Genomic DNA, 72,089 nt, shown 5'->3' with positions numbered 1-72,089 from the left:
GATCCCAATTTTTGACAAGGCTCACAAGCCTTGCAAAAATTATAAGCATCTTTAAACATAGAAGGCCAGTAAAACCGCTTTGCAAAATTTTTGAAACTGTTTTCTTTGTTGAAAAATGACACTACATGCACCCATATGACAAAATCTCAAAACAGAAGAAAACTAATCATCAGGAATGCATCTTCGAATCAATTGGTCCGAACAATATTTAAAAAGATATGGATCATCAAAATAAAAGTGTCGTACCTTAGAGAAAAACCGACGCTTATCTTGGGTGGACCATTCAGAAGGCATTATCTCAATCATCAGGTAATTGACTATGTCAGCATACCATGGAGCTCTATCAACCACAAACAGCTGCTCATCCGGGAAACTATCATCAAGAGGAAGGCTGACATTTGAAGAAGGAGATGATGACAATCTAGAGAGATGGTTAGCTACCACGTTTTCAACTCATTTCTTGTCCTTAATGTTGATGTTGAACTCTTGAAGTAATAGAATCCAGCGAATCAAGCGTGGCTTTGCATATTTCTTAGCCAACAAATACTTAAGAGCAGAGTGGTCAGTGAAAATAGTAACAGGAGAACCAAGAATATAAGTCCGAAATTTATCAAGTGCAAAAACCACTGCAAGCAATTCTTTTTCAGTAGTGGTATAATTTTTCTGGGCATCATTCAAGGTCCTACTAGCATAATAAATCACAAATGACCTATTATCCACCCGCTGCCCCAAAACAACTCATAAGGCATAGTCACTAGCATCTGTCATAATCTCAAAGGGAATATCCCATTGCGGAGGTTGCACAATAGGTGCAGTGGTAAGCGATTTCTTAAGGGTATCAAAAGATTTTTGGCACTCATCAGTCCAAATAAATTCAATATCATTTTGTAAAAGAGTGCACAAAGATTTTGCAATAGAACTAAACCATTGAATAAACCGCCTATAAAAGCCAGCATGACCAAGAAAAGAACGAATATCCCTAACTGTCCTAGGAATAGGAAGTTTAGATATTAATTCAATCTTTGCCTTGTCAACCTTTATACCCTCAGAAGAAATAATATGCCCCAATACAATGCCCTGAGTGACCATAAATTGGTATTTCTCCCAATTAAGTAAAAGATTTTTTTCCTCACATCTCTGGAGAATACGTGCCAAATTATGCAAACAACTCTCAAAAGATTTTCTAAAAACAGAGAAATCATCCATGAATATTTCACAAATGTCATCAATCATATCAGAAAAAATACTCATCATGCATCTCTGAAAAGTAGCTGGTGCATTACACAAACCAAAAGACATTCTAGTAAAAGCAAAAGTGCCAAAAGGACAGGTGAAAGTGGTTTTCTCTTGATCCTCAGGTGCTACAGCAATTTGATAATAACCAGAATAGCCATCCAAGAAACAATAATATGCATTACCAGCTACTTTTTCTAAAATTTGATCTAAGAATGGTAAAGGAAAATGATCATTCCTACTGGCTGAGTTAAGTTTTCTATAGTCAATGCATATTCTTTAGCCAGTAACCATTCTAGTTGGAATCAACTCATTTTTATCATTTTTTATGAGAGTCAAACCAGATTTCTTTGGTACCACTTGAGTTGGACTTACCCACTTACTGTCTGAAATAGGATAAATGATACCCACTGCGAGTAGCTTAAGCACCTCCTCTTTCACAACTTCCTTCATGGTAGGATTGAGCCTACGTTGAGCATCACGAACTGGTCTAGCATCGTCTTCAAGATGGATTCTGTGGGTACATACAACGGCATCAATGCCTTTGATGTCAGCTATTGTCCAACCAATTGCACTTCGATGCTTCCTTAATACTTCAATCAACTGTGCTTCATCCTTCTGATTTAGCTTTGAGGAAATCACCACCGGAAAAGTGCCTTCTTCAGGACCAAGGAACACATACTTTAAATCTTGAGGAAGTGGTTTCAGTTCTAACTGGGGAACTTCTTCCTCTGAAGATTTAAGCATGTCTGGTGGTGGTAGAGCTTCAAACTGGGGTTTCCATCTTGCTCCCACAAATTGTACTTCAAGTGGTAAAGATGAATCTGCAAAACAATCAAAAAAATTAAAGTCATCTTCATTGATATGATCAATTTTCTCATCAAGTAAAAATTCAGGTGTCTGAAAAATATAATCATCATCAGAAAATGGAGAAGTTGAGTAAATAAAATCTGTTAGTGTCAAACTCTCCACAGCATTCAAATCGCTTGTGTCATCAAAATGCGCTGGCATCTTGCAAGCATTGAAAACGTTCAACTCAAGTGCCATGTTGCCAAATGTAAGCTTCAAAACTCCACTTCTGCAATTGATCAATGCATTTGATGTAGCTAGAAATGGTCTTCCTAGGATGACATGAGCTTGATAAATACTAGAGACCGGCTGCTGCATGTCAAGAACCACAAAATCCACTGGGTAGTAGAATTTGTCCACCTGAACCAACACATCCTCTACAATTCCCCTCGGTACCTTAACTGATCTGTCAGCCAACTGTAGCATGATGGAGGTCTTTTTCAGCTCACCCAATCTCAACTGCTCATATATTGAGAACGGTAGCAAGTTCACACTACTCCCCAAATCAAGTAAAGCTCTCCCAATGCGTGATTCACCAATCATAATGGAAATGTTGGGAGAGCCAGGATCTCCAAACTTCTGAGGAGTCTCGCTCAATATCAATGCACTAACTTACTCTGTTAGGAAAGCTTTCTTCTTCACATTCAGCTTCCTCTTCACTGTGCACAAGTCCTTCAAAAATTTTGGGCACTTGTTGTATGGCATCCAAGAGTGGAATATTGATCTTCACTTGCTTGAAAATCTCTTGAATCTCCGTGTGATACTTGTTCTTTTGGCCAGCTGCCAATCTCTGAGGATAGGGAACCACAGGTTGGTATCCCTTACTAGTCTCAACATCTGCACTCATAGGCTTCTTCAGCTCTAGTCTCACTATCTCTGGTTCTTTCTCAACTTCATCAGTCTCTGTTACTTCTTCAGGTGTAGGGCCAACTACCTGTGTGTCTATAGGCATCTCTAGTTGGGGAACTTCCTTCCCACTTCTCAAAGTAAGAACTGCCTTCGCTGTTTCAATAACATCCCCTAAGACATTATGCACTTGCTGTTGTTGCTGCCTGTACACTTGAGGATTAGGCTGAGGCTGTGTTGGAAATTTCCCTTTTTCTAGGGTGCTCAAGGTTGTGCTCATTTTATTAATAGTGCCTCGCAACTCATTTATGGCCTGAGTGTTCTGATTATTTGTGGTGGCTTGAATCTGCATGAATTGCTTAAGTGTATTAGCCATCTGAGCCATACTGTCATCTAGAGTCTTCTTTGCAGATGATGAAGGCTGAGAACTCTGTGCAGCTACATGAGGCTGAAATCCAGGAGGAGCTACATAAGGATAGCTTTGAGGATTCTGATATGGTGGATACTGGTGTTGAGGAGCACCCTGATTAAATGGCTATTGCTGAGGTGGTGGAGACCGACCAGGTTGATCATTTCTCCATGAGAAATTTGGGTTATTCCTCCACCCCGGATTATATGTGTTGGAGAAAGGCTGATTCTGTGCTCTATTAACCCAATTAGCTGATTGCATCTGCTCAGACCCACCTTCTTGAAATACTGGCATAATCGGGCAGTCTTGGGTCTTATGGTTTGAATCAGCACATATAGAACATGCCTCTATTACTTTCACAGCCTTCACTTTTTCCATTTTCATTACCTCTAGTCTTCTAGTCAATGCAGCTATTCGGGCTTGAACATCAGTATCTTCCTTAAGCTCGTATCTACCCCCTCCAGAAATAGCCTCAGTGGCTGTGCTGCTAATGGAACTCGATCAGTACAAGTGTTCCACTGTTGTGCGCTCTCAGCAAGGTAGTCAAAAAATGATAGAGCTTTGTCAGGTTCCTTACTGAAGAACTCCCCATTGCACATTGTCTGAACAAACTGCTTGCATTCTAGAGTGAGACCAGTGTAAAAGTAGCTCACCAACCTCCAAGATTCAAAACCATGATGTGGACAGATGTTCATCAAATCCTTAAATTTTTCCCAACTGGCCTGAAAGGTCTCATCAGGTCTCTGATTGAACTGACTAATTTGCTCTTGCAAAAACTGAGTTCTCTGGAAAGGAAAAATTTTTTGTAAGAATTCTCGTTGCATATCAGACCAACTAGAAATAGAATTAGGGCTCAAAGAATTAAACCAAATCTTCGCTTTATCCTTTAAAGAGAAAGGAAACAAACGAAGTCTAATGAATTCATCAGTAACAACCCTAGTGATAAAAGTAGTGCAAGCCAACTCAAAATCTGTCAAGTGCTAGTAAGGACTCTCAGAATCCATCCCATGAAACTGAGGTATCACTGACATCATGCCATGCTTAATAGAGAAATTAGATGCATTTTCAGGTAAAACAATGCACGAAGGTGTAGTGGTGCGAGTTGGTTGCAAATAATCCTTAGAGTGCGTGGTGCAGGTGCAGCCATGTTTTCTGGTTCAATTTCAATTTTCTCACTTGACTCACTAATAGAAAAGACAGAAGAGTTATCTATCTCCAAACTGTGTATACTACTTTCAACACTCGATGTGACTCTATGCAACCTATTTGAACTGTCCCTCACCCATGACATGAAACATTAGTTTAAAGAGCATAATAAAAATAACGAGTTTAAATTTAAGTTAAAATACTTTCCCCGACAACGGCGCCAAAAACTTGACTCACTAAAAAATGAGTAGCACTAAAGCTATCCCAAGTGCAGGAGGATGTCGTGTAATAATTAGGAATCAATTCCTAAATCGTCTCCTCAGGGAAAGTTACTTAGAAATCAAACTCGTTGAAAAAGGTGAAAAACTTCACAAAGAGAAAATAAAATGATGGTATGTGCAATGGATGAGAGAGGACACTAGTCTTGAACTAGATTCATATTTTTGGATTTTGATTGTCGGATCAGAATGTAAAGGACTAATAGATTAAATTCAGAAATTGATAAAACTAAATTAAGAATTAAACTAAATTAGGAAGTAATTGACAAAACATGCACTGAAATTGAAAAGCCCCAAAATCAATGTTCTAGGGTTCATTATATTCAAATCACAAATTCTCAAATTAAACTACCGTAATTGTAATCACTACTAAAATGAAGGTTTAACGAAACGATAAAAATAAATAACATGAATTGAATGAATAACAAATAAATTTCTCAAACGTCTAAATCAAAATTCTCTAAAATAATTCAGAAACTCAAAATTGAAATGAAATAGCAAATAGGGAATTGAAAAGATCAAACCAGTTGAATGGAGATGAAGATTCGAAACGGTGGAGGAGGCTGAGCTGCAGTGGCAATTGGACCCCTCAAGGAGTTCTTCAATCTGCTGCAGTGTGAGTGAATGATCCAGTGGATATTGTGTAGCTGCGTGAATGATCGATTGAATGAATCCTCCTCTTCGAATCTGAACGAAAATTAAAGGAAAAATGAATTCTAAGTGTTTCTCTACTCAAAAACCGAGTTTTCCAGCCCAAGAGTCGTTCTAAGATGTTAAAAAAACATATATATACTCTGACGGCGGAATGAACCCTGATCTGTAAAAATGCGATATTCGCTCGAGCGGAGTGTCAAGCGAACATCGAGCGTTCAACTCTGCCTGAATTCGCTCGAGCGGCCAAATGCCTCCTCTCGAGCGATCTCTTTTCCCGCATCTCGCTCGAGCCCACTGTCGAGCGGAAGTCGAGCATTTGAATCTGCCTGACTTCGCTATAGAGCGGCCGGAAGCCGCCGCTCGAGCGAAATGTACCATAATCCATATTAATTGGCAGTTGATAAAATTAGAGCAGAAATTCATGCTTTTAATCAATTAAAATCACAACTTTGATTTATTCATTTTTCTATATAAAATCAATGATAAAGTAATGAAAAAATTAATATATATTGGTTCCAAAAGTATTAAAAATGCAATAATTCAACTCAATCAGTATGAACATTGGCTTTACACAATGTTAGATTTTGAAAATATTTTTTATCCTTAAGAATTGTGTGAGTTGTAGTACTGTCAGCCAGACATACATCTCTATTATTCATCTCAGAAATAGAAAGTTCATCAATAAGACTCATGATTCTACAAAATATATAAAACTTTCATTACTACAAAACATTGCAGAATAAAAATATTTTACAATAATATAAAGGAAATATATTAATTAAAAAGGAACACTTCCATGATCAACTCTGCCACTAGAATCTTCAAAGAAATCAAAAACATCAAGGCTTGTAATATCTTCTCCATCTATAGAATTTAAAGCATATGATGGTTCAACAAAATTTGTTTCAATTTTTTTTGTTTTTTCTTTTATAGAAGATTGGTATAAGTCAACCAAGTGCTTAGCTGTATGACAGGTACGAGACCAATGTCCAGTCATACCACATCTATGGCATCCATCTTCATCTTTTTTTAAAAATTTGTTTTGAGGACCTTTGCCCTTCTCTGAGTTGAACCACTTCTGGTGGTACGGTGTATATCTATTATTATCCCTTTTAGTGTGGTCACTTGTAAGACCTCCACTTATATAGTTTTTCTTACCACGTCCACACCCTGTTTTTCTTTAAAAAGATGCACCATTCGCTTCTGGAAATGATGTAAATCTAGTACCATTCACTTCAGGGAATGATATAGAACCAGTACGACGTGACTGGTGATTTCTTAATAAAAACTCATTATTTTGCTCAGCTAATAGAAGACAAGATATAAGTTCAGAATATTTCTTGAATTTTCGCTCTCGATACTGCTGCTGCAGGAGCACATTCGAGACATGAAAAGTAGTATATGTCTTTTCTAACAAGTCATCATCAGTGACTTTTTCACCACATAATTTCAATAGCGAGCTAATTTTAAAGAGTGCAGAGTTATACTCACTAACACTCTTGAAGTCTTGCAATCTCAGGTGCATCCAATCATGACGAGCTTTTGGGAGGATTACAATTTTCTGGTGTTCATATCTCTCCCTTAAATCATTCCACAAAATAAGTGGATCTTTCACCGTTAGATACTCAATTTTTAATTCTTCATGAAAACGGTGCCGAAGGAAAATCATTGCCTTAGCACGGTCCTGCAGGGACCCTTGATTTCCTTCTTTAATTGTATCTCCCAGGTTCATTGCATCCAGATGGATCTCAGCATCAAGGATCCAAGATAAATAATTTTTTCCAGAAATGTCAAGAGCAACGAATTCCAATTTTGTAAGATTTGACATTTTCTACATATATAAATCAGAAACATAAGTATGTTTAACATTTCATATTTATTTTGAAAACTACAAAAATATATTGAAAAACTTACTTGAAGTAGAGGACTATTAGCTTCAAGATCGTCAGAACTTTCGTGCTGATAACGTGTTATAAAACTATCGAAAGGAAAGAGAGAGATAGAGCTCAGAGAAGTTATGAAATTTATGAATTTCTTAAAGAATTCAACGATATATATAGGCGTACAAATGAGACTATGCTTGCTCACTATGCTAGCACTATGCACTATGCACATGTCGGCCAACTCACTATGCTTGTACTATGCTAGCACAATGCACTATGCATATGTTGGCCAACTCACTATGCTAATACTATGCACTATGCATATATCGGCCAACTCACTATGCTAGTACTATGCTAGCACTATGCACTATGCATATGTCGGCCAACTCACTATGCTAGTACTATGCACTATATATTTGACGGCTAGCTCAAGGTAGTCATATAATTTATTTTACAACAATGTTATTTTACAACACCTTTATTTTTTTATAATTTTTGGCAATTAATATCAGTTTCTGTTTGTGAGGATCGTTGCTCCTGCCCAAGACTGGTCTCTTCACTCATCCAAGTTTTCCTTATGGAAATATTTTTCTAAATTCAGGAAAATACAGATCCACATGTGAATTCTACTGACCCAATATTTAATACAGTAATATGTTTACATTATTGTGCTTTTCTTTTTTCATATTGTAAATGTGTACGAGGGAGAAAATGATAGAAAATCCTGATTTCAAGAAAAAGACTGGGCTGAGGTTGCATTTATTGTTAATTAAAAGAATAATTAAGAGTATGAAAAATTAATTACAGCCATTTAATTGAGAAATTCTTTGCGTCTTTTTTCGTAAACTTCTAAAGTACGAGTACTGGACTCAATAAAGTTTAGTCAAAATTTAATTAAAAATTTACCTTTATAAATTTAATTAGTCACCTTTCAACAATATCAAATAATATTAAACTCAATCTCCAAATCTATTATTATTAAATTAAAATATTTATTTTGAAATTTTCATTTATTTTAATTTTAATTTATTTTGATATTTAAAAAAATTAAATTATTTAATATTTTGTTTAGAAATTTGAGAAAGTTATAACAATTAGATAATGATTAGATGGAAAGATGAAAATTTTAAATTAAAAAATATTTTTATTTGTAGTGTTTAGATATTGACATAAGATGATATATGATAAGATGTAATGAGATTGAAGTATCTCTTTATCCATGAGATTGGAGTATCTCTTTATCCAAACTAGGCCTCATGAGATCGTGTGGCCGAAATAATTATTTGATACTATTTTTCAATTAAGTTTTTATTTTTTGCTTATTATGAAAAAATATATTAAGGTGTTTGTTGGGGTTCCCTGCCCCTTCTTATATATTTATTTATTTTAAGAATGGAATTATCTACATCATAAAAATACATTTAACAAGCAACAAATTCAACTAGTATCTATATAAAATTGATTATTTTAACACCCGAGTTTCAAACTTAATATTGATGGTTTTTACTGTAATCTCAGTTGTATGATAAGTTTTTGACACATGAAATATTATATAAAACATGCATTCTTTTGTACAATAACTTGAATATTCAATCAAATGCCTTCTTTTAAACATATTAATATTTTTAAAAAAGTAAAAAAAATGTTAATACTCTAATAGTTACTTCCTTAATTATTAAAAAAATAAAAATAAAATAAAATACATAACCGATCAAATTGAGGGAATAAACTGAGGCAGCATAGTATTATTTTTTAAATATAAAATGCTTTTTCTTTTTCAAAACAAAAATTAAAAAGATAGTTTTTTAAAAAGATAAACATTTAAAAACAAAAACAATCACAACAATGAAAAATGAAATAAATTTGAGAAAAAAACTTTAAATGAGAAAAAGAAAACCTTAATAAACTAATATGAAAAACCTAATAAACAAAAATAAAAATCCTTATAAAAAATTAAGAAAAAATAAAAATAAAACAGCCAACACGGTGTACCAAAACGAGAGTGTTTGAAAAATAAAGAAGTACGTACAAAAGTTAAAAATTCAATAGCTTTTCATAAATGTATAAAGTCAGGCATAATTTTCTAATAGAAAAATCTAGTTACAAGTATAATTGTATATTAATATGTACACTAATCTAATATAATTAGTCAAAAAGTAAATTTTATTAGAAATTGTACTAATTTAAAATTTAAATATTAAGGAATCAGTATTGGTACGTAAATTAGTACGTGACTTTGTTTGTATGTAGCAAAACTCTTTCTAAATTGGCCCAGCTTTTTTTAGGGATAATGGAAGATACAATTCTCTAGACCCTGTGATGCAAGAATGTGATTTTATTAAATTCAAGTTTTTATGAATAATATATTATTTATGTTAACTTCTAAAAATAACGCAACAATCTGGAAGAGGAGAGAGATTCATTTTTAGCCCTATTGAAATTGTTCTGAGCCTAAATCGGTGTTGTATGGAGCTCTCAACAATGGTCCGATGCGACTATATGGTATCTGTGCATACATTCATGATAGTGAACAATAAATAAATATAAAAAAATAAATAGAGGGGAGACACATACATAGTTCAATATTAGGCCTATGTCGACCAGAGTTCAGGGAGGGGGAGATCTATTATAACAAGCTTGTTTTATAATCTCTCATGAAGTCATAATCTCTTATCCTCACTATATAATAGATCTCAAAAATCCGTCTTATGTCACATCATCACTTTTCCTCCCGATACCATGCACTCTCTCAGCCTTGATCAATTCTCTCTCTTTTCTCATCCTCCCCTAACATTGGGCTGGGCTTAGGAAATTCCATCAGCATGTTTTATTTTATCTCTTGCAATTCACATTTAGGACCGTAAATAAATAATACTACCGGACAAGTCACTTAAGATTGGATAGGTCAAACTCAAATTTGACTCTATCTATTTATTAAAAAAACTATTTGTGAACATAAAATTATTATCGTTATTAAGCGATACAATTTGTATAAAGTTTGGTTAGGCTTTTATAAGCTTATATAAACTCAAATAACTTTATAATTATTATTTTTAAAATATTATCTCTATATTTATAATAAAAATCTTTTAAATATTTGAAAGATGGAAGGAAAGGGTTCTATGCTATCCCATCCCCTTTCGTGGGGTTCTCAGCTCACAAATCAGCCACTGCCCTTAGATGGCTTTCCACGTCAATAAGTTCAGACTTCAAATTTTGACTTAAAAGATGATCTAGCTAGTCGTTTTCCTTTTGAACGTGAAGGGACATTGGACAGGATGTGGTGGGATCCTATACACACCGATAACACCCATTCATAGCTATACTATACTCGATGACAGCTCTATACCCAAAATCCTTTAGAATCACTATGCGAGAGACTCCATGAAAATCAATGTGTTCTTATATAGGTTTTCATTTGTTTTGACTTTGGATTTGGGCCTCATGGTTTAGATATAGGAGAGAGCTTCCCTTACTCCGTTCATACCTAAATACTTAAATACCGTGCATTCAAATTATGTTGTCGCGCGCACATCCCTTAAACATGTTTATCCTCTTTTACTTCGCTCGTCCCCTCCTCCAAGGAAAAGTTGGTTTCTCACTCTGAAGGAGTTGTATATGAGTTATGAGTTATGGCTCCTCCTCTACTTTCAAAGGCGACCAAGGAGCCTACTACATAATTCTAGAGATGTGAGGCTAGCTTGATCATTTGTGTATATCCCGATCACTTTGCTCCAATTAGGGATACTCACTCATTGAAAGAGAGGAAGTAACTATTTCATAATTTATAGACAAAGTTATAAAAATAATACAAACTTTTTTATTTATTTACGGGAAATAACTTATGAACAAATACAAGCCCACTTTAATATTAAATAAGCTGTTCATAAACTTTTAATGTCTTGATTAAAATTTGAAGTGAACTAATATTTACATAAAAATAGGAGAAATATTTTAGTCATAAAATAAAATAAATTATATAAAAATAAATATATAAAATGACATATTTTGACATAAATATTAAATTATAGAATTATTTTTATTATAAAATAGATTTAATAAATCATTTAAAATTACGCATTTATATAATTTTTTTTCTTGAACACGATTCTCTCACTTGCATAGATTTGCATAAACTCACTCAAGTTGACTCCTTCGTTCGGATATGTTTGATTATACAATTTAAATGAGATGAGATAATATGTAATATTTTGAATAAAAATAAATAAAATATTATTATAATATAATTTTTTAATATTAATTTTATATTCAAATTTAAAAAAATTATTATTTATTATATTTTATATAAAATTTTAAAAAATTTGTAATGATTAAATAGAATAAGACGAGATTATTTAATTTTGATTAATAAATCCGGCCATCTTAACCTAGATGCTCGTCATATTCGATGTTCCAAAGTTAGCTCGATCACGAAAGCCTGATCTTCACTGCGCACCCCGACCACGGCGACGCCGGCTGTAGTGCTCGTACGGCCGATCAGTTTCCTTCTCTCCTCGTAAAAGATGGACATCTTTTACCGGAGCTCGGAAGATTTCCTGTCAGGCCGGCACGACACCTGTATGCCTCAGATCTGGACCGCACACCCCCCAACCCGCGATCGATAATTAGCATAGCCGTCGGATACCTTCTGCCTCTTTCATCTTTCTCAATAATCCAGTTGACACGGGAGACACAGTGGACCAACGATTAAAGACAACGCCCCCAGCGCACGTTAGCATCACCCCCTTCCCCTCCCGAATCCGAATCGCATCGTCGCCACGTCGGTCTCGCTTTACCCCCAAATTTTAGCCAATAAAATGACGCCGCGTCACACTCTCCAATTAGCTAAATTATCATTACTATTACTATTTTGGATAAATTTAATTGAAAGCACTTGCATCTCCGTAAATACCCCTCGAGAACTCTTTATTTTCCCATTCTGTCCTCGCTTCTGCACCTTCAAATCTGTCTTTCCCCCTCCTCACCCCACCACCACCCCTACGGAAGCTAGCTCTGGAACTGTACGGACATGGACGGAGGAGGACAGTACAACCCTCGTACAGTGGAGGAGGTTTTTAGGGACTTCAAGGGACGTAGAGCCGGCATGATCAAAGCCCTCACCACTGGTCCCCTACTTTCCCTTTCCATTTTATTCCTTCTTTTCTTTTTTTATTTCCTTTCCTATTTATCCTTCGATTCTCGTTTAGGGTGTTTATACGAATTTCCTCGTTTTTCACGTTCCAATTTGTAATGGCTCTGATTTTGGTTTTTTTCATGTGATTTTGTAGATGTTGAAGAATTTTATCAGCAGTGCGATCCTGGTTAGGGTTTTTACTTTCGCTCTTATTTGCACGTCTCTGAGTGTGTGTGTGTATGGGGGGGAGGGGGGCGTGGGTTTGACATTACAATGTGTTTAAGCTCGTCCGATGTTGCTCAATTGTTTGCCTGTAGCAAATTATTTTTGTAATGAATATAATTTTTCTGCTTGAGACTTATATATGATACTTTTGTTGTAGCACTTACATGTATAAATTGTTGCGGTAATTTTCTAGTGCGTGATAACAAAAAAGAAAGGCATTTGCTTTTTCATTGGTGAAAAATAGAAGGTTTCGGTGAGTGTTTCGTGTATGAATGGAATTTTTGTCCTCTTTAATCATAATGTTGAACTGGGTTGAATTTCTGGTCTTTTAGTCCCTTCATTACTGTTTCCTCTGCTTAATTTGGAAAATTAGCAACATTTCAGATACCTGTGGATGTAACGTTTTGATTCTTGTTTGTTTCCTTGCTGCTTGGAACTTCGGTTTTTGGTGATGGTTTTTTTTTTTTTAACCAAATTGTGTGCTTTTCCTCTACAGTCTTGGTGAGTCTGCAATTTAGTGTCTTGTAAAAAACAATCATTATATTGAATTACTTTCCGGAATGTGTTGTGTGAAATAATTTATTTAAAGATGCAATCTTTTGTTGAATTATATAGCCAGTCCTAGAGTTACTTGATGTGTTGCACAAAAATTCTTTATTTTCTGAAAGTTACGTAAGATGCATTTTCTTGTCATTTGCAATTCATCACATCATCAACGCTTTCTCACTTTCTCAGAACATTTCATTGTTTTTATGCTCTTTTGTTTCATTATTTACTTATTTTGTTTTTCACAACCATTTTGGAGGATACTTATAGATGAAGTGTTTCTTTTGGCTAAGAAATTGAACAATCCTGAATTGAGTTCTGGGACCAGAAGTCGTTATTGAACTTTAAATATGCCGGATGATTTTTCCTTTCAGTTAAGAATAATTATACGGTATTTATTACGTTAAACCTAGTCCTTATGCTCTGGACCAACCTGAGTCAATAATTAATTATTTACCTACTACGGTACCATAGTGAATATGATTTCCTATTTATTGGTTCTCTGGGTGATTGTGTTTTCCAATTCTGGTCATGGATCATCATGTAAGAATTCTCACACTTAACATTTCTTATAGCAGCCCAATGTTTTGCAAACAGATTTCCCCTGGTGCGTAATAATATGATTTCCTTGTCGGTTATATTGTAAATGATATGTCCAAATATACTAAATAAAAATAATATTTTCTTATGCGTGCTGTATCTGACAGTTACTGATGCCTCTTTTATTTGACTAACTGGTGTACCTGTCAGAGAAGGAGAATCTTTGCCTTTATGGATTTCCTAATGAACAGTGGGAAGTTAACTTACCTGCTGAAGAAGTGCCTCCAGAGCTCCCAGAACCTGCATTGGGGATCAACTTTGCCAGAGATGGAATGCAAGAAAAGGATTGGCTGTCTCTAGTTGCTGTTCACAGTGACGCGTGGTTACTTGCAGTGGCATTCTATTTTGGTGCCAGATTCGGATTTGATAAAACTGACCGGTATATTGTCACTTCCCTACTATCCTTCCAAAAATAGTGGAGAATTTATATGATGTGCCTATGTATACAAATTGTGAGGAGTACATGAACTGATTAATTTTTTTTGGTAATTAACATGAACTGATTAATGCTGTATTATTTATTCAATACAATTGTTTAGAGAAAACCCAGAAACTGGATGTGCTGCAAAAAGGGGTGATTTACACCACCCATTGGGAAGGCTGGCATGTCAGCCTCCCATTGCTCCAGAAAAAAAATTTGACCACACTGGATTTCTCCCCAAGATATAAATACAACATCATTGGCCATCCTTCCCAAGCTCCCGCTCTCTTTCCTATAGACGAAATTATTATATATCGCCCTTGCTGTCACCCGCCACTGGAAGATGAGAATATTTGAACATAGTTTCAAACTCAAACTCAGCAATCAAGATCTATTTCACAATCAGCAGGTTCTGAATCTATTAGGCAAATTCAACTATCAAAATCCTATTCAATTTCAATTCCTCTTTATCCAAAACTTGAAATCAACCCTTCATAAAAGATATCAAACATGTGTTTGATAAGAACCACAAGCAACAATAGAAAAATGGACCCCCAGTCTTTACCATAATTTCAACATCCAAAACCATTCAAAATCTCCCTTTAAAATTCAGCAGAAATTAGACAATAAAAGAAAGGAAAACCTTTGGCCATATACATTCAAACTCAACATCAAAAAGATATCAAACAATCAGATTTCACCAATCAATAACATAAAACTACAAGGTAAAAAGGCAACCATTTTTATATTAATGACCAAAATGCTGATCCAAATACAGATTCTCAATCAAGTGGTCCCCCTTCCAACCCGCATGCCCCAAATTACCATCTCCTTTCAGGCCTCGAGCTTAACCTTGATCTGAAGGGAATAAAGAGGATGATGGCGCAGCGAATGGAGGTGCGTGGTGGTGGTGCAGCCAAGTAAGTCGAGAGGCAAAGGAATCGAGGCGGTGGTGAAGAGAGAGGGAGGGAAGGAGGGAGGGAACAGAGTTCTTTGCTTCATGTTCTCTTTCACCTCTAAATTTGTAATAACCCATTAATGGTAAAGAGAAGAGACAACTTTTTTTATTTTTTATAAGTAAGAGAAAAATATTATTAATCAGAAAATAGGCAAAGCCCGTGTATACAGGAAGTATACATAAGACACCTAGGAACGTTCTATGCGCAATGAATTAAAGACAGGAAATCATGAACATTGTCCCCGTTTAGTACAATAGCGGAAAACCAAAGCAATAAAGTGTGGACGAAAAAGTTCTTCAACTCTGCCACAGAGCGTTCCTTGTCTTCAAAGTAGCGCGCATTTCTTTCCAACCAAATACACCACATAATACACAGCGGGATCATCTTCCACACTGCTGCCACTTGATGACGTCCTTGCATCTTCCTCCAACAACCCAACAAATCTTCCACCCTCGAGGGCATAACCCACACAACATCAACCCTTTGAAAAATCTCATCCCACATAGTGATGGATTGGTGTTATTTGTGTAAGAAGAGGCAACTTTCAGACCAAACCAGAACCAAACTCTGAACCGTGAACCCCATTGCATGCAAATCAGTGGTCAAACTGGGCCAATGCGGTCTTAGGGAGTCCAAGCTTTGCCTGAGAAGGCTGTCCATGGCAGAGATGCGCTGCTTTACTTTTTTCAGAGATGGAAGAGAGGAAGTGTGAGATTGAGAGAGAGAAGGCAACTGGAGTTTCGGCTTGTCAACGGTGGGCGATGGCGCACGATGGACATGAGACAATGAAAGAATCTTGGGGAGAGCAGAGCTTTTTTTTTTTTTTTTGTCTATGGAAACGTGAATGGTGATGAATTCCCATTTATATTCTGGATTGGAATCCAGTGTGGCCAAATTCACGTCAGCCTCCCATTGGGTGGTGTAAAGATCATCTCAATTAGTTATTGAGTTTGTCTCCATTTGCTGTACCTTTATAAAAAATCAGATGATAATTTTTAATATGGTAGCCTTTATCAAATTGGTGGTCTCCATTTCTGTTTCTAGTCCATGTATGTATGCATATTTTTTGGATTTTTCATTCCTTACACCTTTATTTAGAACACAGATCTTGTGGTGCTGAATAACAATGGGGAGCGAGAGGATTGTAATTTGTTACTGATAAAAAAAAAAAGTGGTTAGTGAGATGATTGTTATTTTTCACATCGCCTATTGGTGTCAAAGTTGTGGCAGAGAGCAAATTGATATGAACTATTTTGGTGATGTTTGACGGGATCTCTGAGGAGTAATTAAAAAAATTTCCATTTACCTGTAAATGCCATTTCTGACACAGGAAACGTCTCTTTACTATGATAAATGATCTGCCAACAATATTTGAGGTTGTGACTGGAACGACAAAGAAACAGACGAAGGAGAAGTCTTCAGTTTCAAACCATAGCAGCAACAAATCCAAGTCAGGCTCAAAGGGGGTAAAATAAAATATACTTGCTTCTCAGTTTTGTATTTCTGGCATGAGATTTGTCTTTTTCTGTGTTTGACAAAGAAGTTTGTTATATGCATTGAGGCTAATCTTAGCTCACACATCCTTTGTCTCGTATTCAGGTTTGCCGGGCATGTCTATAATTCTAGCTGACTTTTATCATGTTTTTTTGTGTCATTTAAGATGAACATTTCAGACATCTTATGCTAATGGTTATTTTGCTGTAATAGATACGTTGGGAATTTGAAGGTGTTACTCATAGGGGTATAAATGAGTTGAGTTCAAGTCAGTAGTGGGCGGTCAAGCTTTGTGCATTTTATTTTTATTCAAACACAAGTTGAGCTCAAGCTTATTATGAAGTAATATTTTATATCACAAATAACTCGTATTTTTATAATGATGAAATTGTTAACAAGCTGTTTACTTTTGAAAAAATAGATTATTTATTTCATCTCTTATAACTTCATCTACAAATTTTGACAAAGAAACTTTGGATTTTTGTAAATATCTTTCTAAATACTCAAGACATTTTCATTGTAAAATTGAAAATAATACCATAAAAAATGAAGACAAATTCATTTGAATTTAGATGTACTTATGCGAGTCGAACTGAGATTCATACAAATTGTACCATTATTTTGTACTCAAGAATGTCTCATTTAGTAAACAAACTGAGCCAAAGTCGAGTTTAGTAAAAGAAATTGAAAAATTTAGTGAACCAGTCAGAGATTGTAAGGAAAATGTTCGTTTTGGTCTTGGTGGTATGCTCTATCCAAGGTCCGAGGTTTGAATCCCATTGGGTGTAAACAATCTCTAGGGGCCATCAAACTGTGCGATTTTCCTCTTGAATTATCCGAGGTAAACTTGTGTGAAACCTCATTGCCGAGGGCCTGTGCACCCTTGGGATTAGTCGTGATGCTGTTTCCAGACACTTGGTGCCGATAGAGCCTTGACACTTATCCTGATATCTGTTTGTACATGTATAGTTACTTACAATGCATAAACCTGGGTCTGTTGTGTTTGTTATTTTTTAATTGAGGGACGAGATGAGGCAAAGTGAATATTTGACTCCTGGATAAATTTCAGACTAGTAATATGGCTACTTACCCTTGGAATTTTTCAGTGTTTCTTTGTGTAAATAATGAACAAATTCACGGATGAAATGAGAAGTCTACTATTTAATTCGATGAGTTAGCATGATATATGCAGAACTGTTTGATTCGTTATATTTCTGGTCTGTAACGTGTTTCTTTCTCATTGTTCTAATATATGCTCTAAGTAATCAATTTTTTTTTGTTTGTTTGTGTGTTTTGAGTTTAATTTCAATATCCTGTATTGACCAATATTGAATAGGCTGTATCTGTGTCCAAATGTATTGACCACTTGAATATTTCAGTAAGTTTTATTATGTGCCTTGTCATAAAAAATAAAGGTTGGTGTTACTTCAAATATGTTCTCTCATGTTGTTGCTGCTGGACGGTGATGTCTGTTTGCATTGAATACTTTCTATTCTGGATTAAGTTTCTTGTTTAGTTCGTAATCCATGGCTTAGTTGTTACTTCATCAGGCTTTCTTGATATGTTCTTTTCTTTAATGCCTGCATGTTTATTGACGTTCTGCTTCATGTATCTGTTGCTCTACTATTTCTTTAATTGGAAAACCAAAACAGCGAGGATCCGAACTAGTCAAGTATTCAAAGGGAATGCAGGAAAAGGATGAGGATGAGGTAGTGGATGAGGAAGATGAAGAAGAGCATGGGGAGACCTTGTGTGGGGCATGTGGGGAGAACTATGCTGCAGATGAGTTCTGGATATGCTGTGACATATGTGAGAAGTGGTTCCATGGAAAGTGCGTGAAGATCACCCCTGCGAGGGCTGAGCACATCAAGCAGTACAAGTGCCCCTCGTGCAGCAACAAGAGAGCGCGTCCTTGAGATCACAGGGAGGTGGATCAATTCTCATCCCTTGTAATTCTCATATGTTGACTTAGCTAACTATTTAGTTAGTCAGGTTTTTCTATGTTCAGTTCCATTTTAGCACAGCATATGTATTCAGTACCTTGGTCTTGGATCTTGTTATTTGGACATATGAAAATGTTTGTTAGTTTGCAGGTTCTGAACGTGTCTTCCTTTCACCGTGTAAGAAATCGTTTTCCCTGTTAAAGTGCAGAAGACTCTGATTTATGACTCATCTGATTTCATTCAAATTTTAAGACTTTTGCTAGGCTTGTATCTTTTTTGTCGGACTAGATAGACTCCATGCGAGACGGCATCAAAATGTGCCTCGCAGCTTTCGGCCACGAGGGAACAGAAGTGCTATGCTTTGCTTTTGTGACTTGAAAACAGTTCCACATATAATTCTACCATAAGCTGGTGGTGGGGATGTTCTGTGGTCTTTATAAGCCTACTTGCTACTCAAACCTATGTTGGTAGAAGCGGAATTTTCTTTGCAAGCTTAGCAATAATTTCTTTCTTTCTGTTCTCTCTCTAATTGCGTTACCTAGATGCGTGACATATGAGGGCTGCTGGAAAAGCTGGCTGGCATGTCTATTGTCTATTTGACATGACTCCTGGTCAATCTAAGAACATTTTCTTTGGATGCTTGGGAGTAAATTTTCTGCGAATCGGATGAGATTGACCTTAGAAAGAAGCAATTTTCGTGTGCATGCCCGACATACTTCACCAGGCAAATGGGCTTGCTGCTTCTGCAGATTTTCTTGACATAATCGTTGGCTCGAGGAAACTTGTCTTTTTCTGAAGCCTCGGAATTAAGATACACTTATTTTTCGACAATCGGTTCCCTGCAGATTCTATTAATGCCAATAAGCTACGATTTGTTTGTGATGATGTTTCAGTTGTTAGGTATATAAAATGATTTACGAAGTGGATCTAAGTTTTACATAACGCATATTGTGCTGAGAAGTAAACTTTCACACGGATGAAAAGTATTGATTTTCAAATATAGCAAGTATCTTCTACCCATAAGTGAATCTGAAACTGTGACTGAAAACCTCGAATCTTGTTTGGTAGGGAGGAAAATTCCGATGCATTTTCCTAGTCTCTTCTTTTATCAAATTCATAAATATGTATATGCCATGTGAGGCAAAACATGATTCACAAAGTCACCTTGACTAAGCTAATCGACATCAAAAAGTTGGTAGATGCTTTAACACAAATTGAAGATAAGATTGCCAAGGGTATTAAGGTCATTTGAGTGGCATCTCATCCTGGTCAATGGTCTTTGTATGACTACTAGGAAAGAAGTATCATATTGAAAAGAGTCGAAAACCCACCAACCATCCAAAAGAAAAGCAGCCAAACCGGAACGTACACTTCCCATCATCCTTCCATGCAACTTCTCACCCCACCAACCAACTTTTCATTTTTTTTTGAACGAAGACTTGATTTGACACTTGCCGCCGGCCTTTAGCACTTAATCAGTACAACCTCTATAAATAGATAACGGATACTAATTCCCTCCCAAACTCAAACACAACTCGCACTGCATATAGCTTACCATTCCCAGTTCTCTCCTTCACCCTCTGAAAATATTTGCTCAATTCTGGCAATGGCAACCAATGGATTTGGCCGCCCCAACAAGAATTTCCGTCCTTCAGCTCTCCCTCTCCTAAAAGACAACACAAACCTCATTTGTCTATCAGAAAATTCTAATGTCTCAACCCCATTGCACTGGAAGAAAGCTGCGGAGACCATGCAATGCACCCACTTTGATGAAGTCTGCAGCATGGTGTCCCAGTTTGCACAAGTGCAAACCGTTGACATACAGGGTACGACCCTCACTGTCGGTCAAGTCACCGCCACTGCACGTCGTGGTGAAGTAAAGGTCAATCTCAATGAAGCTGTGGCGCGTGAACGTGTAGCCAAAAGCGCAAACTGGGTTGCAGAGCATATTTCCCGTGGAACAGACACATACGGTGTTACCACCGGATTTGGAGCCACATCACATCGGCGCACCAACAAAACCTCTGACCTTCAGACAGAGCTTATTCGGTTCCTTAATGCTGGGGTGATTGGGAAAGAGAACCTTCCATCTAGCTACTCAAAAGCAGCTATGCTGGTTCGTACAAACACACTCATGCAAGGCTTTTCTGGTATTCGATGGGAGGTACTTGAAGCCATGGCCAAGCTTATGAACAAAAATTTGATCCCTAAACTGCCTCTAAGAGGGACTATTACTGCTTCAGGGGATCTTGTACCGTTATCTTATATAGCTGGATTACTAACTGGCCGGCATAATTCCAAAGTGCTCACCTCTGAAGATGAAGAGATCACTGCCATGGAAGCCCTGACAAGAGCTGGGATTTCTGCTCCTTTCGAGCTTCAAGCAAAGGAAGGTTTAGCTCTTGTAAATGGGACAGCTGTGGGCTCGGCTGTGGCGGCAACAGTTTGTTTTGATGCCAACATTTTGGCTCTGCTTTCAGAAGTTCTCTCTGCTTTGTTTTGTGAAGTCATGCTAGGCAAGCCTGAGTTCACAGACCCATTAACACATGAACTCAAGCACCACCCTGGCCAGATTGAATCAGCAGCTATCATGGAGTTCCTTTTAGATGAAAGTGACTACATGAAAGAAGCAAAGCTTCGTCATGAAAAAGATCCCCTTACAAAGCCAAAACAAGACAGGTATGCGCTCAGAACCTCTCCCCAATGGCTTGGGCCCCAAATCGAAGTTATTCGCATGGCAACGCATTCAATCGAAAGGGAAATCAATTCTGTGAATGATAACCCGTTGATCGATGTTGCTCGAGATATGGCTGTCCATGGAGGGAATTTCCAGGGAACACCTATTGGTGTCTCCATGGACAATCTTCGAATTGCCGTTGCAGCTATTGGGAAGCTCATGTTTGCTCAATTCTCTGAACTTGTATGTGACTACTACAACAATGGCTTGCCTTCCAATTTGAGTGGGGGGCCTAATCCAAGTTTGGATTATGGCTTCAAAGGCGCAGAGATAGCCATGGCTGCATATTGCTCTGAGCTTCAATACTTGGCAAACCCTGTTACAACGCATGTACAGAGCGCAGAACAACACAATCAAGATGTGAATTCTCTCGGGTTGATTTCAGCCAGAAAAAGTGCCGAAGCCATTGAGATCCTAAAGCTGATGTCTTCCACTTACATGGTGGCACTCTGCCAGGCAATTGATCTAAGACATTTGGAGGAAAACATGAGGGAAGTTGTGAAACGTGTTCTTCTCCAAGTTGTCAGGAAAACCCTGTACACAGCTGAAGATGGATCACTCCTAGAATCCCGTTTCTGCGAGAAAGAACTCTTGCAGGTCATTGAGCACCAGCCAATTTTCTCTTATATTGATGACCCCACAAATCCATCTTATGCTCTCCTGCCTAAACTTCGAGAAGTACTTGTAGAAAGAGCTCTGAAAGATCCTAAACCAGAAAATGGAGATGACAAGGGCTACTCAATATTCAAACGCATACCAGTATTCCTAGATGAACTGAAAGCAAGGCTTGGGGAAGACGTAGCAAAAGCTCGTGATAGATTCCAGAATGGAGATTTTCCAATAGCCAACAGAATCAAGAAATGTAGAACTTATCCTATATATCGGTTTGTGAGGGTTGAAGTGGGGACTGAGCTGCTTAGCGGGGCAAAGAAGGTGAGTCCAGGTGAAGATATTGAGAAAGTTTATGAGGCCATGAATGAAGGGAAAGTGGGAGATGTAGTTATGAAGTGCTTGACAAACTGGAAAGGATCTGCAGGTCCTTTTACGCCAAGGCCGATCACGGTGACTTCTCCAATGCATTGCAATCCTGAGTATTGGGGTTGGTTTGAAAATGTAAGATCTCCTACTGTCACAAAAGGTGGAGCCTTTTGATGTTTCTTATCTAAGTAATTTTTTTCCGTTTCTAAATAAGATTTGTATGTGGAAACATCTATTTTTAGTTTCAAAATGTTTTTTTAGTCTTCATTTTTTCAAAGATTTATGAGGGTGAAATCTCTCTCTCTCTCTCTCTCTCTCTCTCTCTCTCTCTCTCTCTCTCTGTGATCTGATCTAGACTGTACATGGAATAAAAAAAAAGGATAATGGATCCAATAAATTAGTTCAATAGTTTCTCCATGTTTCTTGTTTGAGTTACGGGAGAAAATCATTGAAAACTTGAGTATGCAGCTATATTGGAGCGAAGATTGAGTTTGATAAAGCTTGAAAAATGGGAGGAAAGCTTGGTTTACCTAAGGTGATCTCGAATGACTTAGAAGGAGGCAGCTCTGGTCTTCTTTTTCTAATTTTCAAACTAAGCAACAACCTTGCATTGCTATCGAGTTTTGTTTCAGTTAGAAATGAATTCATCAAATTTTATTTATCAAGCAGGGAATGTGGATATAAATTACATGGATTCTAAATACACATGGTTTATCAATAAAAAAGGAGAGATTGGATATGGCTCTTACAAACTTTAAATAGACTTCTAATTTTTCTGAAAGCAGACTTTTAAAGGAGACAATTTTGAAACCCAAAATTCGAATTAGCAAAAGGAAAGATCTGAGAATTTTGAAGCCATCATACTATGATAAATTTTCTTTGAAGTCTACTTGGAATTTAATTATGGAACCATATTTTGCCTCCAAAAATTTCGGTTTTGGGATTGAAGCTTCATCAAAAGAGAAATGCTATAGAAAAAATAGATTATACAAAAGTAAATCCATAAAATGATGTGACTTGATGTGGTATGTTAGATTTTAAAGTTACTTTTATTTTAAAGTAAATTTAATGGATCACATAAAACCACATTAATTTATAGATTTACTTTTATTTAATTTTTTTGTATATGTAATACTTCTCTTATCAAAATGCAATACCAGTTGATGATGCAGTACAAAGGTATGGGATTCCCATAGTCTCCAAATGTGTTTGCTGTTATAATTTACAAAAGATAGAAACTGTTAACCCTTTGTTTGAAAATGGGAGTTTAGCTATTGCAGTTTGGGAATATTTTGCACTTCTTTTTTGCTACTCCTTTCTATTAAGCTCTCCATAGAGGAGTCATGTATTACAATGGTGGGAGCTCTTTAGAAGGAAAAATCAAGTTAGTATGTTCTTGCAGCTTTTGCAGATTTTAGCAATAGATTGTAGTTTTAATATTTTGTATGAGCCTTGTATATAAATTGCTGCGCATGAAAGTTGCAAATACCATTAAACTAAAATATTAATATAATTTGAGATTCTTCACTTATAATCCCCTCAACCCTCGTCCTCCTCGACCTCTTCCTCTTCATCATTTTCCCCTTTCTTCTTCCTCTTTATCATTTTCCCCTTCTTCTTTCTCTTCCTCTTTATTCTCTATTTGATTTTGTCTTAAAGCCTGCATATGAATTCAAACGAGAGTTCAAAAATTTTAAAATAAGGTTGATTTATATCAACTAAACATATATGGGGTGCTCACCTGTGCATGCAATATTGTGGCGTTTATATAACCACTGTTAATTTATATGATGTGTCGGCAACATATTTGCAACATCATTTATTGTAACGTTGCTATTTTATGCAATGAGATGACAATGAATGAGTGGCGACGTTTAGATAAATGCCATTAATTTAGAGAATGTTATAGCATTTCAAAAAATGCCGCTAACTTGTATAAAAACGCTGTGAACTAGATTTTCAAGTCTCGGTACGGGTAAATAGCGACCACCCACTACCGGTGAACGATTAGGTGGGCAAATAAACACCTCTAATGAAGTAGCGACCTTTTTTTTGGATAGGTGCTAGCGCTTATCGAACACCGACAACACTTGATTTTTTGTAGTAATTATATATATAACATTACTCTTATTTTAATAGATAGTGTGAATAATAAATATAACATTTTTGTGACATGTTTAGTACTTGATTGGAACAAAATTTACTACGTTAGGCATTGGAGAAACTGTCACGAGAAGTTTTAATAACATTGCAAATGTTTTGAGAATCTTCAATGACATTGTACAAAATATATTTAAACCATAAATATTAGAACATATATTTCATATTAGGTCGGAATAACGTGCAAAGCACGTTTATCTAATTGGGTGAGATAAGATTTTTAATAAAAAAATATATAATATTTTACAAAAAAGTTTAATTATTGCATAATTTAATGCAAAAAAAAAAAAGAGTAAATTTTAAGAAATATCTTTAGATAATAATAAGTTAGTAAAGTATAATATCTTTCAATATGTATATTCTGACCATATGTCATAATGGCTAATCTATGCTTGTAGTTAAATTATATTTTAGTTTAAAATCAAATATACAACATTATATATATACATGTAGGTAATACATACGTTCGGATTATTTTTTTTTCCTCTTGTCTTCTTTCTTTGGTCTATTTGTTTGTTTTTTTTTTTTACAAATATATATATATATATATAGAAAAATAAAAATATCAGCTAGCACATTTTGATCATACGATCTTTGTGTTTATAAATTAATTCCTATGCTTTGCATGCATGTCTTTTAATTAGCAATTAATACTTGTGGTGTTAGAAAATCAAGGGGCAAAAACGTAAAAGTAAAAGTAGAATTTTTTATTAGTTTAAAAGTAAAAGCAACTCAGAGGCAAAAACGTAACAATACAACAAAAACAAGAAAATTACTATTTATTACTGTTCATATGGTATTATTATAATAGAATAGATATATATATATATTTATATATGCTTAATCAATTAATCATAACATCAAACTTATCAGAAAAGATCTACGTAAAAATATACTACTATTCAACAACCCATTTCATAATCCATCAATATGCATGATAGTTTTATTTCATAAAAAGTTATTTGGTTTTTTAATTGAATTTTGATTTTTTTATTTAGTTAAAATTTCAAATTTTACTGTACATTTTAACATACACTAAATTATAAAAAGTTGTAGAAAATATTGTGTATGCATTATTAATTTTCTTTTTCCTTTCAGGTTGAATGCATTGAGTATGATTTAACCATTGTCGTACAATAAAACAAATGGAAATGATATTTACAGTATTGAATTGTGTAAAATTTACACATTTTTTTAAATATTTAGAACTCACATACAAAAATATTATTGTAAAAGAAATAATCAGGTTTTGAGAAATATTTTTAAAAGTTAAAAAAAATGATAGGAATTTTGATTCTCAACCTACCTATTTCTGTACTTTTTTTTTGTGGGAAGTTTAATATTGGGAATTGGAAGTGGTGGGGGAAAAAGAATGAGTAATGCAATCAAACTACCAAATTTCAAAGCAATGAGGTCGGATGGAATCAGTGTCGCTTAGACCCCTACCTAATTACTACGAGATATTTCTCATCTCTACATTTTGGGATACTGTTTAATTAATCTCAAGCTCAAAAACATTAAAAATAATTATAATAATTATTTAACTAAGATTAAACACAAAAAAAAAAAAAAAAAAGAATTCTATGCATTAGAAGATCAAGGAGCAAACATGTAAAAGTAAAAACAGAATTTTTTATTAGTTTAAAAGTAAAAGCATTCGGGGGTAAAAATGTAATTACATAATAAAAATAAGAAAAATATTATTTATTATTGTTTATGTAGGATAGACATTTATTATAATACTAGGTGGGAGTAATGTGTAAAGTACGTTTGTCTAATTTTATGAAATGATTATTTGTAAAAAATAATATATATTTTATAAAAATTATTGATGTCACTTAATAATTTAAGGCATATTAGAGAAAATAAAAAAATTAGTTCAAAATATCATATAATCCAATACATGTTTATAACATCTATAATTTTAGTAAAGATGTATACGAAAAATTTAATAAAAGTCTAACATAAATGGTAGTTCAAAATATGTGTCGTTTGATGTTTGTATTATTATTCATCAATTTATGTCATCCTGTAGACGATCAATAGAGACAACATTGAAATTCTTATTTTGCTGTTGGTTGAGTCGATCAAGGACAATATAAAGTTAAAACATAATCTTTTTATAAAATTTGTGGTATAATATTTTCTATATATAGCATATATATAAATCCTAAAATATATTTTGAAATTGTTGGCCGAATTTACTCTTTCTTGATTAGCTCAAGGATCACGGTCTTTGTTACGTACCCATCATAGCAAGCCTACGTGTGGAATATGACTTAGCGGAAGTTATGTCCTACTACTATGGGAAAAGAAAAAACACTTTGATTAAACACACTTGTATTATATATTATATGAGATTTTTAAATTTAAAATATTCAATAATCTGAGTTAATGAAACGTATAATACACGTATATTATACTTAGGGATTTACGTCTTATGCACCTAATATACGTGTATATGTTAAGGAAAATGAGAAAAATATAATAACTAATCTTTAATTACTTATTATTATATAAACTATTAAGTATTATTATTATTGTGATTAATAAATCATATAACAACATTGAATGCTATCTCTCTTAATATTTATGTCTTCATTTTATATGTCAAACCGTTAAAACAAACGGCGTTAACTTTAACGGAAAAATAAGAAAAACCGTTAAAACAAGATTTTTCATTTCATACATACTTTTTATATATAGAAGAAATAGATTTTAAAAAACTTATAAGATGAGGAATCAGGATAGTCTTTGTTTACACGTCATACTTTCAAAATTTTAGAAAATATTATTTTATATTATATCACCTTATATCACGTGTCTCTCCCCATTTATTATATTCTGAAGCATTGAATATACTCTTATGCGATATCGACGGACTAGAGGGAAGAATATGCGTATTTAATACAAAACAGGCTTTTTATTTTTTATTTTATTTTATTTTTAAGTTGGTTGGAAGGCCTTAGTTTTTGGAGCAAATTATAAAATAAAATGTTAGGACTTCATGGGTTTTTGTTTTACATAAGAACTTATAATAAATTTATATGTACTTTGTTCAATTGTTAAAAAAAAAAGAGGCCTTTGCATTTTGGTGCCTTAAGTAAACGCAGAGGGCTGGTTTGAGTGATGAAGTATTTATTATTATTTTTTATCTATTTTTTATTCTTTTGTACTACTATTTAAACATTTTTCAATATTTTTTCATAATGCTACTTTTTAATCTCTCAAATCTCCATACATCACATATTTTTTGAATTTATTTTTCGTAAATTAATTGAATTCTTCTATTTATTATTTATATATTAAATATTTGGTAAAAGAAAAAATAATAAAAATAAAAAAAGTGTAGCTTTTAGAATATGCTTGCTTCTCAGTTTTGTATTATATTTGTAACACTTCTTCTATGTAAGACATCCACTCAATGAGTAGGCTTAACACGTGAAATATTTAATCACATGGGAGTAGAGTGCTATTATCAAGATTTAAACTCAAGATCTCTACTCTAATATCATGTGACATCTCTACTTATCACAAAAGTTTAAGTAAATAAAAAAAATGTAAATTTAATTATTTGTATTATATTCTTAATAGTTTCATTGTGTCATTTAAGATGAACATTTCAGACTTCTTATGGAGTAGTGGGTGAGCAAACTTTGTGCATTTTGTTTTTATTCAAACACGAGTTGAGCTCATGAAGTAACAACTCTTTTATTTTTTATAACGAGTTTGGAATTGTTGAGTAAAGGAAATTGACAAATTTAGGAAAGGGGGTCAGATCAGAATGTAAGGAAAAATTATTCAGATTAATTATAGGATAGAAAAGACTAATAATATGGCTGCATTCCCTTGGAATCTTGCATGGTGATTCTTTGTGCAAATAATGAACAAATTCACGCATGAAAGTGACAATTAGTCTACATGTGATTCGATGAATTAGTATGATAGACTTAGAACTGTGTGATTCGCAATATTTCTCATTCTTCTAATATATGCTTTAAGCAATCGCTTTAACATGTCAATTTCGTGTGCATGCCTGACATACTTCACCAGGCTAATGGGCATGCTGCTTATTCTGCAGATTTTCTTAACTCACTTGTACGTTTGAGAATAAGATAAAATGAAAATTTTATAAAAAATATAGTAAAATAGTTCGTAACTAGTAATAAGATAGTTTAAGTTAAATATTGATTAGATTTTAAAAAATGAAAGAGAAAAAGTTAAATAAATAATAATATAAAATTAAAATATTGTTATAATATAATTTTTTAATTTTATTTTTGTTTTAAAATTTAAAAAAGTTGAATTATTTTTTATTTTTTATTTGAAAGTTTGAAAAAATTGTAATAATTAATCTGAAAGTATTTGTATCCGAATAATATTAATTTGAGAAGAAAATGTGATGAAATAAAATGACACCAAAAGCTTTTCCAAATATCCACTTAGCTACGAATTATTTGTGATGATGTTGAATTTGTTAGGTATAAGAGTATAAAGCTTATCTTGTTGGAAAGGAAGCTTTCACACGGATGAAACGTGCCGATTTTCAAATACAATTGGTGAATCTGAAACTGTGACTGAAAACCTCGAATCTTGTTTGGTAAGGAGGGAAATTCATAAACATGTATATATAGTATAGAGAAATGATTTGTACAGTCGGCAAATACAATCGGCGTGCAGTCACTTTGAAAAAAATAAATTAATATGAAACCTATATAAAAAAAAAATTATTTTTATAACTTTTTTTTATTCATTATGTATAATCATGAAAAAAAAATATTTTTATAATTTTTTTTTATTTATTCCGTATAACCGACTACATGTCGACTACATTTACCGATTGCGTCTAGCAAAGCCGGTAGTATATAGGCATTGGTAGTATATAGGCATGTGCAATGTGAGGCAAAACATGATTCACAAAGTCAACAAAAGTTAGCTAAACGACATCAAAAGGTTGGTTGATGCTTCAACACAAATTGAAGGTAAGATTGCCAAGGGTATCAAGGTAATCTGAGTGGCATCTCTTCCTGGTCAATGGCCTTTTTATGACTGCTTGGAGTGCAGTATCGTATTGAAAACCCACCAACCATCCCAAAGAAAAGCAGTCAAACGTACACTTCCCCAGCCTTCCATGCAACTTCTCACTCCACCAACCAACTCTTCATTTTTTTTCATCAAACGAAGACTTGATTTTGTGCCGCCGGCCTTTGGCACTTACCAATACAACCTTTCACTACTATAAATAGATAACAGATACTAATTACCTCCCAAGCTCAATCACAACCCAGACTGCATATATCTTACCACAACCAGTTCTCTCCTTCACCCGCGGAAAATATTTGCTCAATTCTGGCAATGGCAACGAATGGATTTGGCCGCCCCAACAAGCATTTCCGTCCTCCAGCTCTCCCTCTCCCAAAAGACAACACAAACCTCATTTGTCTATCAGAAAATTCTCATGTCTCAACCCCATTGCACTGGAAGAAAGCTGCGGAGGCCATGCAATGCACCCATTTTGATGAAGTCTGCAGCATGGTGTCGCAGTTTGCACAAGTGCAAACCGTTGACATACAGGGTACGACCCTCACTGTCGGTCAAGTCACTGCCATTGCACGTCGTGGTGAAGTAAAGGTTAATCTCAATGAAGCTGTGGCGTGTGAACGTGTAGCCAAAAGCGCCAACTGGGTTGCGGAGCATATTTCCCGTGGAACAGACACATACGGCGTCACCACCGGATTTGGAGCCACATCACATCGGCGCACCAACAAAACCTCGGACCTCCAGACAGAGCTTATTCGGTTCCTTAATGCTGGAGTGATTGGGAAAGAGAACCTTCCATCTAGCTACTCAAAAGCAGCTATGCTGGTTCGTACAAACACACTCATGCAAGGCTTTTCTGGTATTCGATGGGAGGTACTTGAAGCCATGGCCAAGCTTATGAACAAAAATTTGATCCCTAAATTGCCTCTAAGAGGGACTATTACTGCTTCAGGGGATCTTGTACCGCTATCTTATATAGCTGGATTACTAACTGGCCGGCATAATTCCAAAGTCCTCACCTCTGAAGGTGAAGAGATCACTGCCATGGAAGCTCTGACAAGAGCTGGGATTTCGGCTCCTTTCGAGCTTCAAGCAAAGGAAGGTTTAGCTCTTGTAAATGGGACAGCCGTGGGCTCGGCTGTGGCGGCAACAGTTTGTTTTGATGCCAACATTTTGGCTCTGCTTTCAGAAGTTCTCTCTGCTTTGTTTTGTGAAGTCATGCTAGGCAAGCCTGAGTTCACAGACCCATTAACACATGAGCTCAAGCACCACCCTGGCCAGATTGAATCGGCAGCTATCATGGAGTTCCTTTTGGATGAAAGTGACTACATGAAAGAAGCAAAGCTTCGTCATGAAAAAGATCCCCTTACAAAGCCAAAACAAGACAGGTATGCACTCAGAACCTCTCCCCAGTGGCTTGGGCCCCAAATCGAAGTTATTCGCATGGCAACGCATTCAATCGAAAGGGAAATCAATTCTGTGAATGATAACCCGTTGATCGATGTTGCTCGAGATATGGCTGTCCATGGAGGGAATTTCCAGGGGACACCTATTGGTGTCTCCATGGACAATCTTCGAATTGCCGTTGCAGCTATTGGGAAGCTCATGTTTGCTCAATTCTCTGAACTTGTATGTGACTACTACAACAATGGCTTGCCTTCCAATTTGAGTGGGGGGCCTAATCCAAGCTTGGATTATGGCTTCAAAGGCGCAGAGATAGCCATGGCTGCATATTGCTCTGAGCTTCAATACTTGGCAAACCCTGTCACAACACATGTACAGAGCGCAGAACAACACAATCAAGATGTGAATTCTCTCGGGTTGATTTCAGCCAGAAAAAGTGCCGAAGCCATTGAGATCCTAAAGCTGATGTCTTCCACTTACTTGGTGGCACTCTGCCAGGCAATTGATCTGAGACATTTGGAGGAAAACATGAGGGAAGTTGTGAAACATGTTCTTCTCCAAGTTGTCCGGAAAACCCTTTACACAACTGAAGATGGATCACTCCTAGAATCCCGTTTTTGCGAGAAAGAACTCTTGCAGGTCATTGAGCACCTGCCAGTTTTCTCTTATATCGATGACCCGACAAATCCATCTTATGCTCTCCTGCCTAAACTTCGAGAAGTGCTTGTAGAAAGAGCTCTGAAGGATCCTAAACCAGAAAATGGAGATGACTCCGGCTACTCAATATTCAAACGCATACCAGTATTCCTGGATGAGCTGAAGGTAAGGCTTGGGGAAGAGGTAGCAAAAGCTCGTGATAGATTCGAGAATGGAGATTTTCCAATAGCCAACAGAATCAAGAAATGTAGAACATATCCTATATATCGGTTTGTGAGGAGTGAAGTGGGGACTGAGCTTCTTAGCGGGGCAAAGAAGGTGAGTCCAGGTGAGGATATTGAGAAGGTTTATGAGGCCATGAATGAAGGGAAAGTGGGAGATGTAGTTATGAAGTGCTTGACAAACTGGAAAGGATCTGCAGGTCCTTTTACGCCAAGGCCGATCACGGTGACTTCTCCTATGCATTGCAATCCTGAGTATTGGGGTTGGTTTGAAAATGTAAGGTCTCCTACTATCACAAAAGGTGGATCCTTTTGATGTTTTTTGTCTATGTAATTTTTTTTTTTTTTTTTTCCGTTTCTATATAAGTTTTGTAAGTGGAAACATGTTTTTCCGACTCAAAATGTTTTTTCGTCTTCATTTTTGCAAAGATTTATGAGGTTGGAATGTCTCTCTCTCTCCTTGATTTGATCTGGACTATACATGGAATGAAAAAAAGGGATACTGGATCCAATATATTAGTTCAATAATTTTGCTCCATATTTCTTGTTTAAGTTACGAGTGAGGATGGTTGAAAAAATGAGGTTGTAGCTATATTTGAGCGATGGTTGAGTTTGATAAAGCTTGAAAAATATGAAGAAAGCTTGGTTTACCTAAGGTGATCTCGAATGACTTAGAAGGAGGCAAGATTTCTTCTTCTTCTTCTTCTTATATCGTTGGGGACTGGTCGGAGACAGAGATGAAACTAAATGAAAGGAGAGACAAAATTTAACGTGGTTCGACAATTGCCTACGTCCACAGCTGCTGTGATTTCACTACGAAATGATTTTTACAACAAATTCTCTCTCTCTGTAAACTCTCTCTTCTCACCCACTTGCATTCACTCTTCTTTCTTCCGCACACACCCTTCTCTTCACTATATGTTCTGCACAATTAAGCTCTCCTATTTATAGGAGAGCAATCCGTAGTTGGTGCGGAAGTGGGTTGATTAAACTAGAGGATCAAATTGGGTGGGTGACTTTCGGTGCATTAGATATATGTAGTGCACAACCCACTAGGCCACTATGTGCACAACCCACTAGGCCACTAGTGATTGTCTCCAATCATAACAATCTCCCACTTGGAGACAAATGAGTCTACATATCTTCATAGCAACCATCACAGCAACTTCAAGTCATGCCTTTAAGTACGGAGGCCAACTGAAGCTACACACAGCTTCAGTTTGTCAGCAGTAACTCCTTTTGTGAGCATGTCTGCTGGGTTCTCTGCTCCTCGAATCTTCTCAAGTATCAGTTGTCCACTATCGAGAAGAGATCGGATAAAATGGTATCGCAACTGTATGTGTTTCGTTCTGGAATGAAAGGCTGGATTCTTTGCAAGAAAAATAGCACTCTGACTGTCACTGTGCAGAATACCTTTTTCATTCTTCTTTCCCAATTCTTCCAAGAATGACTGCAACCAAACCATTTCCTTCCCTGCTTCAGTTATAGCAACGTATTCCGCTTCTGTAGTTGAGAGAGCAACAATCTTCTGTAACTTAGAAGCCCATGATACAGCTGTACCACCCAGCGTATACACAAATCCAGTAGTACTTTTCCTGCTGTCAACGTCACCTGCTAAATCAGCATCTACATATCCTTGTAGTTTTAAACCTGCTTTCGTAAAGCATAGTGACGTATTTGAAGAGCCTTGCAGATATCTCAAAATCCACTTGACTGCTTCCCAATGCTGCTTTCCTGGATTACTCATGTACCTGCTCACAGCTCCCACTGCTTGTGCAATATCTGGCCTTGTACAGACCATGGCGTACATAAGACTACCAATAGCAGATGCATAGGGTATTCTGTTCATGCATTCTTGCTCTTCCTCCGTCTTTGGCGACTGATCCTTAGTTAGTCGAAAGTAACTAGCTAAGGGTGTGCTCACTGGTTTTGCTTTGTCCATGTTAAACCTTCTGAGCACCTTCCTCACATACTCCTCCTGCGAGAGCTTAAGAGAATTATTAGTCCTGTCTCTAATAATTCTCATACCAAGGATTTGTTTTGCAGCACCCAAATCCTTCATCTCAAACTGCTTTGACAACTGCTTCTTCAGTTTATTGATCTCCTCGATGCTTGATCCTGCAACAAGCATATCATCCACATACAACAGTAGGATAATATAAGAGTCGTCAAAATTCTTCATATAGCAACAATGGTCAGCCTGTAGTCTTGTAAATCCATTACTGCACATGAAGTTGTCAAACTTTCGGTACCATTGTCGCGGAGCTTGTTTTAGGCCATACAAGCTCTTCTTCAGTTTGCAAACTAGATTCTCTTTTCCCTTCACTGAGAATCCTTGTGGCTGGTGCATATAGATGTCTTCCTCCAAATCACCATGAAGGAATGCAGTCTTCACATCTAACTGCTCAAGATGTAGATTCTCTGCAGCCACAATTGCCAACACTAGCCTGATCGTGGTCAACTTTACAACTGGGGAGAAAATATCTGTATAGTCGACACCTTCCTTTTGTTGAAACCCCTTCACGACCATTCTGGCTTTGTAGCGCTTGCTACCATTATGCTCTTCCTTAATTCTGTACACCCATTTATTGTGTAAAGCCTTCTTGCCTTTTGGAAGCTTAGTTAGCTCCCATGTCTGATTTGACATCAGTGACTTCATCTCATCTTGCATGGCTTTCTCCCACTTGATCGAATCTTCAATTCGTAGAGCTTCATCATAACTTTCCGGTTCACCACTATCTGTTAGCAAGATGTAGTATAGAGATGGTGAGAATCGCTGTGGTGACCTGATTGTCCTTGAAGATCTTCGAGTAGCAGTGAGTGGTGTACGTTGTTCGATTTGTGGATCATCATTCTCTTGATCCTCGTTCTGATCAGTGTTGACTCGAGTAATATCAAAGTCAACAACCTCAGGTTTCTTTGGCTGCTCCTCAGGTTCAGCTTGTGACCTAGCTTTGTACAGAATCTGCTCATTGAAAATCACATTTCTACTTCTGATGATTTTGCGATTTTTATCATCCCAAAATCGATAGCCAAATTCTTCATCACCATAACCGATGAAAAAACATTTTCTGGATTTGGCTTCTAACTTGTTACGATCAGTAGAATCTATGTGAACATATGATACACAGCCAAAAACTTTCAAATGGGAAAGATTTACCTTCTTTCCGCTCCAGACTTCCTCTGGTAGATCGAACTTTAAGGGAACTGAAGGTCCCCTATTAATCAAATAGGCTGCAGTGTTAATTGCATCAGCCCAAAAACATTCAGGCAATCCTGAATTCAGCCTCATGCTTCTGGCACGTTCGTTGAGAGTTCTGTTCATGCGTTCAGCTACGCCATTCTGTTGCGGTGTCCCGGGAATAGTCTTCTGAAATCTAATCCCATTTGCAGCATAGAATTCTTTGAACCCTCCGTCGATGTACTCTCCTCCATTGTCTGATCTCAGACATTTTAACTTCAAGTCTGTTTCATTTTCAATCATGGCTTTCCACTTCTTGAAAGTATCAAATGTGTCAGATTTATTTTTCAAAAAATAAACCCATACTTTCTTGCTTGAGTCATCAATAAATGAAACATAGTACCGCGATCCTCCAAGAGAAGCGACTGGGGATGGCCCCCACAAATCTGTGTGCACCAACTCCAACTTTGTATATTTTGGAGTTCTACCATTTTTCAGGAAACTAACTTTTTTCTGTTTCCCAAAAATGCAACCTTCACACATGTCGAAATCAGTTGATTCCAACTTTGGTAACTTCCCCTTGGATAATAGTACTTTCATTCCTTTCTCACTCATATGACCAAGCCTTTGATGCCATAGGTTGGTATTTGCATCAGCAATTGCAATAGTATCTCTAATACTTGAAGTCATGTATAGAGTACCTGTTTTTGTGCCTCGAGCTACTACCATAGCTCCTCTTGTTATCTTCCACGTGCCACCGGTAAATAGTACCGAATGCCCATCAGCATCAAGTTGTCCTACAGAAATCAGGTTCCTCCTAAGCTTAGGAACATGTCGCACCTTCTGTAGCAACCATGCACTTCCATTGGGCAGATTGATTGGTACATCTCTCATGCCTTCGATTTCCAACGCTTCGCCATCTGCTAAGTACACCTTCCCGAAATCACCAGTGACATAATTCTGCATGATTTCTGGGTGTGCTGTAGTGTGGAACGAGGCTCCTGAATCTAACACCCAAGATTCAATTTGGTTGTCGACTGAAAGGAGTAAGGCATCTCGGAGCTCTTCTGTTGTGGCATTAACAGAGTCATGCTCATTCTTCTTCTTTGCTTCCTTGCAATTATTTCTGAAATGGCCAATCTTGCCACAATTCCAGCACTGTACTTGTTTTCCGGATCTGGATTTACTTCTGCCTCTTCGGGATTTTGACCTGCCCCGATTTAAACTTCTACTAGCTCCTCTACCTCTCGTCTCGAGGTTTAAGGCAGAACTGGAAGTTGATGCTTCTCCTGTGTCTCTTCTGCGAACTTCCTCGCTAAGAATATGGTCCCGGATTTTTTGATACTTCATCTTTGTTTTGCCATAAGAATTGCTAACAGCTGTTCTCATGGCCTCCCAGCTTTTTGGCAATTGAGCTAGAGCAATCAGTGCACGTACTTCATCATCAAATTCAATCCCCACTGAAGCTAATTGATTGATGATGGTGTTGAACTCATTCAGATGCTAAATAACTGGAGTTCCTTTTGCCATTCTTAAGTAGAATAGCTTGTACATCAAATGCACTTTGTTATTGGCTGATGGCTGCTCGTACATGTCTGATAGAGCTTTCATCAAATCTGCCGTGGTCTTTTCCTTTCCCACATTATGTGCAACTGATCTTGACAGTGTTAGTCGAATGACTCCCAACACTTGTCTATCAAGGAGACTGCAATCTTCATTGCTCATGTCATCTGGCTTTCTTCCTAGGAGTGGAAGATGTAGTTTCTTCCCATAGAGATAATCCTCTATCTGCATTCTCCAGTAGCCATAGTCTGTACCGTCAAATTTCTCGATACCAGCACCTTTAACTTCTTCTCCAGCCATAACTTTACAAATGAGTTTAAATTTGAATAAACAAAGATCACCGTTGCGTCCGAAACACTCGAATTAGTTGAAAACGAGTCCGGAATCGTCAAAATTGGATCAAAATTGAGTTTAAATAGGCCAAAACAGTTTTGGCCAACCAGAGTGCGACAAGTGGCAGTCAAAACGGCTCGGCTCCAGTCAAACGGCTCGGCTCCAGTCAACGGCTCGGCTCCAGTCAAACGGCTCGGCTCGGCTTGGCTCGGCTCAGCCTTGGGTGCGCGTGGGGACACGTGAGTTGCAGTATATGCACGCGCCAATCTTCTCGGGGCGCGTGTGGGCTCCTCCGACCTCCGTTTCCGATTCCGTTTGCGGCAACAGATTCGTCTTGATGCAAGGAACACCCTGGAGTTGTCAAAAATTGATTTTGAGCAACTTGAATTTTTACCGTAGAAATGAATAGTACCTCACTAAGTAAGTTCCCAGGAAAGATTGGAGGGTCACAATGGACACACTTAAAATTTCCAATCTCCTAGACAGAACCTCCTTAGACTGTACGTATCCACACTACCACACCAAAACTCCACCCCACAAAAAGAACCTAGTGGCTCTGATACCAGTTGTTGGGGACTGGTCGGAGACAGAGATGAAACTAAATGAAAGGAGAGACAAAATTTAACGTGGTTCGGCAATTGCCTACGTCCACAGCTGCTGTGATTTCACTACGAAATGATTTTTACAACAAATTCTCTCTCTCTGTAAACTCTCTCTTCTCACCCACTTGCATTCACTCTTCTTTCTTCCGCACACACCCTTCTCTTCACTATATGTTCTGCACAATTAAGCTCTCCTATTTATAGGAGAGCAATCCGTAGTTGGTGCGGAAGTGGGTTGATTAAACTAGAGGATCAAATTGGGTGGGTGACTTTCGGTGCATTAGATATATGTAGTGCACAACCCACTAGGCCACTATGTGCACAACCCACTAGGCCACTAGTGATTGTCTCCAATCATAACATATATATATATATATATATATATATTTTGAAATCACAATAGTTTCTGCTATTGATCAGCCGCTTAAATGTTCTTTAGTTTGGCAGGGTCAGAAATTTTGGTTTCCATGGTTTGTGCAAAGTGTTGCAAGATTTTAAGGAGGCAGCTCTGGTCTTCTTTTTCTAATTTTCAAACTAAGCAACAACCTTGAAGTTCTATCGGTGATTTTAATACTTTTGTTTCAGTTAGAAATGAATTCATTAATTTTATTTATCTAGTAGAGATGGTGGATATAAATTACATGGATTCTAAATACACATGGATTAGCTAAAAAGAATGAAGAAGAATATAGGAGAGATTGGATAGGACTCTTATTGATGCAATTTGTTTATAATAACAAAAGTGGGCCTTCCTCTTTTAAATTTCAAAAGATATGGATTTCTCATCCAAAATTCATGGAATGTGTGAGTCAATCTTGGAATGAAAGTTGTGCACTAACAGGGCTGAAGAGACGCCTTTAAAATCAAGATAATAAAGAATGCACTGAAATCTTGGAGTTTCCCAATAGGGGCTGGGGATGCCAAAAACAATATCACAACTTGCTACTTCAACAGGAAATTGTGAATCCATAGTTATATGGCTTATAGAATGTGATAGAAATTTAAAGTTTTTCCATCAAATGCTAGCCTATAGAAGAAGTAAAAGTTGCATTTCTAGTCTCGTATTCCTAGATGGAAAAGAATCTCGAAATAAAGAAGAAACTCTTTTGGAAGTTGTAAACTATTTTCGGCATATCTTATCGAGTAAGGAAGTGGTAATTCCTGAAGCATTTTTTTCCTCTCTTCCTAAGTTGGTTACTGATTCTAACAATGAGAAGCTACTTGCTCCTTCATCTGAAAATGAGCTAAGGGAAGCTGTTTGTTCTATCCCTATAGATTCGACTCCAGGTCCTATTGGATTCTTTGTTGCTTTCTATCAATCTTGCTGGTTTGTGGTTGCACAAGATCTTCTAATGGCTGCAAATGAGTTTTTTGTGGCACTTTTAGGTGACTACTACAAAGTTTCTTTTATTACTCTCATTTCTTCATTTTGACCCATTAGTTTGTGTCAAGTTTCTTACAAGAGTTTCCACCTCCACTAGTCCACCACCACCATTTCGACACTGCATCCACCTCCACCAATCATTCACTAACCCAAATTGCTACTTGCCCCATGATTTTATCGCTCCACGAGGTCGAGATTCAATCCGCTCCACCACTGTCCGTCACCCACTTCCAATTCTATGGTTAATGGATAATTTTAGTGGCGTTGCTCATGTAATTCATAGATCACCCATTAATTTTTTTTTTAATCGGTTAACAGAAATGAGATTTCTTTAGTGAAATGGGATTTCTCCAGTGTTTAGTTGATGTACCTATTATTACACAGACATTAGCTACCTGCATATATATTAATCAACCTTGTTTACATTCTCGGACTTTCATGACGTTGCACGTTCACAAATGGTATTCAGAGATGAGAGAAGAGAGATGAGATAAGAGATAAGAGAGTAAAGAGAGAACTTATAGTGGAGTACTATGGAACTGAAAAGCTATGGCGTTTATAATGAATGGAAATTCGACGTCAGTGTAAGGAGAGAGAGAGAGAGAGAGAGAGAGAGAGAGAGAGAGAGAGAGAGAGAGAGAGAGAATTGACGATTGGGGAGGGGTGGGTTGGATTCTATTTTGCGCAGGGGGGAGACATTGGGTTCTATTCGGAGGGAGAGGGGCTGTCTAATTGGTGATTCTCTATAGTGATGGTTTACACTAACTATGGTGGAAAGCTTACGTGTCTGAAAACTAATGGCTGGCTGTTATATGGGGAAAATTGGCCGGACCGGTTAGAAGGAATTCTCATAAAATTTTGGTTGTTAATTTGATGTGATTAGGGGAGGGAGTTATAAGTTTGTAATATTCATCCACAGCTACAAATACTCAATAGTGAGTGACGGTCTGTTCTTGTGCGATGTTTGCACTTTGCATGTGCGTGCATTAAGGATCTTGTGCTGCATAATTATTATTTTTTGTTTGTTTATGATTCTATTATATGTATTTGATTATTTGATTTTTTATTATAGATGGAAACATGTTAATATAATTTATAATTTTATGGATGATGATGGTGTCTTTTAATTTACATTATGGATTTAGGTGTTATGTTTCATTGTTTGTTGGTTCAAATAATAATCATATATTATTAATTTATTATTGTTTGTTGGTTCTATTAATCATCATAAGTAATAATCTAATTTCTCTTTTGTGGCGTTTTCGAGTTTATTGATTTAAACTGATATGATATGTATTAAATTAGCAATAGATTTTTTTTTTTTTTAAAATTAAGTCTAGAAGAGCCCATCAATTTATTATATATATTTTTAGGTTTTTTGGGCCTAGTCTAGAACAGTAGCCCATTTGACAGGCCTAATTCTGAGTTGGGCTTCAATTTCTGACTCTGACTCTAACTCCGTAGTTCCGATCAAAATCAAAGTCAAAGTTCAACTTGGCCTTCAACCCTAGTCGAAGTCGAAGGTTATAATCGGCCAATTTGACTCTGTTGGAGTCAAAGGCCAACTCTACTGCTTGTATATGGAACCATATTTTGCCTCCAAAAATTTTAGCTTTTGGATTGAAGCTACATACCAGTTGTTGTCCTAATTCACCCAAGATAGAACCATGTTCTCCAAATGTGCTTGTTGTCCAAATTCACCCAAGATAGAAACTATTAACTATTTGTTTGAAAATGAGAGTTTAGCTACTGAAGTTCGGGAACATTTTGCACTTCTTTTTGGCTACTCCATAAGGAAAGATCAAGTTAGTATGCTTACAACTTTGGCACCGATGATTATATTCTGGGAATTTTGGTTGGCTAGAAATAATGGTGTGTTCAATGGAACTCTGCCATCGGCTTCAATAGTTGTAAATCATGTTAATCCTTGGTTATATGATTTGAATGGTTTGTTAAACCAAAAAAGGTACTAAAAAGTCTAATATTTGGAAACGTTTTAAATATCTTTCAAACACAAATACTTAAAATAATTATTACAATTTTTTCAAACTAAGTATTACAATTTTTCTAACTTTTCAAATACAAAATAAAAAATAATTCAATTTTTTTAAATTTTAAAATAAAAATAATATTATAATGATATTTTAATTTTATACTATTTTTTATTCAATTTTTTTCTCTCATTTTTCAAAATCTAATAAATACTTATTTCAAATTATCTCATTACTATTTATAAATAATCTGACTGTTATTATAAAATTTTCATCTTACCTCAATTTCCAAGCATCTCAAGTTGAGGATTTTTGCTCTTTGCTGACTTTGCAACTACAACAACAAGAAGTAAAGATAAAAACAAAAAAGCCCTTGTTAGTGCACTGAAGGCTTCCTCTAGTTGGAAAAATGGAGTTTAATATTGGCGGCTCATCTTTTGGAAATATCTCAGGACTTGTTGGTTGTGAGCCTGTGGAGGAGTTTTGAGAAATGATTGTGGAAGTTTTGTTTTTGGTTTCTCTTCTCTTAAGAGAGGAACCGAATATGTTTGCTGAAGGTTGTGGTTTTAACCCAATTTCTTTGTTTTTTATATGGTATTCTTCCATTTTAAATAAAGATTTAAAAAATAAAAAATAAAAACACTGAAAAAGACAATTTGTTCGTATTCCAATAAGTTTAAGAATAATACTAGATTTTCTGTTGTGAGCTACCTTTCTCAGCTTTTTTTTTTTTTCTTTTTCTTAGTGATTAAGAAAAAATTATTAATATTATTGTGAATTTTTTATTTTTTAAATATTTAAAAATATTAAAAAATAATATAAAAAAATTTAAACCAAGCATTAGCAGTCCCCTAAGCCTAATATGGGGCTACAGTGTAAAGTGACACCGAGAAATTAATTATTATTATTATTATTTTTTCTCTTTTTGTATTGTCGACGAAGGTGTCTACTTCCACTTCTTTTGCTATCAAGGAAAGTAGCTAATAATATCGATCCTAGCTAAAACAAAAGGATTTTTAGAATTACGAAAACAGAAATTTTAAAAATTAAAAAAATAATATTATAATTATATTTTATTTAATTTTTATTTAAAATTATTTAATATCATTTCGCTGCTCAAACTGCACTTTAAAGTATATGAAAATAAAGCTATTTTTAATATAAAAACAATTGATAAATATCTCGATGCCATCTTGTTCTGTCCAAAATTGACGTTAACAAAATAAGAAAATTTAAAAAAAAAATCCCGTTTTAAATAATATAAAATTCTGAATTTCAAATATAAAAACTTAAAAAAAAAATGGAATCAAAGAGTTGAAAAGCACGGATTAATTCACAAATATCCTTTAATATTGAAACGCTTTTGAGTCCTTGGCCCGAGTCTCTTCTACACTTCTCTGTAAGAAAACTGCTATAGCTATTAAAACAAAATATGTATATATATATATATATATTAAAAAGTAATTTATATAATTTTATGTAATATGTATTAATTCAAATGAAGGAGCAAGTAATTTACAATAGATGTATTAGTTCAAATCACATTAATTAATTATAAGTTTAATTTTATAATTATTCAAGCTATTTCACCTTGTTGCCCAGATGACTAACACAAGAGGGGGGTGAATTGAATTGTATTAAAAAAAATAACAATTATAAATCAAATATATAATATAAAATATAAACAAAATATGAAATAACAATAAATATAAAGAGTAAGGGTAAGAGAGAAGCAAATTTAGTATGTTAACGAGGTTCGGCCCCATTGCCTACGTCTTCGCCTCAAGCTACCCCTTGAGGATTTCCAAATTCACTATTCAACCTCCTTCAGGTGGAGATAGAAACCTATTACACCTTTGAACAACACCGCTACAAAGGATCCGTGTAGAACACCCTCTACACTTGCAATCACCTTACACGTGGTGATTCAACTATTCCACGTGTAGAATACTTTCTACACACACAAGGGTTATACACACCCTTTTTCTGATACAAGAGCCGATAATGGGTAGGTTATCAGAAAACACTCCTCAATGAGTGAAATAAGAACAATACAGCGCAAACTATATCTCTCAAAATGAACAAGGATTAAGGCTCAATGCTTAGAGAAGAAAGAATAAAAGTTTTGAATGAATGTTGTATGCTCTTAGTGTTGTGAATGTGAAGCTCTCAAATGATCTATTTATAGGCATATGAGACTTCAAATTCAAATTTAAAAAGATTCACATGTCAAAGACAACATCATTCACTTTTTCAAAAAATTCAAATAAAAGGTTCTTCTTTTTCAATTGTCAAAGACAACATCATTCATTTTTTTAAAAAAAAAATCAAACCTAATCTTTTACTTTTGGCATATGACAAAATGAGCACACTTTCTTTTTCAAAAAATTCAAATCTAATCTTTTACTTTTTGCATATGACAAAAGGAGCACACTTTCCTTTTCAAAAAATTCAAACCTAATCTTTTACTTTTTGTATATGACAAAATGAGCACACTTTACTTTTCAAAATTTTCAAACAAAATCATCTACCTTTTGTATAAGTCTAAAAAAGCATCAATTACTTTTAAAAATATTTAAATAAAATATGCACATGTGAAAGATGACAACCAATCATCTTTAATATTTTCAAAGTTCAACCCTTTAATCAAGGCATGCACATGTAAAAGATGACAATCAATCATCTTTCAAAATTTTCAAATTTAATTTTCAAAAATATTCATGCACATGTGGAAAATGTATTTTAATGCTTTATGATAAAATATTAATTTTGAGCATTAATCCTAATTTCGAATTTTAAGAGATTTACAATATTACTCTATGACTTTAATGTGAACTTATTTCCTTCTTGCTTATGCTTGATTCTTTGATGTGCTTGATTCCATTGTGTGAACAACTTGAGCTTGAAACTCCTTTATTCTTTGAATTCATTTGTTATCATCAAAATCCATGTGTAGATTTATAATCACATGAAATTTGAAACCTTGGGTTCAACAATCTCCCCCTTTTTGATGATGACAAATACTTGATAGAACTTAAAACCTGTATTAATACTCAAGCTCCCCTAAAAATATGCGTTATTTTTTCAAGTAAAAGTATAAATATAATTCCAAGCATATATAACAAGTTTAGCAATTTAAACAATGTTAATGTTCTAATCTAAAACTTCTCCCCCTTTTGGCATCATTAAAAAGGATCGGCAGCAAGTAAATAAATTGAAGAAAATGATGCGTTTAATAGTCACTGTAGATAGTTGAAAAAAGAGCCGTCCATGACCCGACAAATGCTGCAAAGTCTCGAGGCCTAACTTTATGAATTTAGTGCGGCTGGAGATTTAAACAATCGCCTGATGTTGTTGACAAACGTGATTGAAGGCTTTGAGTTGCTATAAAAAAATGATCATTTTCATCTATCGGATGCCAAAAAAATAATCGCTTCTTGACTTGAGTTCTGTTTTTCCACAACGATAGAATGGCTGAGCAATTCTCTTCCACTAATGTTCCAGACTTGAATCAGGAACCCTTGACGCATCAATCATCAATCTTCTCTCCTGAGGCCGTCAATACCATGATAGGAGCAGTGAACCGTTTTTCTAGTAAGGTTGATTCTGAGATTATTGCAGAATCAAGAATGCTCAGTAGTCAATATGCTGCCTTTGTTACGATCATGTATCGGAGGTTAATGGCGACGGTGAGTGAGATTGATCATCTTAACATGCAAATATTTGAGTTACGACAGAAGCTTGCTAATAAGGATAGTGAGAATAAAAGGCTAAAGCAAGAAAACTAAGAGTTGAAAAAATTTGCAGATTGGTATGCTCATGATCTGCAACCACGAATAGAGGAGCTGGAACGAGAAAGGGTTCAGATACAAGGTCAACATCGGCAGATAACAGCAGAGATTCATCGTTTACTAGAAAAATAGGGACAATCTACTATTAATCTCGCTGGCTTAGTAAGAAAACTTTTGACAATGTGTGTCCAGCATATCTTGTATTTCTTTTGACTAAATAAGATTTGAAGAGACAATAGTTTGTCTTATTCTTTATGCTATCTCTATAAAATCAGTCATGAAGTTCATCCAATCCGCATCAAGTTTTCATCTCATCTCTATAACTCATCTGCATTCCTTCAGCATTCTCGTTTTAAGCCTTCTATTCTTTTCTCAATGGCTCATTCTTCTAACATTTCTCTAGATTCATCCATGAGGCATTCTGCATCTCAACCTCCTGTCCTTTCTGCAACTGCCATTGCTGCCATGTTGCAGCAAGAAAATAATAATCTGACTAATAAGTCAGATTCTGATGCTATTTATGACTTGGTGAGTCTTGGGACTCGCTACTCTTCCTCTATTTTTGCTTTTTCTCAGCGGCTACAAGCCAAAAATCATGAAGTTGAAAAGCTCAAAGAACAAATTGTTGTACTTCAACGAATTGTTCAAGAGTCTCACACAAGGGAATGAATCATTCGGTAGAAGAATAAACAGTTGAAATCTTTATTAGATTCTTCATTCCGCTTGACGGTTCCCATGGATAAGAATGACATGATATTATATGAAGAGAATGAGCGTCTCAAACATGAGGCTAAGAATCTCAAATTTATGTAAAAGTATTTAAAAAATCCATCTCTATTTTTATTGACTCTAGTCTATCTTTTAAGAGATATTCATAACATGCATCATACCTATTTCTCTTCTGATCATACATAATCTATCTTCCGGTAAAGGCTTTGTGAAAATATCTGCTAACTGATCATGTGTGTTTGTGAATTCTAGTACTATATCGCCTTTCTGCATATGATCTCGAAAAAAATGATATCTTATTTCAATATGCTTAGTTCTAGAATGTTGTATTGGGTTCTTTGAAAGATTTATAGCACTTGTATTATCACATTTGATTGGAATGTGATTATACTTGAGTTTAAAATTTTCAAGTTGTTGCTTCATGTAGAGAACTTGAGCACAACAACTACCTGCAGCAACATATTCTGCCTCAGCAGTAGATAGTGCAACAGAATTTTATTTTTTACTAAACTAGAAAACTAATGCATAACCTAAGAAATGACATGCTTCACTAGTGCTTTTTCGATCTATTTTACAGCCAACATAATCTGCATCCGTGTAGCTGATTAGATCGAAAGATGTGTGCTCAGGGTACTATAACCCTAGGTTAATTGTACCACTAGGATATCTAAGAATGCGCTTAACTGCAATTAAATGTGATTCTTTTGGAGATGATTGAAAGCGTGCACATAAGCACACACTAAACATAATATCTGGTCTACTGGCTGTTAAATATAATAAGCTACCAATCATACCTTGATATATCTTCGAGTCAACTGGCTTACCGGATTCATCTTTATCAAGTTTAGTTGATGGGCTCATTGGTGTTCCAATTTCCTTAGCATTTTCCATCCCAAATTTTTTCAGTAATTCCTTAATATATTTTGATTGATTGATGAATGTCCCACTTTTTGCTTGCTTAATTTGCAATTCGAGAAAGAATGTAAGTTCTCTCATCATGCTCATCTCAAATTCTTCCTGCATAGTCTTAGCAAAAAGTTGACACATATTTTCATTAGTAGCACCAATATTATATCATCAAAATAAATCTGAATCAAAAGAATATCATCATTTTCATATTTAATGAAAAGAGTTGTGTCGATTTTTCCTCTTGAAAAACCTTTTTTAATCAAGAAACCACTAAGTCTTTCATACCAAACTCTAGGAGCTTGTTTAAGTCCATATAATGCTTTTGTGAGTTTGAAAACATGATTTGGGGAAATATGATTTTCAAAACCTGGAGGTTGCTCAACATATACCTCTTCATTCATAAAACTATTTAAAAAAGCACTTTTAACATCCATTTAAAAAAGTTTGAAATCTTTATAACAAGCATATGCAAGTAGCATTCGAATAGCTTCTAATCTTGCGACAGGTGCATATGTCTCATCATAATCGATTTCTTCTGCTTAATTAAAATCTTGGGCTACAAGTCAAGCCTTATTTTTAGTAATGACTCCGGATTTATCTTTCTTGTTTCTAAAAACCCATTTTGTTCCAATAATAGTATGATTTTTGGGTCTAGGAACAAGTGTCCAAACATCATTTCTTTCAAATTGATTCAACTCTTTTTGCATAGCTAGAATCCAAGATTCATCAAGAAGTACGTCATCAATATTTTTGGGTTCAATTTGAGATAGAAAAACAGTATGATTGCAAATATTTCTAAGAGATGATCGAGTACTTACACCTTGTGAAGGTTCTCACAAAATTTGTTCCACTGGATGATCTTTCACAAATTTCCACTGTTTGGTTGCATCTTGTATTAAATTTTGATGATCTTTCCTGATGGCTTCATGTTAAACTTCTTCTATTGTTTTCTCTTTGTTGAGATTGAGACTTTCCGTATTATTTATACCTCCTGTTTCTTCATCAATAGATTTCTTGGATAGTGAAGAATTAGATTCATCAAATACTACATGCATAGATTCTTGTACAGTCAAAAGCTTTTTATTGAATACTCTATAAGCTTTACTATTAGTAGAATACCCGAGAAAGATACTTTCATCAGATTTTGCATCAAATTTGCCTAAATTATCCCTGTCATTCAAAATAAAACATTTGCATCCAAATACATGAAAGTAACCAATGTTGGGCTTTTTCTCATTCCAAAGCTCATAGGGGGTTTTATCTAACTTAAACCTTAGCATAACTCTATTTATAACATAACATGCAGTACTTACCGCTTCGGCCAAAAAATAACTAGGCAAGTTGTTCTCATTGAGCATTGTTCTTGCCATCTCTTGAAGAGATCTATTTTTCCTCTCTACTACCCCATTTTGTTGAGGAGTTCGAGGAGCAGAAAAATTATGCACAAAACCGTTTTCATCACAAAATGTTTCAATATTTTTATTAACAAACTCTTTTCCCCTATCACTTCGGATACTTAAATAGTATAGCCCTTTTCATTTTAAATTCTCTTGCATAACTTGGTAAAGCCATTATGTGCCTCATCTTTATGAGCAAGAAAGATGACCCAAGTATATCTAGAGAAATCATCAACAATAACAAATGCATAATATTTTCCTCCTAAACTTGCAACTCTATTTGGTCTAAAAAGATCCATGTGTATCAGTTGCAATGGTCTAGTAGTGAAAATATGTTTCTTAGTTTTAAAAGAAGTTTTTGTTTGTTTACCAAATTGACATGCATCACAAATTTTGTCTTTAAGAAAATATGTTTTTGGTAAACCTCTCACAAAATCATTTTTTGAAAGTTTGGAAATAAGTTCCATATTGGCATGACCTAATCTTCTATGCCATAACCAACTAATTTCATTTTGAAGTAAAAAGCAAATAGCATCTTGTAAGGTAATTTCTTCAAAATCAATTGTATAAACATTATTGTTTCTAAAAGCAATAAAACAAATATTACAATCATGATCATTCAAAATAATGCACTTATCCATTTTGAAAGTAACTGTAAATCTTTTATCACATAATTGACTTATGCTCAAAAGATTATGTTTTAGACCTTCAACAAGTAGAACATCTTCAATTATGAGAGAAGATTCATTACCAATTTTACCTATTCCCACGTGTCTCCAAATGTCACGTGTCCTTCTTCTTTAGATCTAAGATCAAAGAACTTAATCTTGTCTCCCGTCATGTGTCTTGAACATCCACTATCTAAAAATCATTTGTTTTTGCTTGTGGAAGACTTCATGCATACCTATAAAAACAATTAAAATGATTTTTCTTGGTACCCAAGTTCTTTGGGTCCTTTATTTATTAGTATTAGAAGAAACAAGATTTTTAGGTACCCATATGACCCTAATAGTCATTGTATGATTTCTTCTAATAGGACAAGTATGATAATTATGACCATTTCTATTACAAAAATTGCAAATAGCATGTGACATATATGAAAAACTTGAATGATTATAATAATATCATTTTTTGACAAAATTATTTTTATGAAAAGAATTTTGAATATTAGTCTTTGATGTAGAATGATTATCAAAGAAATTTTTATAAGGTTTGTATTTTTGTTTTGGCATATATTCCAAACCTGTCTTGTCAAAAACACATCTTTGACTACCAAGAAATTTTTCAAAATTTCTTTTTCCATTCGTAAAGTTTTTAACAATATTTTCTAAATCGGTTTTTTTCTTATTCAATTCAAGATTTTCATCTTTTAAAATGATACTTTCTTTTCTTAAAATTTCAATTTCGTTTGTTAAAGAAGAATTTTTCTTTTTCAAAGCAGTATACTTGATAACCAATTTTTCAAATTTCTCATATACCTCTTCTAAAATATTTTGCAACTCTTCATATGAAGGATCTTCAATATTATCAAGATTTGTTACCTCAATGTTATCTTTAGCCATAAGACAAAGATTTGTTGATTCTCCATTGCTTGTTTCACTATCTGAACTACTTGAATCATCATCCCATGTAGCTTTCATTGCTTTCTTGCCCTTGTTTCGATCTTTCTTTAGCAGAGGACAATCTGGTTTGATATGACCAGGTTTATTGCATTTATAACAAATTAAAGTGTTATTTTTACCTGAATCTTTCTTGGAAAACTTTTTGAAAGATTTCCTTGGAGGAGTTCTATTTTTTTTCAAGAACCTCTGAATTCTTCTTGTTATCATCGCAACTTCTTCATCTTTATCTTCATTTTCCTCATCTTCATCACTTTCACTTTCATGAGGAACAACTTTAAGTGCTAAGCTCTTCTTTAGCTTTCCTTCTTCTTCTCCTTTTTTCAATGTGTACTCATGGGTGATAAGTGACCCGATGAGTTCATTGACTTCGAGCTTTTTGAGGTCTCTAGCTTCAAGAATCGCTGTCACTTTTGATTCCCAGCGTTTTGATAGAGAGTTGAGAATTTTTCTTACTATCTCCACCTTGGAATAAACTTTGCCAAGAGCTGTCAAGCTGTTTATGATGTTAGTAAAATGAGTGTGCATACTAGAAATAGATTCATCATCATTCATCTTAAACATTTCATATTCATGAGTAAGAATATAAATTTTTGATTCCTTGACTTGCGAAGTTCCTTCATAAGTAACTTCCAAGTTATCCCAAATTTCTTTTGCCGTAGCACAAGTCATTATTCTATTAAACTTATTTCCATTGAGAGCATTAAATAATAAATTCATAGCAGTTAAATTCTAAGTATAAAGTCTATCGTCTTCACAATCAAACTCTTCTTCTTCCTTTTTAACCTTTACTTCATCAACCACTTTTGTTGGAATATAAGGTCCATTTACAATACATTTCCAAATTTCTCGACCTTGAGATTGAAGGAATATTCTCATTCTAACTTTCCAGAATGAGTAATTATCTCCACAAAAGAGTGGAGACCGACTGCTAGATTGACCTTCACCAAACGAAGCTGAAATGTTAGCTATAAGATCTTAACTCAAAAGATAGTTAGTCTTATAATAAAGCTCTTAGCTCTGATACCAATTGTTATTGATCATATGCCGCACCTATGTTACCTAACAATTGTACCTACCAGACTAGCCGGGCACCGTCTCTACCGGTGCACCGTTACTCATGGTCGGAGAGTCTTGCTTCGGTGACACAGTCATAAGCGAGAGTTCCCATGCCGCCTGTATGAACAGTACATGTCAACTAGCTCTGATACCAATTGTTAGTCAAACATTAACATTGTTTAAATTGCTAAACTTGTTATATATGATTGGAATTATATTTATACTTTTGCTTGAAAAACTAACGCATATTTTTAGGGGGAGCTTAAGTATTAATACAGGTTTCAAGTTTTATCAAGTATTTGTCATCATAAAAAAGTGGGAGATTGTTGAACCCAAGGTTTCAAGTTTCATGTGATTATAAATCTACATATGGATTTTGATGATAACAAATGAATTCAAAGAATAAAGGAGTTTCAAGCTCAAGTTTTTCACACAATGGAATCAAACACATCAAAGAACCAAGCATGAGTAAGAAGGAAATAAGTTCACATTAAAGTCATAGAGTAATGTTGTAAATCTTTTAAAATTTGAAATTAGGATTAATGCTCAAAATTAATATTTTATCATAAAGCATTAAAATACATTTTTCACATGTGCATGAATATTTTTTGATGTGCTTGATTCCATTGTGTGAACAACTTGAGCTTGAAACTCCTTTATTCTTTGAATTCATTTGTTATCATCAAAATCCATGTGTAGATTTATAATCACAAAAAACTTAAAACCTTCGATTCAACACACCTATACATGCATGAATTAGTACCGCGCAATATTTCAAAAGCAAGACCAAATAATAGTATTTTAAATTAGTTTGATAATGTTGAACTGATACCAAATCTTCATTCAAACTTGAAAGCAACTATCAAAGATTTAGGGATTGTTTGGATGTTTCATCACATCTTAACATCCAAATATCATTCAAACATATACTTTTCAACTTCAAATTTTCAATTTTTTCATCTAATTTTTATCTAAGATTATAATTTTCTCAAACTTCCAAATAAAATACAAAAGCCAATTCAACTTTGAAAACCTCAAAGCCTCAACCTCGGGGGTTTTTCAAGAAAACTCTCTTTTAATACATACGCTATATATATATATATATATATAGTTATGCTTATCTACACTCCAAATTTACAAGGAATTGCCTTAACACCAAATCTACCACATCCAACATCTTATAGCCATGATATAGCCATACATGGATTCGTGTATATATGTATACACGTGGAGAGTGGCGTCAGTTTAGATAGTAAGTTGAGTTGAGATGAGTTGAGATAAAAGTTAAAAATTGAATAAATATTATTAAAATATTATTTATTATTATTATTATTATTTTAGAATTTAAAAAATTTGAATTATTTATTATATTTTATATTGAAAGTTGAGAAAGTTATAATGATTAGATGAAATGAGTTGAGATGTGTTAACTAATAAGCATCTCCTAAATTCATTAATAGTGAATTATGCATTAATAGAATGGGGATCTTTCATACATGTCCCAAGACAACATATTATAAAGCACTAGTATAATTATCATCATGTCATGTGCTATGAGCTATACCATATCATTAAATGGATCAAACCAACAATCATTAGAACATGCCATCTGGGTCATGCAATCCAGGCCAAGCACTGCGCTTGGGTCAGGCTGTGCTGCCTAGGTTCTCCTTGGAGATGTTCACCCGATTTAGAATTTTTTTCCCTTTTATTTTAATTTTTGTATGAAAATATTTTTTCAAATTTCTACATTACACGTGACAATCCATTATGACACGGCATTTTGTAACAGTTTCTTAATACAGTTTGACCAAAGTTAAAAACTTGAGGACTATAATGTTAAAAATTAAAGTTCAAGGATTAATTTTTAAAAATTAAAGATTTGTTTAAAAATAATTAAAACTGGCGTTCTTCCAACTTCCTGTGTAACCATAAGGTTAACCCCTCTTCAGATGCACTAGATATAAATCTACGTTTACATGAACACTCAAAATCAGATATAAATATATGAAAAAAAGAATATAACAATTTTAAAAGGAATTTTAGATATATGATTGTTAAATAGTAAATAACTTTTTAATATAGTAAATCTTTTTTTAATAAAACTGTATAATTAAAAGCTATATTACCCGTAACGTACAATTTTTAAAAAAACATGCTTTATTTGTTATGCTTTACTTGGCCATTTCTGACACGTGAGGAAACAATATTTGAGGTTGTGACTGCAACGACAAATTAGAAACATGAGTCCAAGTGGAATATCTAAGTGCATATCGTGCTGGAAACTAAGCTTTCAAAAGGATATTGAAACCTATCGATTTTCAAATATAGTAGGTGAATACGAAAATGTGACCGAAAACTTTGAATCTTGTTTATTATATACATATATATATATATATATATATACTATCGATTTTCAAATATAGTAGGTGAATACGAAACTGTGACCGAAGGTTCAAACATAGTAGGTGAATACGAAACTGTGACCGAAAACTTCCCTCCCAAGCTCAACCACAAACCACACTAATTATATCTTACCACTCCCAGTTCTCTCCTTCACCCTCCGAAAATATTTGCTCAATTCTGACAATGGCAACCGATGGATTTGGCTGCCCCAACAAGCATTTCCGTCCTCCAGCTCTCCCTCTCTCAAAAGACAACACAAACCTCATTTGTCTATCAGAAAATTCTCATGTCTCAACCCCATTGCACTGGAAGAAAGCTGCGGAGGCCATGCAATGCACCCATTTTGATGAAGTCTGCAGCATGGTGTCGCAGTTTGCACAAGTGCAAACCGTTGACATACAGGGTACGACCCTCACTATCGGTCAAGTCACCGCCATTGCACATCGTGGTGAAGTAAAGGTTAATCTCAATGAAACTGTGGCGGGTGAACGTGTAGCCAAAAGCGCCAACTGGGTTGCAGAGCATATTTCCAGTGGAACAGACATATACGGTGTTACCACCGGATTTGGAACCACATCACATCGGCGCACCAACAAAACCTCTGACCTCCAGACAGAGCTTATTCGAGTCCTTAATGCTGGAGTGATTGGGAAAGAGAACCTTCCATCTAGCTACTCAAAAGCAGCTATGCTGGTTCGTACAAACACACTCATGCAAGGCTTTTCTGGTATTCGATGGGAGGTACTTGAAGCCATGGCCAAGCTTATGAACAAAAATTTGATCCCTAAATTGCCTCTAAGAGGGACTATTACTGCTTCAGGGGATCTTGTACCGTTATCTTATATAGCTGGATTACTAACTGGCCGGCATAATTCCAAAGTCCTCACTTCTGAAGGTGAAGAGATCACTGCCACGGAAGCTCTGACAAGAGCTGGGATTTCGGCTCCTTTCGAGCTTCAAGCAAAGGAAGGTTTAGCTCTTGTAAATGGGACAGCTGTGGGCTCGGCTGTGGCGGCAACAGTTTGTTTTGATGCCAACATTTTGGCTCTGCTTTCAGAAGTTCTCTCTGCTTTGTTTTGTGAAGTTATGCTAGGCAAGCCTGAGTTCACAGACCCACTAACACATGAGCTCAAGCACCACCCTGGCCAGATTGAATCAGCAGCTATCATGGAGTTCCTTTTAGATGAAAGTGACTACATGAAAGAAGCAAAGCTTCGTCATGAAAAAGATCCCCTTACAAAGCCAAAACAAGACAGGTATGCACTCAGAACCTCTCCCCAATGGCTTGGGCCCCAAATCGAAGTTATTCGCATGGCAACGCATTCAATCGAAAGGGAAATCAATTCTGTGAATGATAACCCGTTGATCGATGTTGCTCGAGATATGGCTGTCCATGGAGGGAATTTCCAAGGAACACCAATTGGTGTCTCCATGGACAATCTTCGAATTGCCGTTGCAGCTATTGGGAAGCTCATGTTTGCTCAATTCTCTGAACTTGTATGTGACTACTACAACAATGGCTTGCCTTCCAATTTGAGTGGGGGGCCTAATCCGAGCTTGGATTATGGCTTCAAAGGCGCAGAGGTAGCCATGGCTGCATATTGCTCTGAGCTTCAATACTTGGCAAACCCTGTCACAACACATGTACAGAGCGCAGATCAACACAATCAAGATGTGAATTCTCTCGGGTTGATTTCAGCCCGAAAAAGTGCCGAAGCCATTGAGATCTTAAAGCTGATGTCTTCCACTTACTTGGTGGCACTCTGCCAGGCAATTGATCTGAGACATTTGGAGGAAAACATGAGGGAAGTTGTGAAACATGTTCTTCTCCAAGTTGTCAAGAAAACCCTTTACACAACTGAAGATGGATCACTCCTAGAATCCTGTTTCTGCGAGAAAGAACTCTTGCAGGTCCTTGAGCACCAGCCAGTTTTCTCTTATCTTGATGACCCCACAAATCCATCGTATGCTCTCCTGCCTAAACTTCGAGAAGTGCTTGTAGAAAGAGCTCTGAAAGATCCTAAACCAGAAAATGGAGATGACAAAGGCTACTCAATATTCAAATGCATACCACTATTCCTAGATGAACTGAAAGCAAGGCTTGGGGAAGACGTAGCAAAAGCTCGTGATAGATTCGAAAATGGAGATTTTCAAATAGCCAACAGAATCAAGAAATGTAGAACGTATCCTATATATCGGTTTGTGAGGAGTGAAGTGGGGACTGAGCTTCTTAGCGGGGCAAAGAAGGTGAGTCCAGGTGAGGATATCGAGAAAGTTTATGAGGCCATGAATGAAGGGAAACTGGGAGATGTAGTTATAAAGTGCTTGACAAATTGGAAAGGATCTGCAAGTCCTTTTACACCAAGGCCGATCACGGTGACTTCTCCAATGCATTCCTGAGTATTGGGGTTGGTTTGAAACTGTAAGGTCGCCTAATGTCACAGAAGGTGGAGCCTTTTGATGTTTCTTATCTAAAGTATTTACTTTTTTCCGTTCCTAAATAAGATTTGTTTGTGGAAGCCTTAGTAACAACTCCAAAATGTATTTTTTAATGTAAGGTCGCCTAATGTCACAAAAGGTGGAGCCTTTTGATGTTTCTTATCTAAAGTATTTATTTTTTTCCGTTCCTAAATAAGATTTGTTTGTGGAAGCCTTAGTAACAACTCCAAAATGTATTTTTTAATGTAAGGTCGCCTAATGTCACAAAAGGTGGAGCCTTTTGATGTTTCTTATCTAAAGTATTTATTTTTTTCCGTTCCTAAATAAGATTTGTTTGTGGAAGCCTTAGTAACAACTCCAAAATGTATTTTTTAGTATTCATTTTTGCAAAGATTTATAAGGGTGGAATCTCTCTCCCTGATATGATCTAGAATGTAAATGAACTGAAAAATCGGTGTTGTTCATTTTTCAAAGAAATAAAACCGATGTCGTTCCAATCTCCTGTTTGACTTTGACCATTTTTCAAAACAAAAATGTTATGTGTAGTCACTTTTGTATACTCTTTCAAAAACTGTACTGTTTGGTCATATTAAATTTTTATCTCAAATATAAAATTTTCATCTCATCATTACAACTTTTTCAAATTTTCATATAAAATATAATAAACAATTCAACTTTTTTTTAATTTTTTTAAATTGTAATACAATAATAATAATAAAATATAATATTTTAATATTTAATTTTAAAATTTAAAATTCTTGTATAAAAAATCTCAATGACCAATCATAACTTTAAGATCGTCATACCAACTGTAATAAAAACTTGAGTTGTCTTGTAAAGGTTTCTGTCCGACTTAATTATTTCATTAAACGAAAATCGAATAAAATAATTAATATTTAAGTACGGTGGTTGTTTCAGGGGACAGACATGTCAAGGGCTCGTAGGCGTGGGTTGACTTGATTGAACAAGGGTGGGTGGGGTGGTGCCACATGTCGTCTTGGGTGGATTGACCTCACAGAATGCATGTAAAGTAACAACCTGGGCCATGCCACTGGTTGATGCATGGCAAAAAAAAATCTACCCCATACCTTAATCAACCTTAATTAGGCAGAAACCATGGTTACATCCCGCATCATTTCTGTCACACCATTGACTAAAACTATATAATATTGGCATAGCACAAGAAAATTAATCTTACGTAGAAGCCCCAACATTTTTTTTTTTCAGTTGTATTAGGTCTTCCGTGACTTTGTGAGGGGCTGGCCTCCGGAGGCGATCTTGGGTTGGAGCTGTTTCGAAAAGACAGATGGGCCTAGCTTTATGACAGTTGTATTGGGCCTTCGGTAACCTTGTATGGGCCTCCATCCCTTGGATAGATAGAGAGTAGAGAGGGAGGGCAGGGCAGACTCAGAGCCCAGAGGCCTTTTGTGTAGTCGAAGGAAAGGATGGTTCCTTCCACTTCGAGTGAACGGCATTGCTTCCATGTCGTACTCCGTAGGCCCACGCGTGTGAACACAACAGAAGGGTTACATGTGTTTTTTGTTTTGTTAATTCCCTTCCTTAACAACTCTACCGCGTAAAAGTAGTAGTTGGACGAGCAACGATATCTGCTCGAGGAAACCCAAACGAACGATCAAATACCTCCATCATCGGGATTCCTTTCTAAAGCGCTGTAGAACTCTTCGATCGCCATGAGCTTTCTATTCGGCAAGAGAAAAACTCCCGCAGGTTCCCTCCTCCTACCTTTCTTTCTCTTCCTTCCTTCCTTCCTTGTGTTGTCGTTTGTTAAAGAACATGATTTGTATATATGTGTGGAGGATTTGAATTCTGACAAAGTTATATGATTTTATAGGTTAATTTATTATATTGTGTAGAAGCACAGTCTGATATTTTTTTATTAATTTGATTGTGGTGTTCAGAATTAGGTTTTCACCATATTTGATTACTACATTCTGATCTATTTATTTGGTTGTGGTTTTCTGTAATTGGAGTCGATGTTGTGTGTTAAATTTATCATTACTAGGTCCGTGGCTATCTTATCGGATGAGTATGTTGTTGATTACTTTACCGCTCCACACCACAATCTAATTGTAACGAGCCCGATTCACAAAGTAAAGCAATATTGCTGCTGACTTGCTATGATCTAAATGGGTGTTGGGTTTTAAAATTTCTGAAATACAAGCACGCAACTTTTTTGAAAAGAAAGCAAACTTGTTTGCCTGGTTATAAATGGGCTTGCTGGGTCCATAGTATGCCTAGTTTTCCATATGACATTACTGGTTTTTATGTGCATGCTCTGATCGATTGGGTTTGTTATCTGTGGCTTCGTTTTTGGGTTGTTGCTTATGTTTATATGTGTATGGTAACTTATTGGAGATGATGCATTGTGTGCTTTTAGTTACAATTAAGCATTATATGGAACTACTAATTGTTTATTTAACTATTTTTTTTTCATGGTTGTGAATTTTTTTCATCTTCAGAACTTCTGCGGGAAAATAAGAGGATGCTGGATAAATCTATTAGAGAAATAGAACGGGAGAGACAAGGTCTACAAACGCAGGAGAAGAAACTAATTTCAGAGATAAAGAAAAGTGCCAAGCAAGGGCAGATGGTATGTCATCTTTGCCTACTAGTACATTTTGCTTGTTTCCATCAGGATAACATGTCTAGTTTTATGTATCCTCTAGTAGTTGCTGGTTGAGCTGCTTTTCCTCCTTTTACCAAAGACCCGTTCTCCAGTGGGTCTGTGAAGCAGATGGAGAAGTCAGATATGCTCAACTGTAATCTAGGGAACCCTGTGCAAGAGTTGCAGTTTATGAATTTTATATCTTATGTACATTTGCTTCTCATCTTTGTACTTTTAGGCAGGGTTTTATCCTGTCTGACTTTTACTGTCACTCCTGATCTTCTCTAGGTGAACAATATGTTAGATGAACTTTAATTTCTCCATCTTCTTTTAAGCTACGCATTACAAGATCCTTACACCCTTTTGTTTAAAGATAAAGATTTTTTTTTTGACATATCAGTGAGCTAAGACTCTGGACTAATGCAATGGGTATTCTTACATCAAATATGAGCTTTTTGCTGATCAGTCATCAATTCTCTGAAACTTCAATGCAAAATAGGACTCAAATGTTGAGCTTTGGAGTTTATTTGGATCTCCCAAGCCAATACTATTGTTCATATCATATTTTCAAATAGTGGAATCTCTCTCTCTCTCTCTCTCTCTCTCTCTCTCTCTAGGCAGCTGTCTGTCTACAAACACACATGTTTTCCCTTTTTCTTGGATGGATAAATTGCACAGGCATCCCGGAGCCTGGTGTGTCTCAAAACCATGACTTCACCTTCCATCCTATACTTACACGGGGGCAAAGTGCCATTTGTACTACAGCTCATTGACTCATAATTTTTGTTCCAGGGAGCTGTGAGGGTGATGGCAAAAGATCTTGTTAGAACACGACATCAGATTGAAAAGTTTTATAAGCTTAAATCACAACTCCAGGGTGTATCCCTTAGAATCCAGGTATGTTATGCTTTCTGTTGTGGTTTAATGGTTCTTATTGGTTCCATACATTTTATGTCTACCACTGTATCTTAGTCTACCACTGTTTCTTGTCTACCACTGTATCTTAGTCTACCATATTTAATAGCTCAAGGCCTGTTGTATTTTGCATCTTTTGCAAACATGGTAGTAGAAAATGATCATGCTCTCATACTTTCTATATGAGAAGCTAGTATGCTTTTCAACAGTTTAAGGTGGTTTTTGGGGTGTCACAAAGAGAGGCCAACTAGTTTTTAAGGTTGACACTACCTATTAAAAAAAAAGAAAAAGAAAAAAGCGGTGGTAACTATTGTATATGGGTGTTTTAGTTATATTTGGCTTTTGAAAACTAGAAAAAGAACATTTAACAAAAAGTTTTGTGTTTCAGTTATGAGTCATTCTATTCACAATCCGCTGTAAAAAATACACCATCCACATCATTGATGTGGCATGATTTGATTTTTAAGATTCAATTTTGTAAATTCTTCTTACAAATTAAATCCTGCCACATAAACTGTATGGAGTGGATGTCCTCCACACCAGGCTTATGAATAGAGTTTTTCTTCAGTTATATTTGGATTTTGAAAAAGGAAAGAGAATGCTTATCCAAATTTCAATCTTTCTTTACGCCTTGTGGTTTGAGTCTTGTATGGAACCATAAGTTGACAGAATGCTTGTGTTCATCCAATTATGGTTGTTATTAAAGTTTCGTTTACTTCTAGACGTTGAAATCAACACAAGCAATGGGGGAGGCAATGAAAGGTGTGACGAAGGCAATGGGCCAGATGAATAGGCAGATGAACTTACCATCGTTGCAGAAGATTATGCAAGAATTTGAGAGGCAGAACGAGAAGATGGAATTGATGACTGAAGTGATGGGAGATTCTATTGATGATGCTTTGGAAGGGGATGAGGAAGAGGAAGAAACAGATGAACTAGTGAATCAAGTTCTCGACGAGATTGGAATTGACGTCAATCAAGAGGTACTTCTATTGCTTTTTTCCCTGTCTCCGTGATTCACTTAGAAAACATTGATTTTCTCTTGGTGTGTTAAATCACATTTTGGATCATAATTACAATATCTTAACGGGTTCTAATTGATACACAGCTTGTTAATGCACCATCATCTGCTGTTGCTGCACCACCAACCAAAAGTAAGGTTCCACAAGTGGAAACAGCAAGTAATGATGACAGTGGAATAGATAGCGAGTTACAGGCAAGGTTAGATAATTTAAGGAAAATGTAATCTTCGCTTCTTGTGTGTACTATAAACTTCAGATATGCTGTATGAAGTGCAAGTCCAATTGGATTGGCCATGTGATAGTTATGAAAACTGTGCCAGAATTTATCAACTCGTGGTTTGAAGCAAAGTGGAGATTTCAATGAAATTACGATTTGTAAATTTTATACATCTAGAAAATAGAAATGCATGGTATGAAAGGTATTTGTTAGATATGCCCGTCCACGTATAGACCTGATTACGATGAATCAGGCTGATTTGGAATTCTTCTGGTGTTTAATGGACTCAGATATCTTAGTTTGCATTGGAAATATGAAGTTACACTTGAGTTCACGTCAAACGTGGGATATTGGTAATTTATATTTGAAGATGTTCAATTCAATGGGAAACAGAGGAATAAATGTTTAATTTGTATTGTTATTCCATTTCCTCCTAATAAGCTGGTCGAAATAGACTGGGACGACCAGGGAAGAAGCAATGGGCTTGAGATTGCTGGTAGGTTTGGGGAGTGGAACTGTGTTTGCTGAGAAGCAGGTTGTTGTTACTGGATTTTAACCTCCATTGATGGATTTTTGGTGGCGTCAATAGCTAGAAAGTTCCTTTTGAGTTTGGAGAGCAAGCTTCGAGATTAACTCCGACTCGTATATATCTGCAGGACCTGTTCTTGATGTTGACTTAAGAATGGAGCACACACTGCGTCCATTATAGCTAGTCTTGTTGCAACTGAAGAAATGATAGGACCCTCGGTGCCATTAGCACTGTAGGTTTTTAAACCTTGAATGCTTAAGTTGATCTAGCTGGTGAAGTGGGCTCTCTTAGTGCAGCAGGTGCGGTTCGGCTGCAGCACTGCAATAGCATTATTGCAGTCATTTTAGAGTGTCCTTAATCCGGATCTATGACTCTTGCAAGTTTTTTTGTTCCTCTTCAATCCCATGAAAAGGACCATAGTCCTTCAGGCTTCAGGGATATCTAACTCCGAATTTCTTTATCAGGCTTGCAGTAAAAATCAATCTATTCTTTGTGCAGTAGTTTCAATTGAACGCATCACGGATAACATTTCTTGTTTGGGTCGCTACCTGACGCCTGTTTTTTATCAGAGATCGTCATCTATATAATTCGGTTCGGTTATTTCGGAAGGTTCGGGCCGGGCCGGTTAAACGGCTTAAATTTACAAGGAAGTTGTAATTTGGGCCAACCATAAGGAACAGTTTACAATGGTGTATAGATAGGGAACTTCAAGCTAAAAATTGGCCAAAATTTCAAACCCAAAAACTATATATCGCTGTTACAAACATTCGTGGGGACCTCCGTGGTTGGCTCGACTTAACACAAACACAAACACAAACTTGCTTTGCCTCCTGTCGTTTGTTCTTTCTTTGCCCACCACATGACACGCAAGGTTATCAAAATAAAATTCCCCTACGGAATCAATAAGTGCAAGAGGTATAAATATTTTCAATGATATAATAAGGCAAAAAAAAAAAAAAAAAGAAGAAGAAGAAGAAGAAGTGGAAATCCTTCAAACTGAATTGCCTGAATCGAGCGGATCACCTTGAGAATTCACCTGCTGCGTATACACGACATGTCGCTGACACTGCCAGCCCACTGGCGCTCTACAGAGCGGACAATCAGAGTGAGAGTGGAGCCACATATCTATGCATGGAGCATGAAAGGAGTGCTTGCACCGCAGCAGCTTCCGCAACTCTTCTCCTTCCTCAAAACCGGACAAACATACCGCACATTCACAGTCATTCAAATCTTCACCATCTTCATGTTCCTGTTCCTGTTCCTGTTGCTGTTCCACTCCTCCTCCTCCTTTCTTGTACTTGAAGCTGCACAGCAAGTACCTGCTCGGGTTTTCTCGGATCTCAGTTGTAGAGATCTCCGCCAGCTGGCCCTGTCTTGGCAGCCGTCTCTGGCTGCGGCTGTGCGTGCACCATCTGATGATGAGGATGTTGTATATGGCTAGCAGCAGAGCCGCGGTTCCAATCACCACCAGGCCGTAATACAAAGTGGGTAAGTTTGATTTTGGTGGAGGAAGAGGATGTGGCTGTGGGAAAGGGCTTGGAGCATCTCCCATTTCTGGGATTTGTGAGCGAAAAAAATTGGAGAGAAGTTTTCGAGGTTAATATGTTGTTATAACGTTGGTTTCTCTAAAATCTATGGGCCAAAAAGAATCATCAAAGACAAAAGTGATGTACAATCAGTACACAGTACTGAAGGATGGATGAGGGAGTGAGCTGGGGCCATGTTGTAGATAAGCGACCAGGAGCTATCTGATCTCTGTCTGTATGTCTGTCTGTTTCTCTGTCTGTCTTTCTCTGCCCAAGTGGATAATGGAGAATAAAAATGGTTGGATACTTAGGATTTATAAAGGAATGGCTTCCCCTAGTTTTTGTCCATTTTCGTAGATAGGTTTGTTTTTATTAACAGATCCTTTGAACTACTCGTATTGATCTTTCAGCCTCCACAGAACGGTCAAGCAATTTTTTTTAAAAAATACTGCATGTACATGCTCACTGCTTAAGCTTCTTAGCCATGGCTAAACGTAACAAACCGTGACGGTTTTTTTAATAAGTTAGGCCAACTAAATTCAAACAATATATAATATATACAGTCCTTTTTCTACAGGCATGGAAAATTATAAAACTACACTGGACTCGCGGCTGAACCGAAAATTAAGGGTTTCTCTCGATCTTAAGATGATTATTAAATAGTAATATATATATATATATATGGGATTTAGTAACAAAGTTTTGGATCGTTATCAGCTTTCATGATTCTTTGTTAGTTTATTCAACGCATGATGATGATCATACATATGGCCGATTTCGAATTAGATGCATTAAGTGTTAAAAAATAAACAAATAAAAGGTAAACTCAACGACATACGTTGAACCACAGAACCGGTCACATGATAAGGAAACATACAAAGCATGAAGCATATGTCACGTCAACATGTCCCTGATTTTCCAAATAGTTTACACTCTTTTTTAGTTTTTGTAATTTGTAACTAGCTAGTCTGTACGTTATTAAGGAAGAGCAAGAGCGTTTGGGTTGACAAGTAATTTTATTTTATCTCTTTTTATTTTATTATTATAATTTTTTCAAATTATTATATAAAATATAATAAATAATTTAAAATTTTCAAATATCAAAATAATAATATTAAAAAATAATATTATAATAATATTAAAAAATAATATTATAATAATATTTTATTTAACTTTTATTTAAAATCATCTCATCTCATATTACTGGAATATCCAGATCTAACACAAACCTGCATTCTAAAATAAAAAAAAAAAGAAAAAATTAGATTTATTCATATGAAAAACCTACTTGAGATTAACGAGTAATTTTTGGGTCTAATAATTGGGTTAAAATCGTTAAAATCATTTGATATTTTATGGATAAGGTGGAATCTTTTTATTTAGAAAAATTTTACAAAAGTTGGGTTATTTTTTAGAAATTGGGTTAAGACCCATGACTCACAAAAAAGTCCAAACCTTGCACGTCCAAAACCCAAGCCGAGATAACCAAGATAACTGTTCACACCATCCACGCCATACACTTCTCTACCCTTCTAGGGTTGACGATAGTATATATATTTATATGGAAAATTTTATTTACCATACTATCATCCCACTTGCATCTCATTGAGTAAGATATGACAGATTTACCACTATTAAATAATCATTTATTGCATGTTTCTTTATTATCAAATGGTGATAAATGCACTAAATCATATATTGTAGGATGCAAGTAAGATGGTAGTATGGTGTATAGTATTACTCATATATATATATATACATAGACGTAATCTGTGTGTTGATAGTTTTTTTCCAAGTTAGGGTTTTCACTTTCCGCAACACTGTATTTCAATGAAAGGTCTCCTTCACATAGTTGTCGCAGCCACTTTCTCCTGGATGCATCCATCATTAACCATTAATTTACAACCCATGCAATTAAATCATCTGGTATAATATATATAAATATCATCAAGTTGAATCATGAGGATCTGAACACCCAAGTATATACATATATTTTGCGCACCCATGTTGAAGCTATATTTAAATAAACCATCATCAGTGCTAAGACAAACAGATCATGATTCATTCATCATATATTTAAACCACTTCATATCACTTGGGTGCCCCCCAAGTCAGTTACATCAGGTCATTTTAACTTCCTAAACCACCATATACACAGGTGCATTTTGGCTATAGACATGTAGAAAGATGTTTGGCTTGAGTAATTAGGAATGATACTCTATTTCACAAACCCACATGGACTCAATGAACTGCAGCTTTCTCCTAGCCTTCAATCCATATGCTCTTCGCAGCAACAAGTTATATTTTTGTCTAGCATGAATGTGTGGATTATCTTAAGTACATCTGCTGTCCATCTATATCAAGCAACATCTTGGCCCAACATTAGATTGGGGCATGCAATTGGTAAAAACCTTACATTTCAATGTAAAGAATAATTAACATGGCTACTTTATAAGTGCTCCTCTTTGAGGCATGAAACCACTTGTCATAAAAGCAATCCTCAAGAATTTTGCTACTCAATCCTCCAAAAGTACATGACATGCATAACATGATATATACTACATGACATGTAGTAACATGAGCATCTGTACAAACATGCTATCATTATCATCTGTCACACAAATTTGAAAAATAATTCCATCAACCATGTACCAATGATAATGACCCCAAGAGTATGCTTTTATGTCAAAGTCTCATACACTATCTCAATGTATCTCAATATATCCAACATGCTTAGAATCTAATTACCCCATCTCATGACAGTCTTGTTGTACCTATGATGTCCTATGGTAGAGTATTTACTGCTTCTATCTAACTTGCACATGCAGGATGTTCCTTACAATTGACTGCACCTACATTCAAAAATACCCCAGAAACTTTTCTTTTCAACAACAATGGTCCAATTGTAGATTCGTTCCATGATAACAATGGGCTTGTTATGTTCAAAGACAATAGTCTTAATTCTATGAACCATACCCTGTTTTCTATAGTGTGGAAGATATTCTCATGGTTTTTTGCAAACCAAATAAGAAAACATATTCAATTAATCAACCTATTATATCTTATAAATTCATCAAAATCTATATTTATTCCCTTACATATAGACAACGTCACCTAATATCCACCCCAAAGGAAAGGAAATCATTGACCTTTTCCCACTTTAACCATCTGCGATACCAGTTTGCACCAACTTGCCTCCCACATCAGATGTTATCTACAACTTGTTTTCCCAATATAACAAGAAATCTGCCCATTCTTTGAAGCCTGTATAACAAAATTGTAAAAGTTAGATAAAATGCCTCCTATCACAAAAAATCCATTTAAGTGCAATATAATTTAGGATGAATATCTTGTATTTACCTCATTACCTTTATAACACAGCATGTTGACCCCCCACCCATATTTTCCAAAAACCAACATTCATATTACTAGCTTCATATATTTCTCCTTTCAAAAAAGCTCTCATGATTAATATCAAATGACACTAGTCACACGTCCCAAGTACTAGCTACCACAAAACACTATATATTTAATCTCCCCTACATATATGCTGCCCATCCACCATCTTAATACCAAAATGCATCATGCCCAAACTAGAATATTACCTTCTCCTCTAAGATCCGGACAAATGATTTACGTCCTGCATTGTGATTAGTATTGAGCCTTTTTCGGTTCTCCCAATTTTGGCTTGATATTTTCTACCAATAACAACTACGGTTAGCTAGGTGCACTCGTCTATCTAAACCAAATTGGTAATGCATGTGTTAATTGTCTCATTAGTTAAGTGACTAATACAATTAACAAGATGATCATACCTTGAAGGCATCAGATCCCCATCGACCACATAGCTTTACCTATACGACATTGTCAACCAAATTAGTCCCAAACACCTAAGCTTCTTTATGGCTGCCATAAGGTATGATCTATTTCACAATTGTTTCTAAATTGCCAGTCAATGATTATCCAGCCCCAAATCTAATTCAAAGTTACCCTACACACACACACACACACACACACATATATATATATATATATATCCAAAAATGTTATACCACAATCATTATACTAAGCTTATTTTTAATTTAGTTAGTGAAGGTTTGAATGTCTTACCCGGACTTGTTCAATCAGCTTGTCCTTCTCTGACTTGGGTACATCACTCCATCTAACATAGCTCATGTCCAAATGATGTTTTAATATCCATATTACCTGCGTCGTAAACATTGACGCGTTTTCACAACAAGGCGTGGTTTCGCCATCATTAATCCTCAAGTGAATTTTCCTGTGCTTCCGCAATTTTTCAAATTCAATGCCCTTTAGGGGCCCATGTCCACTTTTATTTTGAACCTAGTTTACAATAAACACCGTCATCACGTCCATGTTTGTATGACAATATAAAATAATATATCAATCTCATTCACAATATTTAAGCTTTGCCTATTGTACAAGTATATGATTAAACTCTTAAATACTTCATTTACAATTAGATTTGAAGTTGGGAAGTGTGCACAAGTTGCTCCACATGAACTTAACACTACATATGTGCATTTCTCTTCCAATAAATTAGCAAACTATAATCACATTGTAATATCGCAAGTTAGACTTTATAACCAATTATTCCCAAGAAATTCAAGTCCATGCGAAAGCATTAGTAGTGTATATTGTAAAGGCTTTGTATTGAAGTATTGATTGAGTTTCCAAGCCAATAAGTTACATAAATGGTTTCAGATTTATATCATATGGGAGATAAAAGAAATTAATAAAGCACAGGAACTCAATCAATGACAGGAGCAAAAACTGAGTGAAACAAACCCAACAATAAAGGCACAATCATTAACTTGGCATGAAAGAAAAATCTAAGGAAGTACTAAACATAATGCACAAAACGTCACAATATAAATCCCAAACTATTTAGGCAGCACATTTTGCTGCAATGACTCAACACATGTTAGAAAAGACATTCATTTCACTCGAGCATTTTCAGGACCAATAAGTTTGTAAACATCCTAGAATATTGGCTTGTAATAAAATGGAGGAATATTAGACAAATTTCATGTAGTGAGTGGAGAGTATATTTGACTTAGATATTAGAAAATGTCTATAAATATGAGAACAGATTGTAATAGCGCAGTATGAGAAAATGAGAAATAATAGCAAATATCATCTTCCAATATCAGTGTGGCTTTTATGCAAATAGTTTGAATCCTCTATCTCTCTTCACTCTTTAACACAAATTGATCTTACCCAAGTTACCACTAGGAAATTAAGGACAGTATCCTTAAACTTCTTTCAAACTTGATGGGAAGGAATCATATCTCAAGTCCAACTTTTTAGGACATTATTTGAAGCATTGTCTTTCTAATTGATTGAGTATGCCATAGTGACTTTATCTTTGATGTGTGGTCTCTCCTTGCTGAGAACTTGGACTCTACTGAGTTAAAACAATGTGCTGTAGTTTTGAAGGGTATCTGGTCCAGGAGGAATGATGTCCTCCATGGAAAGAACTTCCTGCATCCCACAAGCGTGTTTCAGAAGGCTGTAGAAGAGGCTAGAGCTTATGAAGAATCTGTCACACCCTCAGGTGAAGCCAGTGGAAGAGTGCCAGTGGACGTCTAGAGGTGGAAGAAACCTGAGAGTAACTGGTTTAAACTTAATTGGGATGCTGCAGTTAGAGATAGAGAGGGGCGTATTGGCATAGGTGCCGTGGTCAGAGACTCCCAGGGATTGGTTATAGGTACTCTCCGTACTCAAAGGTCTCTCAAAGGCTGCTCATCGGATGCTGAAGCTTATGGTCTACTTGTGGCTGCAGTTTTTTGTAGGGAACTTGGGCTGCAGCAGGTCTGCTTTGAGGGTGATTCTAAGCATGTGGTGAATCTGTTACTTAGCAAGGAAGTGGACTGGAGCATGGGGGGTTGCCTGGTTGAGGATGCTAGGAAAATACTAAACTCAAGCATCAGGTGGACAGCGTCTCATGTCAAATGGGAAGCAAACAAGGCTGCCCACCAGCTAGCAAAGTCGGCTTTGGAGGAGTCCGAGGATGTCTATGATATTGAAGTGTGTCCTCAGTGTATTAAGTCCATTGTGGCTTCAGAGCTGTTGTAGATCTCTCATCACTATGCTTGTCTGTGTTGTAAAGTGTAGTGTCTGATTGTAATATCTTGGTTAATGAGATCAGTATTTCAAAATAATAATAATAATAATAATAATAATATAAAAAATATATATTAACAGCAATATTAGACTTTCAAGGATGAAATCATAAGTTTATGAAAGTTATTGAAACATCCTTTGTGGACCTTTCAAATTTGCAATAGTTTATGTATATATGTCTCATTATATAAAAGAGATAAACATTACAAGTAAATTTGGTTTTTTTAGAAGGAATTTCAAAGGGTAATTTGTCAATAACAACAAAGCTAATCAATTTCTAAAGCAGCTTTTGTGAATTCTTTACCTCAAATTTAGTGAAACTTGGACTCAAGATATATAAGAGTTAACCATCAACAAGTATGTAGGCCAGATTAAATAATAATAATAATAATAAAATCTCTATAAGGCTGTCACAATCTTCCTTTTATCTCCACTATATTCAGAATTTTGTACCATCAATTTTTTGCAAGATTTTCTTCACTTTCTGCTTACATCCATCACAATAGATGTTCATTTTGAGAACATATTTCTGCATGCACAAGCAAGCGAAAAAAAAAAAAAAAAAAACATAAAGCAAAGGTAAATACTATTAAAATGGAATCAAATACCAAGCCTATTAATGAAACGAGCACACATTTTATAAGATGAGTATTCAACACAAAATATAGAAAGAAAAATGAGAGTTTTTTTTCTTCTTTCATACTAAAGCAATGCCCTTGAAGGAAAAAAACAAGAAAGTAGATCAAATGATACAATGGCCAAGTGTAAGAGTACCTAGATCTTCACAAAATCTTCTTTACTCATAACTTCAACCCAAATGGAACAAGCAAAAGGACACAAGAATGGAAATAAATTAAAAAAAAAAGGGTTTGGGAGCAGATCTAGGAAACAGAGGCAGCTAAAATGTGGTGAGTGAATTACAAGGGCAAGAGACAGTTCTCCTCTGCTCTTTATTTTGGGAGTTTGTTCCAAGCAAAAACTCATATTAGCTTTTTTCAAGGTGCACCAAGAATCCCAAATTTTCAAGGTGCACCAAGAATACCCACATCAACACGTATACAAAATGCATCATATAAAAAAGCATTTTTGTGCAAAAAAGGACATACTTTTAGATTCAAACATCTAAAAATTAGTCTACAAAAAGAAAGGCCAACTTTTGTAAAGCAACGAGCATAGACAAAGGGGGAGAGATAGAGAAATGAGTTGCAAAGATTCCTGTGTTGATGGAAGGAATTCACTCCAAGAGTCTTGGTCAAATATGCTCGCCCTCTGATACTTGAAAATCCCACAAAAGATTTCTAGATGGAGCCACAGATGGACAACTAAGGAGGAAACAATGATCCTAGCTTCTATAGAGAAAGAAAATGAAGTAGAGGCCAGAGTAGAAGCTTTGGGACATAGTCGAAAATGCAGATGAAGCCTTGTGTATCAAGTGGGTGGATTTAACTGCAGGTAGCCGAATTGGGGAAAAAGGTCGAAGCAGAGAAGGGGTACTGTGAACAAGACTAGGTAAGGCTGGGGGGGAATTAGTTTTAGACTAAAGTTTAAAATATTATATTATTTTAATAATGTTTAGCATGTTTTGGCATCCCAGACTAAATTTCATTGATTTTATCCCATTGCAAGATGTTTACTTTTATTCATCGATTTTTTTCGCGTATAAAAGTCATTAAATCACTGTAAATACATAAGTTAGGAGACCATCGTGTTTAAATTGAAGAAGGCCACAAAAATTTTAATTTCACTGCAAAAAAGGACTTATTGTTGCAATTTTATTTGTAACAGAAAATAAATTGCTATAAAAGGCTCTTTTTCTTGTGGTGAAGAATCTCGACAAGCCGCACATCTCACACCCAAACCAGTAAGCCAACCACCGTGAGACCAAGCACCACCCAATGCCAACATTGCAAACTTCCTTGAACCACCAAGAATAGCCATAGCCCTCCATGCACGTATGTTCGCAGCATGTATACACCCCACTAGACCACCGTTGGAAACAACCTCTATGTCGCACCAAAAACTGTTGCAGTCCACGATAGCTCCTCTAGCTGCTCACTACCATGGCTCCAACCCATTAACATCAGATTGTGTGGTCTCCCTGGCCTCAATTCTTCGTAGTCAAAGCCATTGACCTGAGTCCTCCATCATTGAAGCTTAACGTCAACCTAGATCTGACGTGTAACCACCATCACTACGCTTCTGTTTAGCAAACCAAAACTAAACCCCAACACCAAAAATGGCTAGCCACCACCTTAGTCTCTCCCTCACATTCTCCTAAATTTCGTGGCCCTAGCACCTGTCAAGAACCATCACACACCCAAACACAGAAGCAACCTTTACACCATGACCCCTACTATCTAAAGCCTCGCAGTGCGCCACCAACCTCCAACCCATCACATGGCACAATCTATGTTTTGCACAAACCAAAATAGAGCATATTTCTCTGTCAACCACCTTCACATTGCAGAGCCCTTCCGCTACTCCTAGCCACGCCGCTGTTGAGTTGCACCACGTGTAGCCTCTTGGTAAGCTCCACCATCGTAAGGTTTTGGCTCTCTCTCTCTCTCTCTCTCTCTCTCTCTCTCTCTCTCTCTCTCTCTCTCTCTCTCTCTCTCTCTCTCTCTCTCTCTCTCATCACCTATTCCCTCTTCCATCTCACTTTCTCTCTCTTTCTCTATTGCTCAACCACTCAGTTTGGTAGCACCTCTGTCGTGCCACCCAACTTTGTTGCAATTACTTTGCCCCACGGATCTTAGCTTCCATTTTTTTTTTCCTGGGGTAGTCCCTGTTGTCAGTCCCCTCCTTCCTTCGTATGATTTTGATAGTTAGTTTTTATACTTTTGCAAACCTAAAGTAAGTTTAGACTTAATTACATTTCTACCCTTGGAGAGTAAGACATGGCAGCTTATGTTTTTAATCTTGGACATTTCATTAGATATATGTTTGAACTAAGTTATGTTTTGAGTTGAGTTTGATTTGGTGGATATTAAGGATTTAATAAATTTGGTGTCAAGTTCATGTGTTTGCATGGACAAAATTATAAGATTAATTTTCAAAGCAACAAGATTTAACTATGCAATTGTTTTAAGGAATTATGTGAAAGTCAAAGTATTTGGGAAATAATGGTATTTTAGGGTTGAGGGACTTTTAGGCTTTGAGGTATTAAAATAGGTATTTCAGGTGTGAATATGAAGTATTCGTTCATTTGGAGATTTACTTAGTTACATGACTTTTCTTTAGGTGACGATTGATATTCGTTTGGTACTGTATTGAAGAAATTCAAAAAAATTAAGAAATCCAGGTAAACAGGATTCCTATGCTGGACTTTGTATAAAAAGAAAATGAAACAATATTGAATTTGGAAAATATGCATATTTATTTTTGAAAAGAAATGTGAAAACAATCTCAGTTATTTGTTCAACATTACTCATAAACTCTAATGAAAAAGAAAACATTTTTGTCCTAACTGGTGTAGACAGAAACTTATTTTTGACATTCTGTTTATGAACTATGCAAAAAGAGCGAATGTAAAAATTTGTGCATGATTATATGAATATGCTCTGGATCTGTTTTGATTACAAAGATGATATGATTGTGTTCAATACTCTGTTTTGATAAGATAAAACTTCTAAAAAACCTTTGGCATGACTCTCTGATTCTGAATTTGATTATGTTTTCACTCTATTCAGTTACGCCCCTGCCACGGGTTATAATAGTGGTCTCTGTTTGAGTGATTTATGTTCTGCTTTGCTATCCGCATATGCACAACCCTACCATGGGGGTTATACATGGTTTCTGTTATGATATGATGCTCTGATATGATGATGATGTGATGTCTCAGATTTTTTTTATATGCCAAAAGACTATTTTTGAATAAGATTGTTTTT

General features: G+C 35.7%; 6 protein-coding genes across 6 annotated transcripts; 5 read left to right on the top strand and 1 right to left on the bottom strand.

The window, feature by feature from the left end:
* The first annotated feature begins 11,738 nt into the window (after positions 1-11,738).
* On the top strand, positions 11,739-18,849 carry LOC122307889 (PHD finger protein ALFIN-LIKE 4-like). Its single transcript, XM_043121008.1, has 5 exons — positions 11,739-12,424; positions 12,587-12,619; positions 13,954-14,182; positions 16,514-16,649; positions 18,330-18,849. The coding sequence occupies exons 1-5, from the start codon at positions 12,328-12,330 to the stop codon at positions 18,591-18,593; spliced, it is 759 nt and encodes a 252-aa protein (XP_042976942.1). The 5' UTR covers positions 11,739-12,327; the 3' UTR covers positions 18,594-18,849.
* Positions 18,850-20,128: 1,279 nt separating this feature from the next.
* LOC122307888 (phenylalanine ammonia-lyase-like) lies at positions 20,129-22,612 on the top strand. Its single transcript, XM_043121007.1, has one exon. It carries the CDS (start codon positions 20,227-20,229, stop codon positions 22,507-22,509), a length of 2,283 nt encoding a protein of 760 aa, XP_042976941.1. The 5' UTR covers positions 20,129-20,226; the 3' UTR covers positions 22,510-22,612.
* A 7,114-nt stretch (positions 22,613-29,726) lies between these two features.
* Positions 29,727-55,720, top strand: LOC122307886 (phenylalanine ammonia-lyase-like). Its single transcript, XM_043121004.1, has 2 exons — positions 29,727-32,099; positions 55,340-55,720. The coding sequence occupies exons 1-2, from the start codon at positions 29,851-29,853 to the stop codon at positions 55,371-55,373; spliced, it is 2,283 nt and encodes a 760-aa protein (XP_042976938.1). The 5' UTR covers positions 29,727-29,850; the 3' UTR covers positions 55,374-55,720.
* LOC122307887 (phenylalanine ammonia-lyase-like) lies at positions 52,837-55,720 on the top strand. The gene is made up of 2 exons (XM_043121005.1): positions 52,837-55,208; positions 55,340-55,720. The coding sequence occupies exon 1, from the start codon at positions 52,965-52,967 to the stop codon at positions 55,179-55,181; it is 2,217 nt and encodes a 738-aa protein (XP_042976939.1). The 5' UTR covers positions 52,837-52,964; the 3' UTR covers positions 55,182-55,208; positions 55,340-55,720.
* Positions 55,721-56,760: 1,040 nt separating this feature from the next.
* Positions 56,761-60,163, top strand: LOC122307884 (vacuolar protein sorting-associated protein 2 homolog 1-like). Its single transcript, XM_043121002.1, has 5 exons — positions 56,761-56,948; positions 57,701-57,831; positions 58,639-58,743; positions 59,484-59,744; positions 59,870-60,163. The coding sequence occupies exons 1-5, from the start codon at positions 56,912-56,914 to the stop codon at positions 60,005-60,007; spliced, it is 672 nt and encodes a 223-aa protein (XP_042976936.1). The 5' UTR covers positions 56,761-56,911; the 3' UTR covers positions 60,008-60,163.
* A 1,072-nt stretch (positions 60,164-61,235) lies between these two features.
* LOC122307885 (RING-H2 finger protein ATL52-like) lies at positions 61,236-62,306 on the bottom strand. The gene is made up of 2 exons (XM_043121003.1): positions 61,553-62,306; positions 61,236-61,420 (listed from the first exon to the last, which is right to left on the bottom strand). Exons 1-2 carry the CDS (start codon positions 62,079-62,081, stop codon positions 61,287-61,289), a joined length of 663 nt encoding a protein of 220 aa, XP_042976937.1. The 5' UTR covers positions 62,082-62,306; the 3' UTR covers positions 61,236-61,286.
* Positions 62,307-72,089: the final 9,783 nt, after the last annotated feature.

The sequence above is a fragment of the Carya illinoinensis genome, chromosome 4 (assembly GCF_018687715.1).
Source record: "Carya illinoinensis cultivar Pawnee chromosome 4, C.illinoinensisPawnee_v1, whole genome shotgun sequence".
NCBI classification, from domain to species: domain Eukaryota; kingdom Viridiplantae; phylum Streptophyta; class Magnoliopsida; order Fagales; family Juglandaceae; genus Carya; species Carya illinoinensis.
Note: the sequence above shows the minus strand (reverse complement) of the source record. Positions and strands in the feature narration are given on the sequence as shown.

Excerpts from the sequence above, each read along its gene's own strand:
- LOC122307884 (XM_043121002.1), top strand. The coding sequence starts at position 56,912 with ATGAGCTTTCTATTCGGCAAGAGAAAAACTCCCGCAG. Across the intron at positions 57,832-58,638 it reads GTGCCAAGCAAGGGCAGATG|GGAGCTGTGAGGGTGATGGC; the intron begins GTATGTCATCTT and ends TTTTTGTTCCAG. Across the intron at positions 59,745-59,869 it reads GAATTGACGTCAATCAAGAG|CTTGTTAATGCACCATCATC; the intron begins GTACTTCTATTG and ends ATTGATACACAG.
- LOC122307888 (XM_043121007.1), top strand. The coding sequence starts at position 20,227 with ATGGCAACCAATGGATTTGGCCGCCCCAACAAGAATTTCCGTCCTTCA.
- LOC122307886 (XM_043121004.1), top strand. The coding sequence starts at position 29,851 with ATGGCAACGAATGGATTTGGCCGCCCCAACAAGCATTTCCGTCCTCCA. Across the intron at positions 32,100-55,339 it reads GGTTGGTTTGAAAATGTAAG|GTCGCCTAATGTCACAAAAG; the intron begins GTCTCCTACTAT and ends TTTTAATGTAAG.
- LOC122307889 (XM_043121008.1), top strand. The coding sequence starts at position 12,328 with ATGGACGGAGGAGGACAGTACAACCCTCGTACAGTGGAGGAGGTTTTT. Across the intron at positions 12,620-13,953 it reads TTATCAGCAGTGCGATCCTG|AGAAGGAGAATCTTTGCCTT; the intron begins GTTAGGGTTTTT and ends TGTACCTGTCAG. Across the intron at positions 16,650-18,329 it reads CCAAGTCAGGCTCAAAGGGG|CGAGGATCCGAACTAGTCAA; the intron begins GTAAAATAAAAT and ends AAACCAAAACAG.
- LOC122307885 (XM_043121003.1), bottom strand. The coding sequence starts at position 62,081 with ATGGGAGATGCTCCAAGCCCTTTCCCACAGCCACATCCTCTTCCTCCA. Across the intron at positions 61,421-61,552 it reads GCAGCAGGTGAATTCTCAAG|GGGAATTTTATTTTGATAAC; the intron begins GTGATCCGCTCG and ends TTGATTCCGTAG.
- LOC122307887 (XM_043121005.1), top strand. The coding sequence starts at position 52,965 with ATGGCAACCGATGGATTTGGCTGCCCCAACAAGCATTTCCGTCCTCCA.